At 41.4% G+C, this 71,578-nt stretch overlaps 4 protein-coding genes across 4 annotated transcripts; 3 read left to right on the top strand and 1 right to left on the bottom strand.

The window, feature by feature from the left end:
• Positions 1 to 13,791: 13,791 nt before the first annotated feature.
• LOC111218215 (FTS and Hook-interacting protein homolog) lies at positions 13,792 to 29,137 on the bottom strand. The gene is made up of 11 exons (XM_022740397.1): positions 29,009 to 29,137; positions 25,692 to 26,096; positions 25,137 to 25,367; positions 21,828 to 22,073; positions 21,294 to 21,461; positions 20,305 to 20,384; positions 19,523 to 19,692; positions 17,307 to 18,704; positions 16,175 to 16,353; positions 15,349 to 15,511; positions 13,792 to 14,102 (listed from the first exon to the last, which is right to left on the bottom strand). Exons 1-11 carry the CDS (start codon positions 29,135 to 29,137, stop codon positions 13,792 to 13,794), a joined length of 3,480 nt encoding a protein of 1,159 aa, XP_022596118.1.
• A 6,955-nt stretch (positions 29,138 to 36,092) lies between these two features.
• Positions 36,093 to 40,841, top strand: LOC111218214 (cyclic nucleotide-gated cation channel alpha-4-like; the record flags this gene model as incomplete). The annotated part of the gene is made up of 7 exons (XM_022740395.1): positions 36,093 to 36,130; positions 36,791 to 36,892; positions 37,011 to 37,117; positions 38,132 to 38,715; positions 38,800 to 39,045; positions 39,310 to 39,475; positions 40,033 to 40,841. Coding segments are annotated over exons 2-7 (1,956 nt in total), but the record flags the coding sequence as incomplete, so codon positions are not given.
• A 1,096-nt stretch (positions 40,842 to 41,937) lies between these two features.
• Positions 41,938 to 63,768, top strand: trappc10 (trafficking protein particle complex 10). Its single transcript, XM_022740394.1, has 23 exons — positions 41,938 to 42,082; positions 45,975 to 46,056; positions 47,302 to 47,437; positions 50,096 to 50,295; positions 50,544 to 50,739; positions 51,004 to 51,115; positions 51,224 to 51,471; positions 52,086 to 52,232; positions 52,646 to 52,760; positions 53,543 to 53,619; positions 53,855 to 53,946; positions 54,758 to 54,898; positions 55,460 to 55,569; positions 55,837 to 56,369; positions 56,493 to 56,634; positions 57,258 to 57,416; positions 57,867 to 58,096; positions 58,457 to 58,557; positions 58,677 to 58,800; positions 59,602 to 59,766; positions 59,930 to 60,110; positions 60,378 to 60,572; positions 61,176 to 63,768. Exons 1-23 carry the CDS (start codon positions 42,022 to 42,024, stop codon positions 61,421 to 61,423), a joined length of 3,795 nt encoding a protein of 1,264 aa, XP_022596115.1. The 5' UTR covers positions 41,938 to 42,021; the 3' UTR covers positions 61,424 to 63,768.
• A 2,191-nt stretch (positions 63,769 to 65,959) lies between these two features.
• Positions 65,960 to 68,079, top strand: gdf3 (growth differentiation factor 3). The gene is made up of 2 exons (XM_022741162.1): positions 65,960 to 66,248; positions 67,226 to 68,079. The coding sequence occupies exons 1-2, from the start codon at positions 65,960 to 65,962 to the stop codon at positions 68,077 to 68,079; spliced, it is 1,143 nt and encodes a 380-aa protein (XP_022596883.1).
• The last annotated feature ends 3,499 nt before the right edge of the window (positions 68,080 to 71,578 follow it).

Here is a 71,578-nt window from a genome sequence, read left to right as displayed (position 1 = left end):
TGACTTACTCTATTCTTTACCTGACAGCAGGATTGTCACTTTACCTCATACTGAATGTAAAATCTTAAACTGAAAAGTAATGAGGAACCACAGGTGTCAGATAAATGTAGTGGAGTAAAAGGTACAAAATCTCCTGAGTAAATGTATTTAAAATGCTCACACCCTCGCCTGATCCCAAATAAGCAATGGTCTCCTGAATAAAACATCTGCTATTAACAGACACATTTGACAGAGGAGAATTTGGATGACAGTCTGCTTCCGCCGCCTATGATTCAAACACCCCGTTTTCTGGCATCAGTGTATCCTTGTGTTAAATGCAGAATCCATCAAAGAGTGGTGGATATACATGACAGACGCTGCTGGTGAAAGAAAGGAGTGGGAGGACTGAAAAAAAAGCCACCGAGCTCCACTCATCAGTAACGAGCAGTGACAGCATGAAAAACTGTAGAATTTGGAGGAATTACTGAAGCTAATCATGACAAGATGCCACTGAAATGGTCAAACCACTCGCATTTCAACACATGAAAATAAAATGCCACTCTGGAGAAGAAAGTAATCTCTGCTGTTCCACTTTAAATCGTCTTTTCAACACAAATTGTGATAGTGGATGTGTGCTCATTCGTATATGTCTCAGATTTTATGAACTTTAAACATCAACTCACTCTCTCTGGCCCTGCGTTGCTTTGTACCTGTATATCTTAATGCAATGGTGCATGCTGTCTGACACAGCTAGCTGTCCCTCAGGTAGCAGACTCAAGCCGCGTGGGCTACTCAAGCCCTGGGTTACTATGGGCCATCCCACTCCCTGTGCTGGGTATAACAAAACTCTGTGCTCCTCCCCCCAGTCCGCTACCAGCACATTACCATCTTTATCTATACAGATACCCCAGGGGCAAACCAGGACTGGTCCCATACCAGCACATACACCCAGAACTCTCACTGTGTTCCAGCCTGGCTCCAGGACTTTGATGCAAGGTACACGACCCGTTTCATTGCCTCTTTCGGACACAGCTATCATGCCAGAGCTCAAACAGGCTGCCACTAAGTAGGGCCGGTGGAATCCAGTCACCACAGTCCGCTCGCGACGGTAACCTGTCTTGGGGTCAAGCTTCAGGGCAATGAGGGTGCCTTTCCGGATATCAGCCACCAAGAACTCATCCAGCCTGGTTACTGTCACACCCCTGGGAGCTTCCAGATCATCTTTTGCAGAGCCCCACCCTGAGCCTCCAAAGGTCTGAAGCAGGCGACCATGCCGGCTGAACACGAGCAGGGCTCGCTCTGCTGCACAGCTTAGTGCAATCAAACCCTTAGCATTGACTGCAATGTCAAAGTAGTTCCGACACCGTCTGGCAGATCCATCTGAAGTTGGGGAGGTCACTTGCTGGAGGACATTGCCCCGAGGGTCAGTCACCTGTTTCAAAGTTTACATTTAGTTTCAACATAATTGTCAACTTGATTTGTTATAGTAGCCATACTATATGTTGTATGAAAGATCAGTATCACAACACATACCTGGACACGTGCGTTTCCGCAGTCAACTATAAAGAGCTGGCCCTGTGGTGTGGCATGGATACCACTTGGCAGGGTAAGGTCAGCCCGACCCGAACCCTGCTTCCCAAACTGCCTGATCGGATGAACTCCTCTGGGGTTGAATACTGTAAAGGATGAGTCTCCCTCCTCCTCCAACTCCTCCAGGGCTGGTTCCCCTCTCTCTCCTCTGCCTCTCTTTGGCTCTTGAGAGGAACCATCTATGATAGACATGGATAAAGACCTCGCCACAAGGGGTTGTTTTGAGCTGGACACTGAGATTTTTTTCTGCGGCTGGTGCAGACTATTATGAGCTTTATATGAAGGGTATGAAAAGGTGTGCCCCATGTCAGAGATCCTAGTCCCCCTACTTAGAGCTGGCGAGGCTGACGTTGAGCTTGACATGGATTTGAAGTTGCTGCACTTCACCTTCCACAATCCTACCTGTTCATTCGACCCACCTCCGATCAGCGGGCGTGTTTTGTGAGTCAAGTCCACTGCGGACTTTGATAGACGGCAATTATAGCTCAAAGAGCCTCTGTTCATGCTGTACTCATGAGATGGGCTAACGATGAACGTATAACTGGAGTCGAGGCTGTCTGTTGGTGATGGTGCACGGCCAGAGTCACCAAGTGTCCCTAGAGAGTGTTCATCAGAGGACTGGCTGAGGCGAGAGTGAGGCCGGCCCCTGGAGGTGAGGTCTGAGCAGCTTTGGCTGGTCAGCGGGTCTCTTGGAGTCATCCTGGGAGATGTTAGTGCACTGTTGCCATACCTCAAAAGTCTACTATTGGAATCTGGACTGACTTTTCCTTTATCACCTTCCTGACTGTCTAAACTCAAGCAGTGACTCAGCTTGACATGCTCCCGTCTTCGTTCTGGTGAAGGCGACGGCCTCCTAGCAGAGACAGCAGAAAGCGACCTCCTCTGGTTCCTAGGGGAGTAGTGTTTTCTGTTACTGTTCATCTTGTGCACCTGCTCCTTGCCTTTAGTATCCATGTTTGTAAGAACGGTAGGGACAGCCAGAAAGACGTCCTCTCCTTGTGGCTGAAAGGACACTGATTCCATCTCATCATCATGGGATGACTCCCAGTCAGACTGTTCGCACTTGGGAAGCCAGCGACCTATCCTAGTCGAGGAGAGCTTTTGTTCCTCCTCTGATTCAACATCACTCCGGGTAGAGAGGCTGATCTTTCTGACAACCCTGCCTGTTGGTGAGGTCCACGCCTGTCCTTGAGTGCTTTTCTCTCCCACAGCACCTTGATGGTTTGTGTCTCCACATTTCATCTCCTGTGAATGTAGAGCACAAATCTGCCCCTGTGGCCCACAGCCTCCGACATGCAAGCACAGGCCTTGTTCCTGCACACGGATATCTCCAAAGGTAATAGCACTCGGCTGGGAGCTGAGCTTAAAGTTCACCTTCTTTAGGGTAACAGAGATTTCCCAGGGTTGTAAGAACTCTGTCACCTCCTTCAGCAGCAGGTTCTGACTTGGCCCACTTTGATCTAGACCTGACTGCTGACCCACTTCCTGGATCTGCTGCTGAAGTTGGGCTAGTTTGCGGAGCCTTTGGTCCAACAGCGACTGACTGACCCGGGCTGCTGCCGTGTTCTCCCTCTGGACCTGCTCCAGACGCTGCTGAGTGTCTCGATGGTCTTGCTCCACCCTCTCCAGCAGACGCCGCTCTTCTCTGCTCGCTCCCAGGATGGCCCGCTCTACACCCCGCTTAACAGATTCAGTCTCTGTTGCATGACGCTCTTGTAGTCGACGCAGCTCTGCCTCTGCCTGGGAAAGGTCGCACCGGGCCTGTGTTACCCAGCATGGAGGGGATTGAGGCAGGAAAGAACCATCTGAATGACGATCGGGGCTGGGGCTATGGGCTGGGTTAGGGGAGGTGTGACTGCTACCCAAAGGAATTCCCACAAACATGATTACGGATGGATGGATCTTTACTTCTTTTCTAGCGTTCACTTTGAGTTCCTGCAGAAAGACACAATAAATGGAAATAAATAGACAAAATCATGAACATAATAAATGCCTGTTATGTAATTAAGATTTTATCACGAAGAGTGATACTAGAATGATGTATACATAAAATGATATATACTGATTAATTATACTTCATTATCTATATATATATTGAAGTTGGTTGAATGGGGAGCCTTTTAAAAGCCAGTATATTTGTGTTCTTCACAGTTGCGTAGGTAGTCAGGGTAACATAAGCAGCATCAGATGTGTTGAGTGAACCCATCTAGTCTAAAATTGGATGATATTCATGTGTAATTTTCACAAGGTTTTATGCTATTTTTTTTTTTTTAAATAAAGGACACATGCTTTAAAATAGCTTACCATGTAAGCTATTCCTATTTCTGTCATTTTAAAACTGTGTGATCCACAAATTATGGTCGCCAACTGTAGAGAGATATGGCAAGTGTTACTATTACAGCCCATTTGAATAGAGTTGAATATATTTATTCTCTTTGAGGCTGTAACTTGTGGTGGTGTTGTGTTGCAGTAGTGTGGTATGCAGTATATTGTGGTAACCACTGTGGCTGTGACAAAACATTTCACTACAATGAAAATGACCAACATCAGACAGGATTTTCTCTATGGGGAAATGTTTGACAGACACTTAATCTAAGAATGTAGTTTAATCGAATTCAGCACATGCTACCTCAGCCTGATGGAGACCACTGAGTTACAACTTCTTTAACCAGATAGGTCTTTTATTAGAGCTATTGCTATGCTGCCAAGTGAACAGCTGCTCATGGAAAGGTGATACATCTATGACGGAAAGGCCATAGGAGAAACAAGAATGTGGGCAGAAAGAACCAGCATAGAGGAAGAAGAAAGTTTAGAGTTTCGCACTGAGAAAAATCCATTAGCATTTCAAATGGCGGCGGACAGCCAGAAGCATCCAGAGTGAGGGCAAGAGTGGGAGGTAAAGAGACAGCTGGAGTGTCAGCGCAACAATAGTTCTCAACTCCCCAGTTCTGCAAACAGACTCCGCTTTGATATTTTATTCATGAGCAGTACAAAGTGATGTAGAGAAACGCCAGTGAAAGATGACTGTCCTCTGTGTGATGTATTTTGATAACACTGGAACCCCAGGGAGCCTTCATATAATAAACAGAAAGGAGCACTCTTACTGGGAATACATTAGGAAATTTATGGCCCCAAACCATTTTGTTATATATAGGAATGGGTATGTTATCAGCCCTATGCATGAATTCTATATAATGCCTGTTTGCTACTTTACATTTGGACAAGTATTTCTAAAAATGAAATAAAAACAAGCTACTAAAGCTAAAATAATCATTTGACACAGACCATAAAAGGACCTTGCCTGTAATGAATCCAACATAAAAGTAACATTTTCACTCAATTATTACTCAAAGTGCAAAAACATTTAAATTAAGAATGATCGAGTTTTCAGTGTCAGCTTTTGGTACTGGTTCCTTCCACACTACTGAGGACTGATGTGTTTTAATCCGTATGTTGAAGCTCAACGAGTAGCTTCAACATTAATATAACTTCAATAACAGGTGGAGTTTGAGGAGGTTGTTTTGTTTGAGTTTCATCAAACTAAAGAAATAATACAGCCACAGATGACGATTGTAGGTTCAGAGCGCAGTAAATGCTGTCGCCGTGAGTATAAAGATGAAGCTAAACAGTGTGCAATAGTGGTCAGTTTGGACAGGTAAAATGATCAACAGTAAGTACAAAATATTATAGTAGTATAATTAAGTGAAAGTGGTGGGAAATATTTGGTATTAATGTATCATTTAAACCTCTAAATATCAACTCTTACATCATGACAGACGGCACAGCTGCACAGTACGAGTAGTCGTAGAAATACTCTGTGGTTGGTCCAGAAAATTCAGTAATACTTCTCCTGTTTTCAGTCCCTGGTTGTAAACACACTGAGAGTCTTTTTGATCATTTCTCACAGCAATGTTGCAAGGAGAATAACCATGAAGGAAACATGAAGGTTAACATGTTTATCAGACTGTGTAAGCTTTGGCACATTTTGCATCCTGTTGGCCGACAACAAAGTGCTTTCCCACACAAAGCCTTTGTGAACCGAACAGAACCAAACCACAGCTCAATGTAGTGACACTCAACAGTTTAGTAAAAGGGTGAAGATTTTAGAGGAAGAAGCCTTTATTTTCTCTACATTTAAAAATGCCATAAGTTGTAATTAACCTGAACCTCCAAAGTCTGAGTTGTGCACCTTTTAGTGCCTGTGCCCTGTTGAGCTTGTTGTTTCAGCCTCCTGTTGTTGTTTTAGTTGAGGTGACTGGGTGTTTGTATGGGAACCTTGTTCATTCGGGATGAGCTGTGGTCTGAGCTATTACTGTTACTGACATTTTACCTAAGCATTAGCCTTTGGTGGCCAAACTTCATGTTCTATAATGAACATGGACACTGTCATATATTTTGATTCAATCTCATCTGCACCGTTGCAAATTTAGCAACGGCTGTTACTGACATTTTATCATTTTACTTACTAGCCTTGTTCTGGCCAAAGTTGGGTTCATGCTTTTAGGGTTAATACTTGATAGTTGGAGCTGCAGCATTTGTGATATGGGTACACACAGTTTGGGGCTATAGCAGATTTATGTAATACCTGAAATACTAAGACTCTGTCAAAGTAGCAGTTAATGTAGCAGCTGAATGTATTTAATATATTTGAATTATTGTGGCATTTGTATCAGGGGTATGAACAGTTTAAGTCTACTTCCTGCAGTATAAATTACCTAACACATGAATAATTAAGCGTTGTGAAATAATCTATTCTTACTTGTACTTTTGATACTTGAGAAGATTTTTGTTGACTTGCACTTGGGTAAAATAATGAATGCAGAACTTTTGGTCGCAGCGGACTGTTTTCTTTTCTTCACTGTTGTGCAGCTACTTGTGTTGGATGAACGAAACTTCACTGCCGAGTTATTTATGCTGAAGATAAATGACAGGCGCATCTGAGGCCCCGTGCCAGTCTCATCTCTTTGCATCAACAGACCAGGTTTCAACTCAAATTACCAAACTACATTATAGATGAGGAAGGTCCAGTTGCTCATCCTGCGAGTGCTCAGGATAACTGGGTCAGATGAGGAAGACAGCCAATGAGCAACCCAGTGCTACTATACGTTGTCTCAAATGATTAAAATTAACTAATATATATGACAGACAAAACTTTGAACAAATTTCAGTTGGTTATAAATGATAATACTTCTTATGTTTTGCATTTTCATACTAAACACACAAGAAATTATGGACAAATCTAAATCAAATTATAATAAAACTCTGAAAATCTGATTTTGTACAATGATAAAAAAAAAACACAAATCCATCACTGTGTCTTACCTGTAGTCAGGTACCAGCGCTGCTATGACCCCATGCTCCACTCCTCTTTACTACATCTCACCACTCCTTTGCTTTTACTCCCTCTGTGCTGTTTCCCCTCTTGTTGGCTGTTGCTAGGAGACCGCCAAGCTGACTCCAGTTTCCTGTGGAAGCAAACTCACAAGTGTGTGTGCATCCACGCTGGACATTTTCCTTGGTTTCCGAGCTGTGTATGTTATACGTGGTTTACTTCCTGCTGTGTGTTTTAGATATTAGAGTCAAGAAGAGAGAGTGACGGAGAGAATAAGAGTCAGGGAGCAAATTCACTGTAATTTACTGGAACTGCCACATCTTTATGCTGAAATACACCTGTGACCTTTTGTGTGGACATGCTGTGTGAAGACGTTTCATGGAAATGTTCCTGTCATGTTTAGTTTTAATGGTTTACTTGACTACCTGCATTAAACAGTGATGTCTAGTGTTGGTTAGCATGCTGTCCTAGTGTTTGGCTCACACTCATGTCTGGGTTTGAGCCAGTTCATTCTGCATGGACGCTATATGCTCGCAGCCATGTGTCTGTAATGGGCTGGTGACCGGGGTTGCGACTAACAATTATTAACATTATCAGTTAATCTGCAGGTTGTTTTTTCAATTGATCAATTAATTATTTCATCCATAAAATGTCTGAAAATAGTGAAAAATGTGCAACATAATTCCCAGAGTCTGTTTCCAAATGTCTTCTGTGACCCTGAGAGGCGGAGCTATACAACCATGAGGTGGTAATTCTAGTTTAACCTGGTTATGAGGCTTACTGGAAATTATTTCTGTATACATGAGTTTATTCAGTAAAATGTCAGAAAATAGTGAGAAATAATTATCGTCATCATTTTACGGACCCTAACGTGACGTGTTCAAATGTCTTGTTCTGATGGTTCGTTCAAATCCCAAAGATTCAATTTACAGTTATATAAAACAGAAAAGCAGCTAATTAGTGTAATAAAGCTGGAATATGGAACGTTTGGTATTTTTTCTTTAAAAACTAGTTGCTGACTATTTTTCTGTCGTTCAACTGATTGATTATTAAACAAATAATATAAGCGGGAAACATTATCCCAGTTTCTAATAGTACGTGATTCAGTGCTCGTGTCTATGACTCCATCTTTGTGCCGACTTTAATTCCTTCAGCAGCTGAAGACGAAGCTATTTTTGGTTCATGGCTGCTTAAACACTGCTGCAATTTATCGCTCTGGAGATTTTCTTCTCCATCTCTTCACCACTAATGGAATACGAGAGCCAGAGTGACAAGAATTATTAATAAATTTCCTCCTTACTGGTGTCAAGATGTCATCATTACATGGTTCATTCTACATGGCTTCATTTAACTGGAGTCAATGAAAGACCTGCACAGAATGTGAAACCAGAATGAAACCAGGATGTGCAGACATATAAACAGGAAACTCCAAAAACCTGAAACTGAGACTAGTGTGTAGGTAAACATACATGTTGCAAAGGGCTTGTCAAATACTTGGTAGTTACTTTAAAAAAAAAAAAAAAAACTAAAACACTATACTCCAAAACTATGCAATACCAAACCAAGAGCTGTAAGAGATGTGGGCTGTTTGGACATTTTTAAACAACAGATGAAATTTGGCTTTTAATTAATCCTCTAATATTTTATTACTTACTGGTTTGTTTTTTTATTTTCATTTACATATTTTATCATCCACTATCTATTCAGTCTTATTGTGATGTACTTTCTTAATTTTAATGTAAAGAACTTGTAAAGATCTTAGAAAGCAAGTGTTCTATAAATAAATGATCTATAATAATGAGTAGTAGTAGTAGTAGTAGTAGTAATAGTAGTAGTAGTAGTAGTATATTTTCAGGCATTTAAAATCCTTCAAATGAGACAGTTCCAGAAGGAGCTTCTGTCCACACTAACCTGTGATGAGAGGTCACATGTAGACACGATCCAAACCTTACTGGAGATATGTTTACATGGCATGGGACTCTTCACCCCTGCAGGGTTAACTTCATACAGTCACAAAAAGAAAGGAGACCGGGACAAAAGCGATATTGCTAGGCAAAGAATTTATAAATTAATAAAAACATTCCCTTTGTAGTGTTCTTCTGACAGCTTTTTCCCACTTTGTATTTTTGTCCTTTTTTCTAATGATTTCAAAATATAGAAAAATATTTCTGACAACATTCATCATTACATTATTTTAGCATGATTTCCATTCTGTCCTGTTGATTATTTCACATACCTCTGCATTTCTGACCCTTTGCTTTTTACAGTATTTACACATTAAATCAATCCACATCACCTTTTCAGCTTCAAACAGGGGACGATTAGAGCATGTGTTGCATAGATCACAGGGGAGAAATGTTAAGCGACAAGTCAAAAGCTTTTCCAAAGAAAGAAGCAAAGTGAAAAGATACTGCACATACTGTACATCCCATGATAAGCAACACAAATCAACATATGAAAAAAAAACAAAAAACATGGCACAAAGTGTAAATGAAGTGGTAAATCGGCCGTGCAAACAAATTCGAGCTTCAAACTGAGGCTGTCAGAGGAAGTGTGTGAACACATGTGCTTTTTACTGACGTTAAAGTGGAAGCTTCATCTGTCACACAGCTTTGCCACGTGAAGCTCAGCTCAGCAATTTGAAAATATGAATTATTTTTACCCATTTTTGTGTTTAATTGTGTTGAAGAGCCAATCATAACCCACCCTGAAACAAAAGGGCATGCTATATTTCCAATTCAAATGAAAGCCAGTGACATTCGAAGACTTTGGCTTGTTGTTTGCATGTACCCTTGAATAAACAAAACACACAATCTCAAGACTTAACATGCTCTGAATTTAGCCAAAACTAATAAATGTTCATCTGTTTTTTAAGTGACGGAGTAAATGTAGTGTTCAAGTACAACTGTCTGAAATAGACAGGAAAAAAACAAAAAACAAAAAACAAAATCTGTGACATTACACACAAGTTTTTGAAGCTTAGCTTTGGGTTCACCACTCAGCACCATCTTTGTCAGTTTAGAGTAAAAAAACAAACAACATTTTTATGTTATTCAGCAACCACCATGGCTGAGACGCCTGTTTATCAAGCCAACACATTCACAAACATAAGATCTGATACATTTCACGGCCCTAACTCACTGTGGTGCACAGATTATATTTAACTGTTCTTAAGAGAGATCATTGATTTGGTTTTCTCCGTCACTTCATTATAATTAGATTTGTTTGGTGACAGTTTCTGCTGTTAAGACATTTCTGTAACGGCTTCAGCCTCCAGCTGTGGTAGTTGCTGCATTGTCAGAAATCAAAATCCCCTTCTCAAATGCAAATTAAAATGAGTGTCGGTGTGTTCTGAACAGACGACCCACACCGGTGTCTGAACAGTTGGACTCACTTCTCTACCAGCAGAGGAAGCCATTTGCTTCCGTTCAGTCTTAAGGAGTATGAACAACAGCTTCCTAAAGTGAGGTAAACCATAACGAACCACAACCATAACACCACTAAGCCTTAATTACATTTGTCAAACTCCCTCTTTTTATTATATTTAGTTTTGTTTTTGTTGAGCGCTGCACTGTATTAAACTCTGCTTTCAGTCTGTCGTCTGACAACTCCGGGAAGAAGTCAAAGTCCCTAGTAGGAAATAATCCCCCTATAAAAACACCCTATTACAAACTTTGTCACAATTATGTCTTTTGTATTCTTAAGAATGAAAAACAAGTAAATATAAAAAAAAAAATAAAAAAAAATACAAACCGTAAGCAGTGAGAAATGACTGTGGGAAGTCTAGACGTGTACATGAGCTAAAATCCCATTTTCAGTCACAGAGGATCAATGCTAGCAGTTTAAATTCTGCAGCTTAAGGTTATTAAGCAGTTCCCTTCTTTCCAATGCGGCGAGAGCTTCAAAAACAACCTCGTCCTGTCGCCTTTTTAACCTTAATTCAGGGTTGTTACAGCTGGGGTCTTATTTTCATCGGTTGTATCATCTGAAATTGTTGTAGCACCAGTTAACTTGGCGAGCACAACTTTATCATCATAATTAATTTGGCCATTTAACTGCTACTGTATTACATAACAGATTATTTTGGGAAGTTATTTGAATATGGAAAAAGTGCTGCATAAAGACGTGTTCAGACAGTGCACCATTAAACTGCCTATGATTGCATAAACAGAGACACAGGGAGTTTCACGTACTGTCAGAGAGATTGTCTTTGGTGTCCACAAACGTATCACAGAAATGCATAAAACTGACTAACTGCACTGTTACTATGCCACTGACCAAGTAAGTGATACTACTGAGGAGATGAACATTTACCATCGAGCTCAATATACGTCTGATCTTAAACAGAACTGTTTGCAAAAAAAAAACAAAAAAAAACACAATCTTGAGTGGAGTTGAGAGGAGTGCAGAGAGACCCTCTGGCCTTAGGGGAAACATTAATCTCGTTCTGAACACGTGGATGAACAACAGACTCGGTGAACAGATGGACGGACGGAAGGCAGTGGGTAAATTACAGAAGTGATTTCTCTACCAATTTAATTAGCCGAGAGCAAACATTCAGTGTGAAACATGTTCTTGTTGTCGCTGCTGATCTCTGCAGGCACCGGGATGACTCACTAAAACCACTAAAATCCTACAGCATGGAAGCTAATTGAAGCTCAGCACTGTTGCACAGACCAAACTGCACTATTTAATTATCATTTAATTAGAAACCTGACCTTTACTGACATGCAGACACTCGTACTAATGGTATTTGTTAAAAACAAACAGTGGGGGTGTTACAAAATGTGTCTAGAAATCCTGTAGAAAAGTGAGTTACAGCAGTGATGGAGTACATTTACAAACAGGACGACCGTGGATATGGCTTTGACAAGTTGAGGAAGCTTCAACTTGTTGAGAAAGATGAAAGTTGTCAAAAAAAGAAAAAAGAAAAATGTGGTTTTCAATTTCAGAGATTAAGACTTTGCAGGATGGCAGTAGAGAGAATGGCTAGTATGTGCAAAAAGCTGGGTCACTGATGGATTTCACACTGCAGTCATACAGGTAATGCTTCACTTTTACAGGTTCTTCTCCTAATAATTTTCTCGTAATTTCCTGGAGGAGTTTACCGAAAAGAACTAGAAAATTATTTTAAAAAGTTACAGACCTGTGAAATGAAGAACCACCATCTTATAAAAAAAAAAAAAAAAAATCAAAAAAAAAAATCAAAAAAAAAAATCTACCAACATGCAACAATTCCAAGCCTCACAAGGTCACTCAACGTTGAAAGAGAACATTTTTGTCTTGGCAAAAGCTTTTAACACTGCGACTGCAATTTCATTCAACCTCAGTCAAAATAAATTAAACGCCAATCACAACACTGGCACTGACTTCTTCCGCATCCTCACATACACATTTAATACTTGGTACCTAACAATGAAATGAAGAGATAGTAGCTGTTACACTGATAGAAATGGGTGTTAAAAAAAATAGCAGCATGTTAAATTCCAAGATGAACGGTTTGGATGTTCAGTCTGGCCTGTCTCACCCAAAAAGACACTACGTTTTTCAAGCTAACTGAAACCAAAATCTATAAACTGAAATGGAAACTGCTTCTTATAAGCTTTTATTTTATTTTTTTTAGCTCACACTCACACGAAGATCTGTTTATAGAAAAAGTCAGTGAATGCCTCACGAGGACCTTTTTTCAGCTGTCAGTTCAAAGTAAATGGAAATCATGACAACACTCCCTTGAAAAACAATCCCTTCCCTTCTCGCCCTTTTTCTCGCAGACACTCGGGTCTTTAAAAAAAAAAGACTAAAATGAAAAACTGAAGTCATGAATTGTAAAGCAGTGATGTCTTTTCAATGCCGCAGCCTCTTTTATGGCAACAGGTGAATGGCTTTACCGATGGCCTGAAGAGCTGACGTCACCTTTTAGAAAGGAGTCATTCTTTACAACACACTCACACACACACACACACACACACACACAACCACAGACACACCTGCTCCCACGTGTTGCTGATATGTCTAGAAAGTGGCGCAAATGCAAAAAAACAAAAACACATTTAAAACAATATCTTTTTAAAAACGGCATTAATTACCAAAAGTTTTCCAGTACATTTGTGGTGGTCGTGCTGATTCACAGGAGAGATGGTGGCACTCTCACCTCACATCACCTCTTCCAGTTATCTCATTCATTGATGACTAGTCTTTGCAGCAGTGGAGCCTTTTGAAAACTAAATGGACACTTGAGGTGCTTGAATGTTACTGGGAGCTGTTTTTCTGTGAGCTTTCTCTATTGGCCAGAGGACAAAAGACAAAGATGAGGTTGTCGACGAGAGATGGCCAAATCTGATTGGATCACTTTGTCATTAATTGACTCGCCTACACTTTCACTGTTTTCCTGCCAAACAGTTTTTTGGTGTTTATCATTTGTTGAGGATCAAACCTTCTTCTCCTCTGTGCCGCCTGAAAGCACCCTTCCAACGTAAGAGTATCGACTAGCACCAATATGTGCACCTATTTCTAATATCTGTGGCTTTACTGTGTCACATTATACCATGACATGGTATGTGTATGTACAAGCTCCCAAATCTCAAGCATTTACTGAGATTTTCTGTGTATAGAATGTAAATATAATACATGATATGCACAATATCATATAAGTTTACAGATAAGGAAAATTCTTCCAGTCCTATAGGTATCCTATAATGATTTTGGTACAAAAATGCGACTGTTTTCCTCTTGCTTTTGTCTGTGCAGACGACCCACTTCAGTGACAGAAAAGTCTCAGTGCTCCAGTCTGTCCTCTGGTGATGGGAGAATCCTACAGAACTCTTTTTACAGCCTAAAACAAAAACAAATGGAGGCTAAGAGCTAGATTTGAGGAGTCTTGTGTTTACCGTCTATTCCTCTGCTTCCTGGCTGTGAGGGAAGGGCAGAGTGACGGCGTGCTCTTGAGCCAGGGCAGCCAGCTCTTTGAGGAACTCGCAGAAGATGACGGCACAGTAGACGGCGTTCTTCACTCGCAGCGCCTCGGCCTGCTTCTCCAGGCCAGACGCCCCTCCGCCTGCGCCTCCCCGGAACAGAGCGCTGTGCAGTGATTGGCTGCCGTCCCGTACGTGCGCAAGGGCCAGCTGAGCGGCGTGACGGGCCCGGGTGGGGCTGTTGGTGTGACGGAGGATCAGGTCTCCGAGAGATGGCTTACGACTCTTCACTGGAAGAACGAAACATTAAGTTCAGGAGTCGTTTCAAGTCTTTTGCTCTAAGAGATTCAACCTTTCAAAAGTAACAGAGTAAAATTAATTCTACGTCTTCCTGGGACAGTTTTTTGTCACATGAATTTCAGCATCAACAAGACAAAATAAGAAAGTGACAACTTTAGGAAACTCCTTAAACTCGGTCTGTGTTGAAATAAAAATAAAATGTCGTTGCACTAGCAGACTGCTCCTTCTCTGCTTTCTGATTTTTTTATCATTACTTTTACTTTTTTGTTTTATATCAGGCTTACCTCTTAAACTGTATAGAAGAACAGTTCATCCGTATGAACACATTTCTTTGATATTCATTTGAATAATTACAGTAATGTGAAGCACTTTGACACAGTGCCTTTAAAATCTTCTAATCTGTTACCAAACACCCAAAAAAACCCATTTCTGTGCACAAGCCTGAAAACAATGTTCCCAACACCTGTTGATTGAACACACCTGGTCTTTTCAATTTTAGTATAATTAGATACTGAACAAAATTTACAGAGACACAAACATGGTAGATATGAGCTTTTGCCTTATCCATTTTTTTTTAATTGGCATAAAAAAAGGGAATATAAGGCCTGTAGTACATTTTGTGAGAAATCACTTTGGAGCCACAGTCAGAAGTCTGACCCAGTTCTGTGTTAGCAGCTGTTGCAGTGATATGAGGATCCTAAAATTCTTCGCACAGATAGAATCATGAGACCCAGAGCTTTCGACTAATGTATAATTTAAGTGTAAATTCATAATAATAAGACTCGAGTCTAGTACAGACCAAAACACCTGAAGTAGTGCTAAGCCTCCCACAGTGTATTTTAAAAAGGTACATTTTTTATCTCTTCAGTAAATTATCTGTAATTAATTATTCTGCTTTTAATTCTCTTTAAAAGTTAAATTGTACGTAAAGCACCTTGAAACCACTCAAGTGTCTGAGTTGTGCTACATAAATAAACATGCCTTCATTTGTTTGAAGGAAAAAAAATTTAGACTAATTATTGGAGAAATAAATTGTTCGATTTTTTTGGTTTACAAATAAAAACAGTGACTTATGAACTCACATTTTGAGGCCTTGATAATTAACTGAATCACAAATTTTGCTCACTTGAGGAAACTGTTTCTGCTGCAGAACTCAAGCGTAACCAGTCCTGGTCAGCAACATATGAAACGCACTCCTCTACGTGCGACTGCAGTTTCTCCAGTGTCTCGACTCACCTAGTGAATCAGAGCGCCGCAGGGTGGGAACAGCTGCAGGCGAGTCACTCCAGTCCACCTTGCCTCGGGCCACGAGGTACTGCTGGGCTTTCTTCAGCATGGCCGGGAAGTCCTCATGGGAGGCTGCAAACGCCTCGATACGGTTCTTCACAGAACCTAGAACCTGAAGAGAACCAGGGAACAAAGCTTCAGAGTTCTAACTGATGTTCAACAACAGACATCTTGTTTCTGTCGATTACAGTGAATTTCATTTTTGACTTTATAGATTCTGGCATAGAAGGTGAGACAGTCCGAAGTCGTCCCCAGAGGCTGCAACATTCATTACACTCCACAATATTAGAGTCTTGAAGGGAAAGGTCGTTAGAACAAATGTTACCATTAGCATAAGACTGTGTGGAGCCAGGGAAAAGGCCACGGGGTCATTTGACTTGGTTTCTTGTGATTGTGAACGTCTTCCCTCACTCTGTCAAAGCTGAGGTACTAAAGGTTTTACTGTCCACTCCAGCATTAGGTATCCATTCACAGTATCTTAGAATATGGACAGAAATAGAATATGGAAAGAAACTCTATATGCAAATATCACTGTGGGCCTGATGCTTTTGGAACAGGAGCTAGCACAGAAGTGAGGTGGGCTGGAAATGGACGACTACGCCTGAAAGCAGAAACCTAACAACTGTCATCACGCCAATAAGTGAACAGAGAAACCTTTTTCTACAGTTTGTAACCGAGTACCTGGTTGTTAATTGTAATGCACTTAAGTTCAAAAGGGGGGCAAACAGGGCATTCCTAGGCCATTATATCCTCTGTGCTGCAGGCTGCAGTGTACCTGGATCAGTGACTTGACACTGGGCTGGAAGACCATGTTGGTGTTGAGCAGGAAGGAACGTAGGAGGGGCTGAGGATAGCAGGCCAGCTGGGCCACGATGCCCGTGAGCAGGATGTTGACGTACAACGAGTTTTGGAGCATGTTCTCCAGCTTGGCAAACAGAACCACCATGAATGGACCTGCGGAGAGAAAGATTAATGCATCACTGGATGGAAAGACACAGCACGCAACTTGAGCTGAAGTGCATGCGGATGAAATCAGAGGTGTCTTTGACAGCTTTTTTTAAATAACCGAGGCAGCGTGGAGGCTGACAAACTGTGAATAATACGCAAAGTAGCTTGTAGAGGTTACATGAGGACAGTCTGATCCGCTGCCATTCTTTCACAATGCTGCCTCTCTGGGTAGAAAAAAAATATATAATTTATCCCCTATGAATAGTGGAATTAATGGAAAACTGTACCTGCAGAGACAGTTATTACAAAGGAGAAGAACGGTTTCATCTTGGGGTGAATATGGCTGCTAGAAAAATGTACGCATTAAGTCAGTGCTACTCCCCGCTTCAGTGATTTGACATGATGAAACTTTAGAAAATGGAAAAGACCATTTTGAAATTTTTTTATGGCAAATTCTGACGCTTAAAGTAATTTCACAAACTGAAAAAAAACGGAACCAGGTGTGTGTCCTGTCCTCAGGATTAGTCATTAAAAAAATGATGTGTTATGTGAGTGATGGGGAAGGATCGGCCCTTGGTTCAGGTGATCAATGTGGTAGATTATGTTGAAAACAAGTCTACAGTATTTCAGTATAATGAAAAACATGCTTCTTAAAACAGAAGACACAGATTTTCCAGAATTCAAATAAAAATGGAAAAAATTGAAGTTTTTAGTCACTTTGAAAGTAAAAATATCAAATCCTAATAGTGACAGCGTCGAACTGTATTAGTTTTGAATTGCAGTGTATCAGATTGTTACAAAAATAGAGATACACGCACTTAAACAACCTGTCAAATATGACCTCCCTCTGAACAAGTGGGCACTAATAAGAAAAACTACATCCAATAAAATAAACACTTGTGCAAATGAAAAGTCTAGGAAATAATAACACAATATCCACAATGCAATGTGAGTCTCACCTGTGTATGGCTGAGATGCAGGCTGATTTAGTGGTCTGGCAGGACTACAGACGCCCACCACAGGCCCCTCTGCTTTTGTGTCGCCTGTCAGCTTCGCCTCCAGGGCTGAGGACAGCTGCTGTTCCTCCTCCTGCCGCTCAGCGGTCAGGGACTCTCTGGCCGCTTCCTCCTGCTGTAAGGCTGCTCTGCTGCGTTCCTTCACCCGGTCCTCCAGCTCCCGCAGTTCCTGTGTGAAGGCCTCGATGCTGATGCCTTGACCGTTGGAGTCTCCGGAGAGCTGGGAGTCTCCTGGTGCCTGCTCCAGCAGCTCCTCGATGAGACTCTCTACAGATTGTTGCGTCTGGTTGGCTTCTGGAAGCTCTGAGGATGCGCTGTGTGGGTTTGAGGTGTCGCTGGTCAGCAGTTTGGTGTCAGGCGTTGGCTGGGGAATGGAGCTCTGTGAGGGAATCTGGTTAGGGCAAAGAGATTTTGCATCACTGATGTCGCTGTTGCTAAAAATGGACTGTGGGAGACTGGGGCAGCTTTGGGAGGGGCGTGTGACAAGGGATCCATTTTGATTTGCATTTTCATCCAAATACTGCTGCTCCCCCAAATCTCTCTTCACTTTCTTTACTTCCAGCCCTCTGTCCTGACTGTCTGAGCAGCTGTCCCTCTGTCCCATTGTTCCATTGTACATGGCCTGGTAGCTAACAGTGATGGCAGAGGTGGGAATGTGCGGAGCTGTGGACAAGGCGGCGTGGGACGTTGATAGAGGGGTGGCTGAAGATGAGGAGGACGGGACGAGAGGAGGTACAGGTTTCGGCAGGAGCTCTTCTCTCTGCAGGCTGCGTTTCTTGGAGCGTGGTGTGAGGCTGATGCAGCTGTTTTTGCCGATTGTAACGTCCCACTCTCCGCTGTCCCGCTCCGAGCTGCTCCACTCAGACCGCGCAGCAGCCACGATGGCCGCCCTCTGCTGGCCGGGAGGAGTGTTACTGTTTCCTCCCTGCTGCAGAGAGAAGTGCTCCGGGAACATAGCCATGGAGGGGTTGGAGGTAGGGGGAGGCGGGGGAGGAGGGGCTGTGTTTGGGGAGGGGTTTTCGCCATCATAGGGTGCCGACCAATCACGGCAGGCCCAGGAGCAGAGCTCGATGTCCCGCCGAGCATCTTTGAGGTACTCCAGGTAACCCGAGTCCCACTCTAGACACTCAGTGTTTGTCTGCTGCTGGTGCATCGGGCTGTCAGGGGACATGGGGTGAGAGCTGGCAGGACCCGACTGCTGTGGCTCCATGCTGGTGGGGGTAGGGGGACCCCCTCCTCCTGATCCTCCTCCACTGCTCTGTTGGCGGATGAAGAAGGCTAAGCGGGACGGGGTGCTGGGTCTGGGCGGGGCTGGAGACTCTGTGCTCGGACTGTTCATCGCTGCAGGAGAAAAAAAACACAGATGGAAGCAGGTGTTAACTTTCTAACACCATTTAACACACATTTACCTGCTTTACAAGGAAAAACACACACACACACACACACACACACACACACACACACACACACACACACCAGTGACCTTTTACCAAATTTGGTCATTTTTTGCTGTCACAGTTATGTGTAGAAACTTGATCTTTCTACAGAGCCCAGCAGTTGTAATAATAGAAAAACACTTAAAACACTAATTTATGAAATTCTTGAAATATCTCATTTGTGCGCATGAATTCACAGAACAATACACATGTTAAAGAGCTGTAAAAAATAACACACTGTTGTTAGACCGGCAGCTGCCTCATCTAAATGAAGATTAAAGTGGCTCATTTATATCAGATTATTCACTGCCCAGGCTACACAGTTATATATACACTTAACTGAAGGCATCCAAAGCTGGCAGAAACAGCGTCTAATGTAGTATCACAAAACACAAAACACTGTCAATGCGAAGCTGACACACAGCTGCTGGCCGCCTTGCTAACACTTTGAGTGCTACTCCCTCACTGAGCAAAACAGTAACGACAGCCTTCAATTTCATTTCCTGCTAATACAGCACAGATAGCTCTTTTTATGCGTATGAACACAATATTAATCCTGACACCTACAGGGCCCCGTAGGCAAGTTTACATACAGCTGATTAAAAAAATGAAAGCTTTTTTTTTTGAGTTTTGGAATAGCTGTAATTGTTCACTTCACGTTTACAACCACAGCTGTCAAGTGTGACTGTGTGTGCTCCTTTTCTACAGATGTCCGTTGCTCACCTTTACCCCAGAATGCATTGTCCTCATCCCGGTCAGCAGAGGGCGCCGCACTCAGCCGGCAGCACTCTGGGATCAGCGACAGGAACTTGTCTGCTGACTTTCCATAAATGTCCGTCTCCCTGATGGCACGACGCTGACTCAACATTACATGGGTACAGGGCAGTAGATACCTGGGAGCAAACACACACACACACACACACACACACACACACACACACACACACACACACACACACACACACACACACACACACACACACACACACACACACACACACACACACACACACACACACACACACACACACACACACACAAAAAGAAACCACTTAATTTGCATTTACACAGTTAATCTCTATTCAGGCAGTAAAACCTTAACAAACTGCTGTTTGTGCCACATTTCCTTTGGCAGTGATGTGTATTTTATCTGTTACAGGCCACGTACACACACACACTGCAGTTCAAAAGGCAAAGCTTGGATGTTCACAAAATTCTTGTAAAAATGTATTTGCCAACATGTAAATGTATTTCACACAGAAAAAAAATTCTCATTTAAGGAACCCAGATTGTAAAACTAAAAAACAGATGATGGATGGGCAAAAATACTGTGTTGTACCTTCCAGCGATCACTAGTGACCGTGTGACACATAAATACACCTTCAGTTAATCTGAATGAGTGGGTATGGAGAGAAATAGTTACTACTAGATCTGTGTTTCGCGTATTAAATGAGCTCATTGAAAATATAAGACTTGGGAAGAGACGCTGGGACGTGCCGACATACCTGAGAACGAGCTGCAGCATGATGTCTTCACAGTGCAGGGAGAGCAGAGTCCTGAAGAGGCTCAGCGACACCATGCAGAGCTGCAACACACACATTATCATTCACAGACTTTAACCAGCAGGTATGAAGAGAAGCTTTTTTTGTTGTTGGTTTTTTTTTTGTTTTTTTTTTTAATAACATGGGTCTCACTGTTGTAATTCTGGCCAAACGACAGTCAGTTATGGAGATGGAGACGCATGTTATCCAATCACCTCTGTGTACAAAGTCCTCAAGTTCCCCGTTTATACATGAGCTACACCACATGGAAACAACAATGGATGGATAAACTAAACAGTTTTTGTTTCAGTGCAGTTCAACTTGTCATGAAGCAAAACAAAAAAACAAAATAATTCTTCTTAGTTAAATACATTTATTAAAATGTGAAACATTTTTCAGGTGTTCCAGTTGTGAAAAACATGTGGGGTCCCTGTGTATCGTGCAAATGATGGCCAATACTACAAAAAAAAGCCCAAAGCTTTGTTTCTATAGTTGTCTTTAGCTCTCTGAAATTGTTGTTTTAACTACAACAAAAGACGTCAGCCGTTGTGAAAGGCTGTGATCTCCGTCACAAACTTTTACACTTCCCTTCCAAAGGGAGAAACTAGACATGATACAACGAATTTCCTGTTTCTTTTAAACACCACGATTGCGTCCGAGTGACCAGAATGTGTTTATTTTGAGGGATCAGTATATATGAAACTGAAGATTATGTAAACACATCTCACTCTGGATTTCTTTGCCAACTACAAACAGTGTAACTGTCAATAGATGCAGCACGCTTGATGATTTACTCTGCATGTTTGTTCTGGGGAAACAAATCATTCTGTTTTCTGTTGCAGTCATTTTCAATCAATTTTTGCTCGCAGCCCACTTGCCACCCACACTACTGGGTTCATGTGAGGGCCTCGAGGCTCTATCACACACGTATACATATATGAATATACACCAACCCTTGAATTGCTGCTGATGCGCGTGAGCAGTGTGTCCAGGATGGTGTCGTTGTCGTGGCGATGCAGCAGGATGAAGCGCAGGAAGGTTTTGAGGAGGGAAGTCTCAGTCACACTACGCAGGAAAAGGTCCAGGTAGGCGGTGCTGGCGATCATCTCATCCACCGACGACTACACACACACACACACACACACACACACACACACACACAGAAATTTGTATCAAAACTGCAAATGAGGTTAATGTGACAACTGTCCTATGAATAATGTGAAGTCTGTGATTAAAACCAGGCAATGAGACAATTTCTTCAAACAGTGTGAAATGGTTTTCTTTGACTGACTCATCTGTTGAGGAAAGTCAAGCAAACAAATCCATTCACACAATTGTTCTACTTCTCCTGCCAAATGTCTTCCAGTAACTCACGGGTGGTCAGTTTCCACTGGCACACAATTTGTTGGTCCACCTCATTCTATTTTACTTCAGGGGTCAGTTAACCCAGATCTGGGAGGTTTGTGCTTTATCTAGTGTAATCCTACCTTGTGCAAGGCAGGGCCCATGACAGGTACAAGGAAACCGTTGTGGAGGTAGTCCAGGAGCTGGTAGCGGACCAGGGGATGTGCGACTTGCACCACAGCGTTGCAGAACTCCAGCGAGTTCATGAACAACACGAGGGACGACACGCTCATCCAGTCCTCCCGCCGCAGGGCGTGCCAGTCGTCTCCTCGAACCTCGATCTTCCTTGGCAGAGAGGAGTAGAGCGCGCTGAGGCCCGTCGCCAGCACCTGAGGAGAAACAGAGGCTTCACATAAGACTCCTGAGTCTAAACAGCCCCAGTGGGTCAGTAGGTGACTGAAGGGCTGGAGAGCTCTCAGGTAAAAATGTAGACGATTTTTTGCAGATTTCACAGATCAATTACTTGATTTTTTTTAAAGTAGAAAAAACAAAAACAAAACCTTAATAAAAAACAACAGTTGAAACAATAAGATGATTATCAGTGATATTGATTGACAGCAAAGTACAAAGTATTTATTTATTTATTCTTTACTTTATTTGTTTATTTGTTTAATCTGGAGCTGTTAGCCCTCACTAAACTAATGCAAACAATTCATTTAAAAAAAAAAAAAACCCAGAGATTTCAGGATGGGAGAGGAGTGTGTTTGTGATGAACACTATTGACATCAAAAAATGTCAAACAAGGCTGAAGAGAATGTGCAGCAAACAGTGAGACTCAGGCAGAGAGGAGTATTTGGTCCTTGACGCCACCTCCACTGTCCCTTCTAGACCGTAACTGGGTCAGACTGAAGCTGCTGGAAGTAGGACGAGCAGAAAATAGCCACGCTGGCTCTTTAGCACTACAATGAACACGCCGGGGAAGAGGATCCTGACCGCAGCATTAAACCACAGTACTCAAGATATAAACATCATGCAACACTGTTCACTCTCATTATCTAGTTTAAAGGCTAAAACATCACTCAGTTGCTGTAATGTGTGAACAGATTTAGGTAGTCAACACCGGTTCTGACATTCACACGTCTTCACTTCGTACTGAGTCACAATCAGAATGAAGTCCAGCAGGTTACAACCCTATTCAATAAATATTCATACAACAAAAGTAATAAGTAAATACAGCTCTTTAATTACATCTAGTGGCAGCTGTAGCAAACTACACCAACACAGGCAGAAACCGTTCACTGGCCTTCCTTTACAAACGCCCCTTACTTCTTGGCTGGACTAACCATGGGCCAACATTACATCTGCATATATCCATGACTGAGTGAGTGACTGGGTGAGTGATGAAGCTACATCATCGAAGAGGCCGGCCGAGTATTGAGACTTTTCCCATTGGCAGTTGATCTGTCAAAATGATTTGGTACAAACAGTTTCTACAACGTCATCGGAGGCGATTACAGCAGATCCAAAATAGTTCCAACTACTGTATTTCCTCAAAGAGGGGCCTATAGGGCATCGTGTGGCGTAGTGGTCTAAGCAGGCGCCCCATGTGTAGAGGCTACAGTCCTCGCTGCAGTTGGCCCCGGTTCGAGTCCCGCATCGGACGGCCTTTGCTGCATGTCATTCCCCCTCTCTCTGCCTCCCCATTTCCTGTCTCTCTCTACTGCACTATCAAATAAAGGCATAATAAGCCCAAAAAAATATACTTTAAAAAAAAAAAAAAAGAGGGGCCTTTATCTCAACTGCAGAAGGTAACAAGCCTTTATTTGAGGCAGGCTTGTATTTAAATTCCCTGTGTTTCACATGTATGATTGGTCATACAGGTATTTTAGTGTGATGCGCACACGCATACAGGGTGTAGCCTCTAGGTTTATACCCAGTCTTTTTTCTTATTTACAGACTTACTGAAAATATATAAGATTTTACCTAAAAGAAAAAATCCACCCCAAGAAAACTCAAGTTCAGTATTCAATTATGTTTTAAGCGATCGCAGGTCTTTTAAAACGTGACTATGACAGAACATTTTTGTTTTCATCTAGAATGTTTTTTTGAGGTGCCTGACTCTGTGAACTGCTGTGTTTCATAATGTCGTTAAGCTTCAGTTAAATTAGTTCACTAGCCGTCCTAGAAGTTTAGACATGATGGGATTTGTGTAAAGCAGCAGCAGCAGCAGCAGCAGCAGTAAGGAGTCTGTATGAAACAGGATTTTCAATGTGTTTATCTTGAAAATTATAAATGTGTGATGTTGGCCGAGGTGGTTATTTCTTGGTGGTTAAATTTACAGGAAGTGCTCCAAGTTGAGAGAGCTGATAGGGTGCAGATAAGGATGAACGGTCTGTCAGAATGCATGGTCATCTCCTTCCCCTTCCATTATCACACACCATCACTGATGCATCAGAATGAGACAGCACACACACACACGCACACGCACACGCACGCACGCGCACACACACGCACACACACGCACACACACTTTCTTAAAAGCAGTGTTGAAAAGTAGCCAGGGTCCCACATTATAAGCTGTCCTCAACTATCACATTTAAGAGTATGTAGTATTCATGTGTATATCAAACTGATGGCCCTTTTCTGTGAGAGCCAAAATCGACTATAAATAATAGATTTAAATTGGATAATATTTGCACAGTATTGCATAGGAAAGTGAATTAGAGTTAAGTCAGCTAACCTAAGAGGGGAATAAAACCATCGCAGCATCAAAGAAAATAACAAGGTTGGATTTTTCCAACTTTTGGAAGAAGCTCAGGAGGATTTACCATGTGGGTGGAAATTGAAAACTTGACAGTATAGTGAGCATGTAAAGAATCCGTCGAACCCCAGTGGTTGGATCTCTGTTTTTCTTTGGAGTTGTGCGTTATTAACAATTCAACAAGATAATTAATGATGACTTCAATACGAGTCAAGAAGTTCTTCTTCACTGGCTTTCTAAGGGGTTTTGATTTTAGTTAGACTTTTGCCCACATCAACCACATGCTGTGGCTTTACCTGTGTGTACTGGACAAAAATGTTTTTTTTTTTTGTTTGTTTTTTTTTATCAATACAATAAACAAAAATTTTTTTTTTAAATAAATAAACAAAACATATCAAATATCAAAAGTAATGAACCAGAACCACAACAGCAACAATTTCCAGGTGAAGTGACAACAGCACTCAGGCTGGGCAGTAAAACAATATCCGATAACAATATCACTAAAGAAATTTCCCACAATAATGATAAAAGTAATACTTCTGCTTTTGGGTCAACCCTCTGCACATTGACCCTATTAGGATACAGCAATAAGGTTAAAAAGGGCCATTACAGGGGAAACAAAACTATGTCGAAACCAACTATATGGCTGATTTTAACTGAAGACCTATCTTTAATGAGCAGCATCACTCACCGGGCAGAAGTAGGAGTTCTCAGCGATGTAGCGTGCCACGGCCTCGTGGCTGGCTGAGGCCGCCATGACCAGCAGCAGCGCGTCTCGGGCCTGCTGTCCGATGGCTCCGTCCCGGTGGATGAACGGCACAAGGAGGGAGAAGATCAGTAGATTGGTGGAGCCCTGCTGGGCTGGCGCTGCCCGGAACAACATCTCTAGAACCACTGGCTGCCGGGCCATGGTCACGCAGACCTGGTGAAGAGTCACAGTGAAAAACAGTACTTTAGTATGGTGTAAAATATTGATCAAACAGGACTGACAGGTATGCCAGGTATCATTCCTAGGTAAGTTGTTATAAGTAACGTGAAAATTGTGTTACACAATATTATCAACTAAAGAAAATCATACCTCAGTCATTTAACATGTGCTGGTCTTTTTAGGTCTCAATACTCTTAGTGTCTGTTCTCAGCCTTGTGTTATGATTTGCAAATTTGGCTTGAAGGCCAACAACAAACACGATCTTATTCAGAGTGTATACACACATTAGAGAAGTATATGAACTGGAGGTGAGTATACCTGGTTGAGCAGCAGTACCAGGCTGTTCTCCAGGGCTGAAGGACAGCCAAGTTCTGGGTCAGCGCAAGCTCCCAGCAGCCTCAGCAGGGGGTGGAGAATGGCTGTGTGCTGCAGCAGAGGCTGCTGGGACTGGCCGATGAGCATCTCAAACAGCTTGAGCAGGGCCCCCTGGCTGTCCGGGTCCAGGCCGCGGCGGAGGTGCCACTGAACCAGGCACTCTAGAATATTCTCAGTGACCACCAGCTCCAGTATGGGGCCCATGGGTGGCACGCTGGCGCCGCCCTCTGAGCTGTCAGCGGGCCTCTCCTCCGCCAACAGACATAACATCTGGTCCGTGTGATTCCTCACGGCTGTCAGGTCATCGCTGGAGGATGAAGGCTCGTGCTGCTCCAACACCCAAGAGACCTGAGTAACGGAACAGTGTTTTAGTGTAATATTTAACACTTAACATTGCTGTCCTTTGATGGGGAGTTAGAAAAATAACCAAAGTGACAGGCGTTTCATTCCATTTCAGCTGAGTATGAAGACGTTTTGAATGAAGTGGGGTTTTGAGGCTTCATAATGTCATTAATCTGGTCTTCAAGGGCTTCATTTCATTTGTTTCATAAGCCTTTTTCACGGCAGACATTCTGACTTCGCACAGAAGGAAAATCACAGGTGTGAATAATAAAATTAATAATGGCTGAATGCCATTCAGCTTCTTCGGTCAAGGTCTCGGTATTGTCTCTGGCTCACTGCCACAGCAGCTGTGTCCAAAATCAATATAGGGAGTGGTGAATGAGTGAACAAGGAAATGACTTGGGACACATCCCACATGGAGCTCACAGACATTTATAGAACATGGCTTCCAGTGATGTCATTAGGAGCACCTGCGCTTCTCCTGCTATGACAAGTGAAAAAGTTTGATGTGAAACAGGCAGTTGTTGTCAGACACACTGTCAGGTCTGAAAATGTTTACCCTTTTTGTTGTGTGGAAAAATGCGTTGGCTGCATTTACTATCCTAAATAATATATTATATATATAACATATAAAAAAAATAGATCTACAAGCAGTTAATTTAAACTAAAAAATTTTACAAAATATTTCAATGTAATTTTCTTTTTTTCTTTTTTTTCTTTTTTTTTTAGATAGAATGTAACAAAACTGTGTAATAGGGATGTAAAAATAATGAAATCAATTGAAGAGCCACAGTGTCATAACATATACCAAGAGGTTTACCAGTCAGCATGACTACGGCCATGATGAATCTGTGGATATGCAAGCAGCTTGTGCAGATAACAGATGTATATCTTGTGTTTCAGCAGCTTGTGTGTGAGTTATGAGCATTTGGTCAATGTTGCATGACGCATACATGTTTGTACACACATGCGTTCCCACAAGACCAATATTTATTTATTTTTCATATTTCTCATATCATGTCTTATATTCTCATTTACATGTAACTAAATAATCAAGACATAAACCTCTACCCTCTTCTTAACAACCATAAAAACATGGAGGATTGATTTTTCAAAAAGCTGACTGTGTGCTCTGGGCTTCCTCCACTTAACACAGGCATGTTACGTACAGTACTAGGAATACTGCACTTACATGTCAGAGTAGGTTATCGTCTTGTGGATATGTTACAACCGATTTCCAACCTATGAAGAATATTGTCTGCTTATTCTATCACAAAAGCTCTCCTTCAACAGTCAGCAAGTATCCAGGCAAAGAAAGAGAAGAGACGTCTAGAGAGAGAAGAGAGCCTCCCACCACAGACCAGTAAGAATCACTCAGATGTCTTTTGTTGTCTCAGACAGTGACAAGGCTCTGTAACCTATAAACATTCAGTCAGTGACTGGGCATGAGCCAGTCACTGACTGTTAGGGTAGACCAACTGACTACTCTCATCAGCACTGGCACAGCCAACTGTATGTGTGCACTTTCACACTTGGTGTCTGGACAGATAATCATTCACTAAGCTCTGTTCAGACCTGGCACTGATATGCATCTCAGGTGATCCGATCACAAGTGGACAGCTCCAAGTACGTCAGTTCACACCTGGCATTAGAATCCTTCTGCACCTGTCTCTAGTGGCCACTTGTGATTGGATCTCACTTCCCTGCTCTATTGGCACAAAAACATCATTTCTGTTTGCAAAGATCAAATGCATTGTTGTTTTTAGCCAGTTTGAGAGAGAGAGAGAGAGAGAGAGAGAGAGAGAGAGAGAGAAGGGCCAGGTTGGGCTAACTGAATCAATGAACTGTGCAAAGCTCTGCAATAAAATATGGTTTTACCCATTTGAAATAGTAAAAAAAAACAAAAATTGAAAATCACATGTGGCACAGACCACCTCTGAGCGTGGTGTGAGTGATCAGATTTCAAAAGCGTCCTCACCTGTGCTTAGAGCTGTCCACATGTGATCGGATAAGCCGAGACGCATGTTAATGCCGGGTCTGAGCAGGACCTAAAAGAGCCTTAAAATTTCTCTTTCCAACTCATGGTTAACTAAAAGTTTTTATTTGTGTGCTGCTCAACATACAACAAAGAGAAACAAATCGTGCACATTTTTTCTTTATTATCTTCTCTATTATAGCGGAGGCATGTAAACACTTTTACTGCTGAAACAATCTAACAGTTAGTTGATCAACAGGAAATTCATTTTTGATCCATCAAAAAAATTATTTTGATATAAATATCGTTTATTAAGCAAAAAATATTAGATAATTGAAAATTGACTATCTTTGCTTGGTTGGTCTGGAGTTTGATTTTTCTATGATTTATCAACGTTTATTCATGCTAGATATCTACGATAACAATATCCTTAGAAAGTGTGAAAGTAACACTGAATCTTTAACTATGTGCATCATACCTTTGTGTTCAGATTTGACTGAATTCTGAGAAGAAGTAGTACAATTCTGACCCAAACTGCTGCAATCGGGCGCTGAGGGTTTAAAAGTACCTTAATTGGCTCCATGTGGTGTGTGTCACAGCCACTGCTGCTGCTCCAACTGCTGACATTATAATCCAAACCACTTCTTTTGAAGGGTGATCACACCATGTTCTACTGAGTGCACACACAGTTACAGCGAGCACTTTTAAAAAATGTGCTTTGGGTTGTTGTGTTAATATTGTTTAACTGGGGGCTTGTTTAAAAACCTTTCAGGTGGCCTGTAAACTTCATGGTAAAGCAGAATACAGCAGATATACTGTGTCTCCACATCTCAGATATGAAGTTGGTGAGTAAAATGATATAAAATGAAAGCATGAGTCATTATCACAACAAAATATGTAATTTCATTCATAATTCAAGGGGAGATGTATGTCTCCAGCTCACCTGTCTCCAGTGGTTCTCAAACACCATGAGGCAGGTCTCTGGGTCAGCAGTGCAGGGGCTGGAGGGGGCAGCACTCCGGCCGGACCGACTCCCGGGACCCCGTGGGTTCAACCTGCTCAGCCAGCTCATACTGGACCCGGTGGGAGGCCGGTCAAAAGTCACGAGAACTCAAAAGGTGGGGGAGAAAGAGTTCCCGGAAAAGGTCAGAGTAAAAAAAGAAAGCAGAGAGAAGAAGGGAAGAGGGGAAGAAAATTAAAAGATGATGTGGGAAGGAGAATGAGAAGGGGAGGAGAGAAGGGGGATAAAGGGGAGGGAAAGTGTATCTAAACAGAGAGGAGGAGGTGAAGGAGGTCGCCTGAATGGGCTGTCACTGCCAGTCAGTGTACATCTAGGAAAAGCCCACTGCTGCTTTAGAGACTGTATGACCCTGTCCTCCCTGTAGACCCTGTCATCCAGTCTGAAGCCAACTCCACTCCATAGCCAGTCAGGACAGGCGCTCCGTGCTGTGTAAACAAACAAAAAAACAGAACATACACATCAACATGTAAACTTCAAAACACAATCAATAACATTTTCCCAAAAGTCTTTTAAAGTTCCCAAAATATAACTGTGCAACTGTGTTTCTGTCAAGTCTACATTACTGTATTTCCTTTTGTTTGGGCTCTGAAAATGTAATGAACGGCTACTATACCTAGAGTGGTTACTGTGTATGTTAAGACTGCAGTGGTTTCGCATACACTTAATATATAAAGGGTGACTGTGACTCAGCAAGACACCGAAGCCTAATTGCTCCCAGAGGCTAGGCCAGAGAAATTTGAAATTGTCAAGCACTTTGAATCAATGTTCTAACACAGGACATTTACAGTGGCCGTCTTTTAAAGTTTGAACAAATTTAAAGTAAAAATAACCAGATGGGAACATCAAGAATCCAGTGCATTAAATATCTGAAAATCAAGATACTTAATCATATTGATGAAAAAAAATGTAAATCCATTATTTCCAGGAAGAGAGCATGAAATGGTCTCACACAGCCAGGGATATTAAAATGATAGCTACCTTAATGTAAACTGTACAGCTAAGTCTCTGTCAGCGTGCACTGCCCTGCCCTCCAACCCCACAAAACACCCCTTCATTCAGAAATCAATCATTTGTGCTGAAGGGCTTCTATATTTTTTTTTTCTGTTTTCCTAAACAAACATAAGTCAGCCTCTACAGTATGTTGTTTCCAGGGAAACCATTCAGTCCACCTACAGCCAGTCCACCTTCAGCTTAACATGGAAGTCCCTCACTATTAGGGATGCACTTTTGCTGCTTTATTCATCTGCCAAGTTAATAGCAGATTAATCATTAAAAGCTTATTCAAAAACATGAAATGCACAAAGTGTCACTGTCAACTGACATGTCACCCCATGTCACTCTTGTCAATTGTTTGAGCTTTACTTTCACAACTGACATGGGTGAGTTTTTGCCCCTCAATTATAGGAAATTCAGTATTTGAATCAGAACTTGAATACAAGTTAATTATTTAAATCAAAAATATTGCCATCCACCAAAAATGGTCCTGGTCCAAACAACTTTTTTCAACAAACTGGACAAAGGGCATAAATTAGAGACTGTATATGCAGGAAACTTAAAAAAATGTAATTCACTCTTGTCAAGCAAAACAAATGCTGATATTAAATAACAACATAAAATTGCCTGCCCAGATCTCCAGATTTAAGGCTTAGTAGTTTTTATTTGAGAATATGAGCAATCTCTACGTTCAGAGCAAAACTGTATGTAGTCTGTTCTCTGTAAGTGAAACAAAAAAAAAATGGGCTGATCAGTTTTGCATAATATTGCAAGGGAGCTAAGAGGAAAGAGGGAGCAGCCGCAGTGAACTGATGGGGAGGTGCAGGCATCAGGTGCATACTCAAACCTCCAAAGTATCATTTTTATCAGACACACCTTCAGCAATGAAACTTTGTCACATTGAAGAGATGCAAATTCAACATGCAAGTCTACAACTATAACCAATGATCAGGTGATCATTGATCACAAATCCTCTTGCTCCACCTTTGTACAAGTCTGTTTCAGCATTCTCCGTCCACTGATTATCATTAAAGTTCCTATGCCCTTACTTTACTGCTCACATAATTCATTTCATAGAAGAGAAGCTCCCTCTGTGTTTCTTTGTTTTCTTTAAATGGGGTAAGGAACTAAGAAAAAATGCTGATGAAAATCTTTTGAGTATCAAATACGCTCTACCAGTAAGTTTTAAAAACACTAGGTTTTTCAACAACATACAGTAGCTAAATACACTACTTCCACATTGTACTATCACATCTTCACAGCTCCAAAAATATCTGCCACAAGTACTGTATTTAGTGATTTATTGTCGGGATTATTTAGAAATGACTGAACAGATGGATCAACAGCAGAGAGGATTATGCTGCATTGATGCCTTTTTTATGCTGTGACTGTGGGTTTGCTGCTCTCCTCCATGAACGAAGGCTGCAAACTCTTCAGAAACCGCATTTCAAGCCTATTTGATACTCAAAAGATTGATTATCAGTGGTGTATTCCTTTACGAGAAACCACATTATCACAGTTATTTTTCTGCAGGGGAGAACTGATTTCACTATGATGCCTTTACTTTAAGGTTAATGTCAAAAACAGCTTAATTGAGCTTGAAATCCATGTCTGTGAGACTCTTAACTTTCATCTGTGTTTGAATAAAAGATCACTCAAAGGACCCCTCTGGTGAGTCCAGCGAGGTTCAATAGGTTTGGGAGTTCAGTGTCATGGTGTTAAACTGGATGTGTAGATAAGTACATTTTAAAGTCGTTTACAAATATATTTGTCATTATTTGTGGCTACATGAAGTGGACTCAAGTCAAATTGGGTCAGACAGGAGTAACAGATTGAGTGACTTCTGGTTCGACTTCCCTAAATCAATAAGGCAACGTGCTTTTCTTTTTTAAACTTCTCAGACAGCAGCTGTATGAGTATCACAAAGGGCACTGACAAATACAGGTCAAATGTAGCGTCCATACTTTTAGTGATTCACAAGCCGTCAGTGGGTGAGTCGATGATAAAGTTAATGATACTTATTCTGAGACAATTCAGTCTTTTCCTTAGAAGCTTTAAACAAATCTATAGCTAGACATGGAAGTGGAAAGAAACTCAGCCCACAAAGAGTCAAGACTGAGATATCTACTGCAAAATGACTCTGTAAATAAGCTCACTGAAAACACAGTCTGTTATGATTCACCATAAATGCAATTACCTTTAAAGCACGTCAGCCAGTCTGCCTCAGCATTTCCAGCTAATATGAACTACCACATTTCAAAATGTCTTTAATTTCCAGGTCACACAAACACACACACGCACTGCATCATAAAAAAAAAAAACCCATAAAGTGAGTTCAAAGTTCAACTACAGATTCCACAAAAGGGAGGCTGCCTCTTGAGTTTGTCAAAGATTAGTGATCAAACACACCATAACACAGCTCATCTTGACTGTTATAATCTCAGAGCACAAAGTCTACAGGCCAAGATTTTCTCAGACACTTTTCTCAGATGTTCAGACAGACTGGAAGTTGAGAAAAGCTCCTGTCCAAAGATTGTGTGATTTCCTACAACGTACATGCTGACAACCACACCTGCTTTCTGTAGCAAATGTCCAGGTGTGGACACGTGTGACAACAGGCAGAGTCTTCCAGGTCTCTGCTAATTCTGTCCGTCACATTCTTCACATTTCTACATCTGTCTTTATCCGTTTTCAATGCTGAAGCACACCGATCACATTTGTGTCTGCAGTGACAGAGGCAGTGAGCTCTGACAGACATGAGCTGATACAGACACCTGCTTCCGATATTTTAAAATCACTTTAGTAAACACACTGTACTGATCTCCTGTACCAACAAATACTTCCGCTCTGTAACCACCATCCCTCACTATGACAACCAGCCTCTCAACCCACTTTCAAAGGTAGTTGCCACCTTACAAATGTCTGCAGAACTGCCTTTAAGTACACTGCTATGACAAACCAGGATATAACACACACATTAACAGGTGATACATCATAAAAATATTTTCATTCTCTACTTAAGTGGGTTACTTTTCAGTTTCAGGTGTAATCTCAAAACTTTCTTCTACACCTTACATGTTTTTCTATAGAAGTCTTCTTTATATTTAGTGTCATCAAACATCCCAAATGCAAACTTACATTTGTCTTAAAGTAGCTGTACAAGAACTTCCCCTACATTAATTGCAGTATAGGGCTGCAACTAATGATCATTTTCATTTTTAATTTATCAACAGCTTATTTTCCCGATCCCGAAATGCAGAAGAAAATAAAAGGTGACATGTTTAAATTGCTTATTTTTCTGAACAACCCAAAAGCCAAATATTCCATCAGTGAGACTAAGAAAACCAGCAAATAATCACATCTGACATGCTGAAACCAGTACATCTTTTGGCGGTTTTGTTTGTAAAAATAACTGTGATTATTAGTTCATGATTAACTGACTAGTCATTTTATCTAATGCATTCTAAAATGGCAAAATATTGTGAGCACCTTAGTACATTTTTGAGCTAGAAAACAGCGCTGGCTAAGGCTGTAAAATATGATTGAATAGCTAATAATAAGTGGACTTTGAGTTAAGACAGTCTAACTAGAATAGCTATGATTTAAATCAGGACACATGTGATCAAAGACACTTTTGAGTCTGACTGAACACTTAATTAGAGTGCAACTTCAAGTATTCGCCTTTGACCAAGAGTAATGCTCTACTCATTTTTAAGTGTATTTAGATAACAGATTAATGATTAAAGAGTTGACTGCTTTAGAAACACTTCAAGAAGTTAAAGACAACTTCCACAGCACTCCTTGTGTCTGCGCTTTAGGAAAAACACTTATTTAATTCAGGACGCCAACGTTCACAGACAGTATCATGCTCTGCAGTGTTTTGGGTCATGTGTCCCCTTCAGACTGACAGACTGTTAGCGTACCTAGTTAGCTTTGAGTGCAACCATCAAATAGCACGACCTTGTCTTCAAACTGGTCGGTTTGTTGACGTTATCCAATTAGCATTTGGGCTGTACATCTGATCTCGCAGTCATCACCCTGCACCAGATCTCATATTAGCCAGGCGAAGCGGCTTACGTTGGACTCCACCGGAAAACAACAATCAATGCATTTCAATTGCGAGATGATGTAGCAAGCTAGTTGATAGTGCAAAGATAACTAGCTAGCTTAGAAATGTCAACCATGTATGTAAATAATTTATCTAGTTGACGTGCTAAAGATCTTTAATGCTAGGTAATTCTGAAGTTACTTACCTTGGGTGTTTGTATTTGTCTCAACAGTTGTTGCGAGGTGCTGTCCACGGATACCTGCTAGCTGGTTGCTAGTACGTTAGGGCTAGGTTGCTAACGACTAGCTGCTAATGAATTCCACAATGTCAGAGCAGTTAACGGATGATCAGCGCGAAAATAACCTGGAGACAACTGGCGTGCTAGACCAAACTGAGCCGGCGAAGCTGACAAATTAACCACTCCTTCATTCGGGCTGCTGTGCATCCTGTTAGCGACAGATAAACATCCCATTTGATGATTTCTCAAACACTCTTCCCTTTCCCGCAGCCATCTTACTTTAACTCCTCCTACACGGCTTCTCTGACTCACACCTCCACACTGCTGCTCCACACTGCTGTATGAAGGGTTTAAAGTGCCAAAATTAAGCAGCAAACACCGTCACCCGGTTCATACTAACACTGTCAAGCGTACACTGTGTTCTAACGCTGATAGGGTTTCAGTTTGGCCGTTAGTACTGTACAATAAACTGTTGACATTTAAATCGATTGTGATGATGACTGAGCATCATTCTTTACAATGGTAGTAAAACAACCCCAACTCAAAGTCCACTTTTTCTGGTGTTTCAACTGTCTTCATCAGTTTTCTTCACTGTAATGGAGATGGATGTGTTGATTTCATTCATTTGACTTTGCGCATTCTGTGTTGGCAAGTGGCACTTCAGTTATTGAATAGGTTCATTGCACTTCAATAAAGTTGGGGGACTCATATATTGACTTTTAAACACAAGTGGTCAAAATCAAAGCAGCAGAGGCACAGACTTAAATCCCAGCAAGCTTCAAAAAATGAGGGCTTATTTCCCCTAATGCAACTCAACAGTGTCTTTTATAGAGTGGCAAAAACATCAGTCAGCTATGGTTATAACTAAAAATGCAGCCTAGTAATTTAAAAACAACTATTGAGGTTTATATGTTTTGGGGATGTAGGGACAAGTGGTCAAGGAGCCAAGGAAAGGAGCTTGGGATCCTTTCTTATGTGTATTAAGTGTTTCTCTATGTCTATTCAGGCATAATCATAACCCAGGTATGAGGTTATCTACTTCACTGTAAAATAGAATATGGCATCAAATTACAGATATTAAATATATCTATTTTCACTTAAACATCACATTTGCTTGTTTGATTTTTTTGTAAACATTTCATTCTGGCCAGATTTCTTTATTAGAATAAAAGCAATTATATAGCCTTTTTTCATTTTCAATTCTCTTTTCGGTGACATATAGTATTTAAAAGTACATGCAGTAGACTCTGTATGTTTACTGACAGTGACAGACTGTTGTTTGGGCTCTGCACTCCAGTCATGTTGTCTCAAGCAGCACATCTGGGATGTGCAGTAGAAGACCGCTCTGGTTTTCTAGGGGAACGAAGAATTCCCAGAGGACACATGACATCTGTTGTGCTTTCCTTCCATAGAGACCAGGATCACCAGGCAGTGCTCAGGTACAGCTGGTTTGTTGTTGGGTGAAGCACGCAGCACTGCCTGATGCAAGTCATCAAGGTTGTTTGAATTATTGTCAGAGAAAGTGCAATACTCATGCAGAAGGGAACAACATCAAGAGCAAATGTCGCCGTCATTTAGAAACATGTGTTAGTCTAATTGCTAAACTTTGGAGGATGGATAAAACAGGTATTTCTAGTTTTACAGGTAACCAATGGCAGAGACTCCTCAGGTGGCATCGGGGGCAGAAGGATAATGAGGAAGGAGGAGATGGAGTCAAGGATGAAGGGAAACGGAACAGCATTCTGGATCTGAAGTTGAAAGTTAAGTAAGTAATTAATGTTTGGGCTAAAAAATGTTGCAAAAATTTTTTTTTAGATCACTATGAAGAGTCTCAATCTTTCAGTAAATGGGATCAAAACATTGCATCATTTCTATACTGCTGAAGAACTGACAAAGCATCTTGTGTGTGAGAATTAACGTTTGGAGTCCAGCTAATTAAATCTACTCAAAGCTTTCTTTATCCATAATAACATTTTTTTATACTCCAAGCATTATTCTTACATATTAATGCATTAGGGGATTTAAAGGAAGGGTCTGCCAAATCATAGGCTTTTATTAAATACTGCAAAGTGTAAGACTTTTGATTTAAATGACAGGCACGTTAGATAAGTTTTTACAAAGATATAGCTATGCAATCTATACAAATGTGTCTTCTGATTATTACCACAGTACTATCTTGATATAGGCACAAAAGCATTCATAACCATTTATCCCACTGAGGCAAATGTTGTTTTGCCTACAGATTTCAAATATATGATTTCAAGTATCTATTTGTAATTGTTATAAAATTTAACTTATTATTAATTTACACATGAGAACTGAAACATTATATATCTCTAAAGGACAATTTTCTATGTGTATGACCGATCACGTGGTATATTCTTTCCGTTTCCCTCTTCCTTCTCTCTCATCATTTTCTTTTCAGTTGGAAAGAGAGGGTGATTGATCCGGCAGATCAGTTTTATTATGTTTGGATACAGGTCATGATCTTTCCCATTGTCTACAACTGGGTGATCATCATTTTGAGGTACAAGATTAGAATATGATGAATATCAAATAGTATACAGTATATTATATATCAAAACATTTAACCTGTAATCATTTGATTTCGACTAAATTCAGTCTCACTGGTTGTGTTTTTTCAGGACATGCTTCACTACAATTGCACTGAGCTACCTACCTGTGTGGCTTACACTGGACTATCTGTCAGACCTCATGTATATAATTGACATGATTGTCACTGTTCACACAGGTAAATATTTCTCTTTTTGTCAGTTTTAATTGAGTCTTTGAAACTGTAGCTTATATAACTGTCACATATTCAGTCATATAAATGTGAAATACTGTTTAAATGAACACTTTACAGAAACAATCATAAATAATGAAGAAGCAGTAGAACTATCAGACCATAGACATGATTATAAATCTTTCTGGTTAAGATAGTAATAAATTGACAGGTTTTACTCCAAATAGCCCAATCAAAGCCTAAAATCCACCTCAAAGTAATAAAAGTAGCTCATTTTTTCGAACATGAATTAAAAATAACTAATGTATAATTCAGTGATATGATGGGGTATACACACATAGCATAGCATGTACACAACTTGGTTACATAAAGGCCTGCATCTAGACAACAATGGACACTTTCAGTAACAATGACACATGCCTGTTATTATACGGTTTTGTCCAATGGTGCCCCATAGGGTCTGTTATGTTCTGTGGCTGAACACAAAATGAAGTGTGAGGTTGTATATGCGCCTTTGGTGTATAACAGTAAAGAAAATCTTTTACATTTCATTGAACAAGAGAGGTTACCCTCATTTGTATGCACAGACATAAGCTTTTATATGGCTTTGTCAGGAACAAATTTTCGGTCTAGTTTTGATGAGCTGAAATAATATTTGGTTTTGTCATAGCATTAATGGGTTAATGATACTGATAAACTCAGATTTTTCTAAATCCTCCTGTGTATCTGATTTGGTGGTAAATAATTACATGAGTACCTGAAAAAGCAAAGAGGTAGGCTGCTTCATACCAGTGAGGTCAATTGTTTAGTGTAATTTAATAACAGTCCAGAGATATAGCTCTATATGGACCATGCACGGTATTCTAGTCCCTACATGAGTAGATGTGAAAGCAGTATTAACTCTTGCAAGTCAGGTATATTTGATACTGAAGTTAAAGCCAATCTAAGCTTTGACGAGGTAATTGTACCATAGCCGAAGTGCACTCTAGACTTTGTTAAGCCTTGTTCTTCCCTCTCCAGGTTACTTGGATCAGGGCATCCTGATAAAAGACCTAGCTCAGCTGAAGAACCACTACCTGCACTCAAAACATTTCTTAAGGGACCTGGCTTCCTTGATGCCCACTGACTTCCTCTACTTTGCCTTTGGCATCCAAACTCCGATGGTGAGGATCAACCGGCTTCTCCGTTTGCCACGACTCAGCGAGGCCCTGGATCGAATGGAGACGAGAACATCCTACCCCAACACCTTCCGCATCTCCAAGCTCATGATCTACATCTTTGTGTTGATCCACTGGAATGCCTGTCTCTACTTTGCACTGTCCAGCTACATTGGCTTTGGAAGTGATAACTGGGTCTACCCCAACATCACCCACGTAGAGTTTGCCTCCATGCGCCGTCAGTACTTTTACTGCTTCTGGTTCTCTGCCCAGATTTTCACCACAGTAGGAGACACCCCTTTGCCAAAAAGGGAAGAGGAGTACTTGTTTATGATTGCAGACCTGCTCATTGCCGTGCTGGTGTTTGCATCAATTGTTGGCAATGTTGGTAACGTCATCTCAAGCCTGAGGGACCGTGATAATGTCTTCTTCCCTAACCATGAGCTGGTGAGTTGGAAGACTGTCAGAAATAAGACTCTTTGTTTCTGAAATTAGTCTTTTTCCAACAACAAGGTTCTTTTCATTTTTCAGGTGAAGGCATACCTACGTAGCCATTACATAAGCAAGGAGCTTCGACAGCGTATCGACAACTGGTACCAGCATCTTCACATCAATAAGAAGATCATGCGAGAGAATGAAATCCTGCAGCAGTTGCCCTTGCACCTGAGGACAGAGATCGCTGTCAGCGTTCACCTTCCCACACTCTCCAAAGTCACCATCTTCCAGAGCTGTGAGAAAAGTTTGCTGGAGGAGCTGGTGCTAAAGTTAACACCTCAGGTCAGGGAGAAGGAAGCCCTTCAGATTGATTGTGATAGCTGTCATTTAATTTCCCAACACAATTAAGAGCCTGCTGTGACTTCTACTTTGTTTATAAAGCATGCTAGAAACTTGTGTTGAACCTGCTACCCCCAGGTTCAATACTCACTCAATGGTGTATCCTTATCTTGAATTCAATCCTGTTGCTTCTCCTGGTTAATTTTCATGCTTTCAGAAAAGACTTGTTAAAAGATGAAGATGTGTCCTCATGCCTTTCTCATGCAGGTGTTCAGTCCAGGAGAGTACGTCTGCAGGAAAGGAGATGTGGGCCATGAAATGTACATCATCAAAGAGGGAAAACTTGCTGTGGTAGCAGATGATGGGGTCACAGAGTTTGCTGTGCTGAGTGAAGGGAATTTCTTTGGGGAAATCAGTATCCTCAACATCAAGGGTAAGTCAAGTGTCAAGCACAGAACTTTGCACATGGTCATATGGCATTTAACAATTCATGTAGGTGGTGAATAGACTCAGAAGAGACTGTTTAGTTGCCTCAATAAGGCAGAATGATGCCTGATACTGATGCAGTAATATAACATCCTCACATTCACTGAAAAGCAAAGCAGTAAAACACAAATGAGAAATACTGTTAGTAATAACATTTTGCACACATTACTCATGCTGAGCAGCATTAAGCAATAAGACATAGATAGAAATACAACATTAACATCTGTGATTGTAATGTCAATAAAATGTTAATAGAGATATGTTAAATGATTGTAAATGATATCAGACTCTAACTACATAAATTATGCAGCACATAGTCGAGATACACAACTGTAGAATGTTTATATTTAAATATTAATACTATTGATCTTTGTGATTTAAGAATGTTCCTTTAATCTCTGAAATTGGCTTGTCCTTGATAATGGAACAAGGGTTGGCAACATCATATCTTTTGTAACGTTTTTGGTGCAAAAATTTTAAAGGAATCACATGTTTTCTTTCTAGGCAACAAGTCCGGCAATCGTCGCACTGCCAACATCCGAAGCATTGGCTACTCTGACCTGTTTAGTTTGTCCAAAGAAGACCTGACAGACGTGTTGTCAGAGTTCCCTGCAGCCAAACATCACCTGGAGGAGAAAGGCAGACAGATCCTCACCAAGATGGGCATGCTGGAGGAGAGTGGAGACGGAGAGGAGAGGGAGGCAGAGAAAGTGGAAACCAAGATAAAAAGGCTGGAGAGCAACTTAGAAGTCCTGCAAACAAAACTAGCACGACTAATGGTTGAACTAGAGTCGAGCAACCGCAAGATGCAGGCCAGGGTGGAGCAGCTCGAGTGGGAGGCGGCAGCACTGGACACTCAGCTGCCAGAAAATGGAAAAGAAGGAGAAACAGCACAGGGGAGAGGTGAAGGGGTGGGTGGGGAGGTTGTATGGGAGCGAGAAGAGGCAGAAGGAGAGGAGGAAGAGGAGGGTTCAGATGCAAAGGTGAAAAAACAGGGGCAGGGAGAAGATAGTAATGATGTGACCAAAGAGGGAGATGGACAGAGCACTAAAAGCACAAAGGATGATGTGGAGAGGGCAGCTAAGGGAGATAAAACTGGGTTAAAGGACCCAGATGACCAGGAAAAGAAAAAAGAAGATGATGGAGAGAAAAACCAAGAGAAAGGAGATGACAGACCTGGGAAAGGAGATGGAGCTGAGATTGAACCTGAAGACAAGAAAGAGGAGAAAAGTGAAAGGAGAGAACCTAAAGAGGGGAAAGAAAAGGTTGAAGAAGACTCAAAGAAAAGAGGAACAGAGCAGAAAGATGAAGGACAGAAAAAATGAAATAAAAAGCAAAATAACAGGGTATGAGAATGAAGTTTAAAAAAGTGTTAGTTTGTATTTGTTGTTTGTTGTGACGTCTGTCGGTTTTATAATAATAAAAATATTCAAAACCTAAACATCTCAGTCACTGCAATATGACGTTGCCCCCCTAGATGGCAGCATTGTATTGCCCACTGTTGATTAAGGTCAAAACAGAACTAGTGTTAAAACTATATGATAAATTGCATTTGAATTTTACATTTATTTTATTTTCACACCATAGTAACCAGTGATGTCACAAGAATGTGAAATAAGACCATGCAAACAAATTTTGTCTAATCTTCTCGGTGGCAGCTAATTATTTTTGACTTTTTGATTATTTTTTGATTTTTAAGTTTGGCCACTACATTCATCTGACAGACAGTTGCTTTACAGATTAAGATTTTACAAACAAAACATATGAAGAATGTTAAATATATGACACACTGTAAAAATAAAAAATACTCAAAAAAGTACACATGTGTAAGAGCTTAAACAATTTTATTATTAGTCACTTATACAATCAGCAACTGTTTTGTTATTTTTTTTGTTGCTGGGGATTTTTTTTTTTTACTATTTTCTTATGTTTAACAAAACAATCAGTAAATGCATTGATGAAAATAATCAGTAGTTGCTGCCCTATTGTATATAAAATAGTTAAAAAATCTCAACCAACTACAAGAGTTACGTGGTGCTTAAACGTTAATGCATGAGAAATAATAATCTAACTGCATATTACATGAAATATATAGTAAATCGTTTGATATACTAACGCGGCTTTAGACTCACTTGTGACTTTTTCTGCATTGACTGGCTACTTTAAATATGTTTCCCGGCTAATACTGACATACATAGCATTTTGAATACATAACTTTCACTTGTAATGGAGTATTCTTTTACAGTGTGATACTGGTATTTTTCACTTAACAAAGAATCTGAATATTTGCACTGCACCTGGACTTTTCTTTTTCGTACCAGTAATTTAAAAAAAGCACAGCTCGGCCCTTTAATGACGCACTGTTTACGCACTTCCCGGAAGTGCAGTGGGGACACAGGCCCCATCGATTCAACACAACTGCACACATAAGCACTTACTAATAATAAAGCTCTGTTTGTATGTCATTTTCATGGAGTCCTAACGCTAACACATATGGAGTGTCAAGAGGAAAAGCCAATCATCTATACTATGGAAAACAAGCCGATTGTGACATGTGAGTGTTTATGAAAAGGAGACGTTCAGTCTTATTTTTTCTGGTCTTGACAGTTAGCCTGCTAGCCATAGTCATTAGCTTGTTTTAGCTAAGCTAGCAGGTACACTAAATTAACCAGCTTGGACACGCTACTGTGTGTGTGTTTGTGTGTGTGTGTTTGTGTGTGTAGCGATGGGTAGCTTAATTTCTACTTGTCAAGGCTGTAATATTTTCATGCTTATAAACTGTACCACTGTGTGTGCTAATTGTTTAATTGGAAAGCGGTGTCGCTGTCAGCTAGCTAGTGGCTACAGTGATTAACAGGCCGAGCTAACGATATAACGTCACGGCTAGTTGCTGCAGTTTTGGGAAGGATTTCACCTTGTTCCCCACTGGACAGCCACCGTTTCCCCTGTTAGCAGCACAGACGGTAGTCGATGCATGATGTTTGGCCGGTGGGGTCGGGTTGCCATTCATAAATCCCTTGGAGTCTTGTGGAAGCTTCTTGGTGGGGTTATTTTAAGAGCCGACGGTGGTAGTGGGTGCCAGCTTCACCTCACACCGCAGGCTGCTCCATTTTTAGGACAGAGTGGTCTTAAGGTGTTCCAGCACAGGAGTAGACCTTGGCACTGGGAAGTCGCAATATGAAAGGAAAGTATAGGTATGACAATTCACCAGTGTTGGTAGATTGGAAATCTTAAGTCACAGGTTGCCCAGAGTGGGATCTAGCGAACACCTGTGTTTCCTGAGGGGTTAGCAGGTGTCCTAGCTCAGGTGTGTGCCACTGAAATCATCATTGTTACATTTATGACCTTTGCATTGATGATTAGATACAAAAATAAACAAGTCAGTCATAAATTATTTCAAGAAAGACCTGCAGGTTGTGTGACAAAAATTACGACTGTTAGGTAAAACTCAGAGTCTGTATCCATTAGAACTGCAAAGATTGCTCCATGAATTGATTAGTTGATCGGCAGTAAAACAGTCAGCTTCTATATTGGTAATTGATTAATGCATTTAGTCATTTTTCAAGCAAAATATAATGCTGCACATTCTCTGGTTCCAGTTTTTCAAATGGCAGGATTTGCTGCTTTCCTCTGCTTTACACAGTAAACTGAAAAACCTTTAGACTTTTGGAGAGACAAAACTAGATATTTGAAAACATCACATTGGGCTTTACAATTTTTTTTAATGACAGTTTTTACTATGATTTTAATTTTTTTGAGAAAAAAGGATTAGACAAATTATTGGCATATTATTTAATGTTGATAATAATCCTTAGCTGCAGCCTTAGTAACCATGATACAATGATGTAGAATTTCAGTCCATTTCTCCAAAATCTCTATTCTTTGATCTGAGCAAAGATAGCAAGTGGACAAGTAACTTGCTAACTTAATTTGGTCAAGGATGGTAAAAATATTTATATTATTAGTACTATACTGTGGAGGGAATCTTTTTTGGAATTTGAATGATAATCCATTATCAAATCCTATAATTACAGTAGAGACACAAACTGAGATAGAAAAGGGCACTTGCAAGGCTCAAGAATTTATCATGAAATTGGCGGTTTACCTTCGACACAGTTTATTATTAGGTTCACTGTGTAAGCCACCAGTTGCCTAAAGTTAGACGCAGAAAACAGCAGAGTTATTTGAGGAGGGGTTACAGATGTTAGGCGCCTCGCTTGGCTACGAATGACCTCACTTTCTACTTTCTGTCTATGCTTGTGATGATTGTGCTGTGAGATCATTGATTTAAATTACCTACAAGGCTGTATGTGTCACTCAGATGAAGTGTTGTTTTATCCAAAAAGAAAAAAAAAGTCACTCATTTATAAATTTTAATGAGTGTGTAACCCTCTGCTGCTCCTGCAGCGATGTACTTTTACTATTTATTATTTGACCCTGTGTGTATGATTGGCTCACACAGTCATAGGGTTTTTACTGGTGTTTGTTTCACAGGGCTGCATTGACAGCAGCTTCAGATAACCTCTGTGAACATTCAAAGTTCAGTTTTGCTTGGAGTTTACTGGAGCTTTAAGACCCAGAAAAGGTTGATGCCATTAACTAAAGCACACAGATGCTTTAACTAAATGAAACAAGGCATATGTTGCAGTAGTTAGGTCATATGCCACGCAGCAAAACTCCACACCGAGTGATCTTTTATATCTGTCCAGGTGTTACACAGTGGGCAGCAAGACTAATTGATTTACAGTGCAGTCAGATTGTCAGCAAAGGGAAGTGTGTCGGCCCAGCTCCAGCACACTGGATTTAAACAGAACTGACTGTGACTTTTAGGTGCTGACTTTCTTCTTGCTGAATGTTTGAAGGTATTAACATCTGTACCGGGTGAACAGTGTAAGACCAGTGTTCGTGTTTATCCTTGGGGGGTAGTTATAAAAAGGGCTTTTTGCATGGTTCATTGAATGGGTGGCCTAGTTCCAGTGCAGCTTGAATAAGTACCTCAGTCATGAAAGGCATTGTTTATCAAAGTGCACACAGCTACCATGAGTGACAGTTTGAATGTTTCTGACATGAGGCACCCGCTGTGGGATTGTAGCAGTCATCACTGGTCCACGGGTTTAGCGATGATTTGGAGGATAGATCAACCCCCAAAAGTGGATATGTACAGCAAAGGAGACTGTGTGCTGACTGTCTCTCATTCTCTAAACATGAACTGTGCAGGAACATGATGTGAGGGTTTTTGAAAGCAGGCTTTTCCTAGTCAGAAATTAGAGTTTTAGAAATGAGAAAATAATCAGTAACGTAGTTAAGATGAAAAATATAATTGTGTTGTTCTGTGTTTCAGTGGAAATGATTCTGCCAAATATGGCCTGGTGCTTTCAGCAGTTAATTAGTCTGGAGCCTGTTGTAAATGACAAAACAAGTAAATCAAAAAAAGTCACATGATGGCGTTACAGAATTGCCTACAATACAGTTCCCAACACAAACTAAAGAGACGTTTCAGTAAAGCTTAAGAGAAAAAGTATCTGGTTTTCTGAAAGAAGTGAGTGTTCATGCTGCAAACCCTGACAAATACCTCCCTCAGTGGTAAAACAAGTTTACTTTTTCAAGGTAACACATCATATACATCTGCCAGGCTGTTAAACATGTGATAGCAGAGAGTGCTACAGGACATTGACCCAGGTCTGATGGACTGTAGAGAAGAGTTTAGTAAATCAGACTGTCCTGGCAAAACCTGTCCATCTTTTACTACAGTGTCAAGAATGAAACTCACATCTCTGCCTCACCTTGTTTGCTGGGTATGTTTATCTGTGTTTTTGTGTCTGTGACAAAGAGTGTCAGGGGTCTTTTGGACTCCTGAGAGAATGATGCTAAATAGAAGCCATTTTCTGATACAGTATATTTGCACAGTAATGCCACACTGTCTCACAATTTCCTCCAGGCTAACTGCTGCTATTTATCTTACCTGTGTTGAGTTTGAAAACATCGGTATAATAGCAAAGTGCTAAAAGGTCATAAATGCTCTTTTTACTAATTTTACAGGAGAGCAAAAATGAAACTTCTGATGTTTGCATGAAATCTGGCCTCTGCCTTTTGATCTTAAATTTTGCTAGATTTTTCCAGTTTGTCATATTTTAGATTTTCAGATTTTCTTAGTAGCTTTTCACTTTGTAATCTTGCTTTTCTCTTTAGTTTTTGGGTGGTTTCTTACTATTTAAATTATTATGATTATAAATGCAAACACTTTCTAATATTCAATGTATAAACTTCCCAAAATATCTCTCATGTTCTTTTTGGTGCTAAAAGTAGTGAAATGTGGAAATGTGTTATTCTTATGAGGACATGAGAATGATAAATATTAGATTTCAATTTTCCCTGGAACTATTTGATTTCTCCATTTTTTTAAATCTAATTTTTAAAGCGTCTTTGTCCTCCCCTTTGCATCCCAGGTGCTGGAGACCAGGGCTTGTTTACGTCTCTCTACACGTCATTGGCCCAACAACTTCCCAGGGAGCCAATGGAATGGAGGAGGTGAGTACTGGCCTGCCGAACGCTTCGTGGGGAAAAAACGTGGTATTAAATATCATTGTGAAGCTCAATTGTTGTTGACACTGTGTCAGAGAAATCTATGGTGATTTTTGAGGATTAAGTTGATGGGCTACTCTTAAACTTTTGTCCACTCTCTCATTAATGTCAACGGGTACAGGTGGTCCAACGTTTAACATCATTACACTATGCATTTTTTATTTTCCTACATAACCACAAGACATTAAATGCATGAAACATTTATAGTAAAAGAGGAGCATCATTTAGGCTGCAGTGAGTGCAGGATGTACATAAATATAAAACTGTTCATTAACTGTGAGGGTTTGGAGTTTTATTAGTAGTGAGGGTGTGGGGTCTGGGTGTACAGGGTTACAAACGATGTGCCTCACTCTCTTTACTATCCTCTAAACTTTCTGATAGAGATATTTAATGATGGGTGGGAGTGCTGGTGATTTCTGATGACACTGCTGTGGATAATGTATGATTGCTTTTCTTGATGGCTGAATGGAAATAGAGCAGGATCTATTGCCTCACCTTGAATTTTATGAGCTGAAATGGGAAGTAAATTCTTGTTGGGCTTTTTAATATGATGTCTGCATTGATATTCCATTTAAGGTTATTTCTGAGTGCCAAGAAATCTGTAGGAGTCAGTGAACATGGGTTTGGATTCGTTCTGAAGGAGATCATTGACCAAGACCAAGCTGAATGTATCTGTACAGTGTTTGTCACCTGTGTTCTGAATTGTGGAGGTTTTTTTAAAGAGTGAGATTAATAATTGCGAAAAGAAAAATTTGGGTATTTTACATCAAGTTAACAGAGCAGCTTGTTTAGTTTTTTAATCAAACAAGGAATACACTTCTAAAACAGGTGGAGTTAGAAATATGGCAGAGGTTTGTCTCTTGCAATGCCTTGTCTCAAATAAAAGCCCTGTTCTCTCTTCAGTTGTTGGATTTGACAAAGAACAGTATTAGTCAAAACTATGATGATAAACTGAATTTTCCTCTAAACACTTGTACCGTAAGCTCCTGGGAAAGCTGCTGATCCAGTGACAGGTACAGGGATCCAGAGGAGTTTCACTCTATTTATGGGGTTGAATGTGGAGCTTAGATCTGTGGAGGATTCAGGCATGGGTATTCCATAGATAGGATATAGCCATATTTTGTCCTGGGGCAATAAATTGCAAACGCCAGATGATTGATCCCGTCAAACTCTGCTGTCTTCTCTGTACAGGACGTATGGCCGTGCACCAAAAATGATCCACCTTGAAGCTAATTTTGTCCAGTTTAAAGAGGAGCTGCTCCCCAAGGAGGGCAACAAGGCTCTCCTCACCTTCCCCTTCCTCCACATCTACTGGACTGACTGCTGTGTGAGTATCTTAACGGCACAGCCACACTCCCTGTGTTATTTTCTGTGTCAGTATAGCCGAACACTGTTATACTGTTACTTTAGTGATCATTTTGTATGAAGTAATGGCTTCATTTCTGGTCATAATTGTTACCTGCTAACTGATGCTAATGGTAATTCATTTGCTTGTGCTTTGAGATTTTGGGTCAAATTACTGTTTTACTGTTCATTTACTGAACACTTGTGTTGTGTTTTAGTGATGTTTACCTACAGTGAGGTATCACAGAGAGAAATTGAGTCAACTTAAAGCCGGGTTCTTAATGTTGCTGTTATTTGGAGGGTTGAAGAAATGTTCTGTGTAGGAAGCTGGAGGAACAGAATGTTTGTTTACTCCACATATTTGCAGGATAAGTAAATACATCTTCTTGTCTACACTCTAAGAATAGATTAGCACCTGTAGTTATCTTATCAAGGCAGAAATAGGTCACAGACATCTCTGCATGCAAGCTATGGAAACTCAATGTGAGATGCATAAGATGTGCAAGTTCACTAAGTTAATAATGTTATGATAATAATGATAACATTAAATGTGAAGGTTGACTCTGAAAATAGCAGTTTAAAATATACCAAAGTTAAAAGATTGGCTTTATGTGGATGGAAGGAGAAAATAATCAGTTTACAAATGTATCTGCATTATTGTGCACATGATCTTACTTGATGCACTTTAAGGAGCCTGAAGTCACCAGGATAAAGTGAACTTGATGTCCGCTTTGTGAGAGCGCTCAGAGAAAGCAGAGGGCAGAAAAACAAGAAGGGAAGCAGGAACCCGCTGCTGCTGACTGAGCAGCTGGTTAGTTCAAGGAAGTGCTTTCATCAGCCTGTGACTCATGACATTTCCTAAGGATTGTGCCTCTAGTGTGGGAGCAGTGAGCCTTTGTGTTTATGCTGTGTGGACACAGTCACATTAACGCCTGCACAGTATTACAAATTACTACAATAGACCCGTAATAAAGTCTAACTCTGTCATACGGAGACTGTTTAGTTGTTGTTGAGACTGTGTGAGAGTGGGAGTCACACCTCCCTGACCAACAACTAGAGGACGTGTTAGCAAAGTGGTGTTTAATAACCAAGTGTTTAGATGTCATTGAATATCCAAAGGTAAATAATAGCAACAGATTCCTTAGTTTTATTTGTCACGTGTTCATTTTACCTTAAACGCCTACATTTTACACAGAACTTCAGTTTTGTTTTGGTGGATAGTTTCTGTGCTCCAGTTTACAAAACTCTTATTCTGCTGGTTTAAAGTGTAAAACACAGAGATAATATGCTTTAGATGATGTGCTTCTTTTGTGCAGAAACACAATCCAAAACCTCAAGACACAGACACACGCTTCCCCTGTATATAAGTAGTGCAGGTTTCCCTGACTGCTCCTTTCACCTGTGGGATATAAAAAGGTACAGCTTGTGCTGCTGGAAGAGCTTCAGCTTTAGCTAACAAAGCTAAATGCAGAGGTATGGCGATGTCTGTCAAGAACAGCCTGTGTGCACCCACACAGTATTAACAGTACAAGCAGACTGACCATGGTAGACAGGCGGGGCTGCTGCCTCCCCTCCCCTATGCACACACAGCATGACAGCATCACAGGTGGGCAGCGCCATAGACAAAAATCTGTGACCTGCACAGGTTATAAAACCAACTAGTCACAGTCAGTTACTTTACTGCTAAAATAATTCACATGCAGCTTCTGCACCGACCTGTTGAACTAACATAAACTGTAGCAACTAAGGAAGTGAGCATTAAATACAATACACCCATCCACAATCAGCTGACTGTGGGCAGCAGTGGCACCCTTATCGAGAACAGCCACACTGAAATTATCAGCCAGTGTAACTGAAAACAGCTGTATGTTTTCCATGGGTGTGTTCAGTCTTAAACAAACAAATGATAAGCTGTACAAAAATCACTATAAACCTTCAGTGGCACAGTTAAATAAATGCTTCAAAGAAAACACACCAAAGGTGTAAAGGGTTTTAATCAATGCAATCCATATGTGATTGCATGTGCTGTGTCATTCAACCGATCATAATCCAAAATCCTACAGACTGAGACTACAAGCTCACTTCATGAGCATTGCGTAAAACCAGGACTTCACTTCCTCTCCCTGCCAGTGGACACTTACATAATAACTGGCCCATCAAGTTGTATCCCATCTCTAATCAGTTCCAGCAGATTTACAACAAACACTTTACTCTAGCAGCAGCAGCTTTACACCAGTTCTCACAGTAAATCCCAGTCACAGCATTCAGTATCCTGTAGGTTTTACTTATCATAAAACATAAACTCGCTGGTCAGCATTCTTTTTGTAGTTTCTCTCCACTGATGTGGAAACATCTCGATTGGGTACAACATGCAGGACACTTAAAGAACAAAAATCTCTTCCTTTTCCTTCATTATTCAATCGTAATTTGATAAATAAAAATCTCAAATGATAATACTTATCTAGTAATACTTCCCTTTAACACTGTGATGGTATTGGCAGTATCAGTTGTATTTAATGTCACATGACTGAACTTATTTCTTAGTACACTGTTATTTTTGTTGAGACACCTGTTCATTTACATTTTTTTAATGGAAAATGAAAGTGTGTCTGAATAATAACTGGATGGTGTTTTGTTCCAGGATACAGAAGTGTATAAGAGCATGGTAAAGGAGGACATGATGCGCTGGCAGAACAGCTTGCGCACCCACGGCTCAGCTGACTGGGTCATCATCGTTGTGGAGACCAACGACACTAAGAAGAAGAACAAGACCAACATCCTGCCTCGGTCGTCCATCGTGGACAAGATCCGTAGTGATTTTTGCAACAAACAGAACGACAGGTGAGGAGACTCCTTCACTTAGACAAATTGATTTAGTTGAAACTGGCAGAAGAGAACAAGAGTGACTTCCCAACTTCCTGCTTTTACCACAGTAACAGCAGAAGGTGGTTGTTTTGTTCCTATACGGAGTGATGTGAAATGTGGTCATATGTAGATGTCACAGCAGACAACATAATAAAAACTTGTTGAGTGTAAGACACTGTGTCGATGAAACTTTTCCTGAGTAAACGAAAGTTATTATCCTGCAGGTGTGTGGTGCTGTCGGATCCTCTGAAGGACTCGTCTCGGTCTCAGGAATCCTGGAATTCCTTATTACTCAAGCTGCGAACTCTCCTCCTCATGTCCTTCACCAAGAACCTGGGCCGCTTTGAAGATGACATGCGTACACTCCGAGAGAAACGCACCCAGCCGGGCTGGAGCTTCTGTGAATACTTCATGGTCCAGGTATGCAGAAAAAAAATGAGCAGGAGGATTTTGATCTTGTAATTGGTTTGTGTGCAGCGAAATAGAAGTAGAGGGAGTGTTATGACTGAAACTGACTCACAGGGCAAGAAAACCTATTTCTGCTCACTGCATCTGATTCTCTAAATGCAGATGATTTTACATTAATTCCTGAATTCTCAGTTGAGAAGAGATTAATCTCTCTGATGTTTAAATTTCAAAGTGCAGTTGTATCTCACATGTGTGTATGTGTGTGTGATTGTGCAGGAGGAACTGGCCTTTGTTTTTGAGATGCTGCAGCAGTTTGAGGATGCCTTGGTCCAGTATGATGAACTAGATGCTCTTTTTACCCAGTATGTCCTTAACTTTGGAGCTGGAGGTACGTAACCACGACCCAGTGCTATGGTTGGTCTCAATACAGCAGTCCTCAAGTAAAAGGTCCGTTCTCGTCTTGGATTCGGTCTGACTACTCTGTTTCTCTCCGCAGATACAGCTAACTGGCTCGGCTCATTCTGCGCCCCGGTGCGCAGCTGGAGCGGTCTGCTGCTTCGTCGGCCCATTGACATGGAGAAGAGAGATGGGATCCAGCGAGGAGAGGCCAGCCTGTTGGATCTGAGGAGCTACCTCTTCTCCCGCCAGTGCACCTTACTCATCTTCCTACAGAGGCCATGGGAGGTTACCCAGAGAGCCCTGGAACTGCTGCACAACTGTGTCCAGGAGCTACGCCTGCTTGAGGTAAACCCACTCTTACAGGGCCATTTTTTTTGTGTGTTTATTTGTAGGGCAACATGTACTTTATTCAGGTTGAATACCAAAATGTAAGCTCTTCAAACTCTGGCTCTAATGATGTAACCTTACGAGTAGAAAAGTAGCCAAATCGTGAAAGTGAAAATGGGTAATTTTTTAATTGAAATATGGACTGCTCCACATCCTAAATCAAATGTGGTTCACAGAAATTACATAAGATCATCTTTTTGGAAACATGAATTAAGTGAAGTGTTGCAATTCTATGTGTGCAAACTAGTCAGAAAGTGAGCAGAGAAGTTGAAACAGTTTTTGCAGAAATTGCTGAAACATGCAGCTTCTGAGTCCAAGTGGTAATTCCTCAAATGCACACTTGACCATATGAAGTGGTATTTGAGTTCATCTGTAAGGGGATGTGGGCATATGTCAGAAACAGAAACAGGTGGGACCCACTGATCCAGGAAATGTCAGGGGTAACCCTAATAATTAGGAATCATCATTATCCATACTTACATGGACGGACATCAAATCGAAAACCTAAATGGACTGAACTGAATGTGTTGCTCATCATTACATTGTATGTTGTTGCTCTTGGTCTCGAGCAGGTGTCGGTGCTGGAGGGGGCGCTGGACTGTTGGGTGTTCCTCAGCTGCTTGGAGGTTTTGCACAGAATCGAGGGCTGCTGCGATCAGGCCCAATTAGCTGCAAACTGCTCCCACACTGTGGGGCTGTGGGCTTACGCCACTGACAAGGTAACAGAAACGTTTGATAATGTAGCTTTGGCTTTGATCACATGTAACTTCTCGTGTGTGTCATGATGCCTTCAGTGGAGCACGGGTTAATGCGAAACATGTTTGTCTCCATAAAGCTGTTAAGACTATTCATAAGGCATCACTTGTGTATTATTTTCTGCTTTGCATGCATCTGTCTTTGTTTAGTCAGTTTATATAAAAGAATTAATGTTACTTGTCAGTATTTTTTTCCACCAAAACCATTTGTTCTGGAGCATGGCAAAGTGGTTGGAGTAGATTTCTGACTCTGACATTTAATAGGATGAAATAATTTGTTTTTTTCTTTTACTCATTCATTTAAATAGTGAGCAGTAAATATCTGGTGCAAATAGTTTTCTCCGAATAATGTGTTTTTTCCTGTCTGCCTTCTCCAGCTGAAGTCCCTGGGGGAACTCTGTGGCCTGGTGTCAGAGAAGGGACCCACATCTGAGGACCTGAACAGGACTGTAGATCTGCTGGCTGGACTGGGAGATGAGAGGCCTGAGACTGGTGAGTTTTCAGACTCTCCTGTTACATGGAAGTGTTTACATGGTGTGATTTTGTGCTGTTGGGTGGTGATAAGTGGGTTGGGTGGTGGCATAATTGCAACTACTCCCAAGTCCCAACCCTTCCCCACTGATGACACGGACACGTGGGTTGTGATTCAGGGCCCTGCCAACATCAGGTGTCTTTGAGCCGTGTGTGGTCGTCTGTTGCCTGTAGCCTGTGGCTTTACTCGGCCCTGATCGGCCCACATGAGCTGATTCAGGGACGACTGGAATTTCAACCTCATTAATCTTTGATTTCACCCATTAAGTGCATATTCTCCTTAGATTTACTTTGACTGACAATCTTATCTCATCTTTATCTGACACGAATTTGTTCTACAATCCCAAAAGGTTTTTTATTAAGATGCAAATTGTTGTATTTTTCCTGTGGTCTTTCTGTTTTGTATGTGTCTCTGCAGTGTTTATTGGATAACAAATACATATGATAACAAATACATATAACTTCCCTCTTATTTTCTTACCTCCGCTCTGTATGTTGTCTAATGCAGGTGCAGAATGTATATTCATGTTGACTGTCAGCTTCAGTTCAGATGCAGCTTTTAACAGCAGACACAAGGCGCAACTTCAGTGTGTTGTGTCAGGGCCTTTAGGATTTGAATCGCTTCTTCACTGAAACAAGTGTGAGCTTGTTCTGCCAAGCATTGTTGATTAAGGTGTAATAAAGAAGCCTGACTCCTATTTGAAAGGAAATAATTAACTGTGTTCCTCTGTCTTCCTCCACAGTCAACAGTTTGCAGAGCCCTTACAAAAAGCTGAAAGAAGCGTTGTCGTCTGTAGAAGCTTTTGAAAGACACTATCTTGTAAGTCAACGCCTTGCCACAGTTTATTTCAGTAGGAGGCAAAGCAGGAAGTTAACACACATTCTCTGAATTCCTGTAACAGTTTTTTTTTTTTTTTTTTTTTTTTTTTTTTTTTTTCATCAATATTTTTCTGTGACATAATCTCCTGGAAACTTCTGATTATGTTTCTCCCTTCTCTCTCACCCTCTGCCTCCTCCACCACCACCACCACCGTGTTGGGCACTTGTTGCATCAGGAACTCTCTCACGCTGCTATGGAGATGTACAGGGCCATCGGCCGGCTGAGGTCTGCCCGACTGGTGGGAAAAAGCCTGGCTGAGTTCTACATGTAAGGAGGATTAAAGGCGCTGGTTCAGTTAGGGTATATGCAGGTGTAAAAAGTTGTCTTGAAAACATTGCGCACCCACATGCATGTTTTCAGTTACTCCTGCTGAATAAACCCCCTTCTCCAGAACTCTTATCAATCACTGCTTGTAAACCCACACACAGTCCTAATGAGAGGTCTAATGAGGCAGAAATAATGAAAGCACTAAGTGGTATTGGGGGTGGGGTGGTGGGGGGTGGTGGTGGTGTAATAAACATGAAGCCATGACAGTGCGTTTCTTCTAAGTCTGATTCTAAAAGCAGTGACAGAACAGTCACCAGCCAGTGTTTAGACATACTGGCAAAAACAAGGAATTGAACTGTTCCTCTGCTTTTTGATGATTTTTGATGAGAGATAATATCATCTTCTTTAAATACAGATCATAGCATCACCTGACGCCAAACACCAGCCAGTAGCAGACAGCTCATTATCCTGCTTTCACAACTAGATGTCAGGTCTCACGTGTATTTTGGTCTGCAAACAACACCTTTACTGAAGTGGGGAAAAAAAAAACTGTTTAAGATTCATTGAGGCTGAGTCACAGCACTTCATAGACATGGTAGGGGTGAGCAATATAGGCAACACTAATTTCACATATCTATCATATGACACTACCTGCAATCTCTGTATGTTGTCTGCGTTTGCTTTGGTCTTTTGAATTGATTTTACTTCTAAATGGCTTTTAAAAAAGATGTGTGATGTTCTTTTCTGCAGATTTAAAAAGATAAGTTGATGACTTTCTGTGCGTGCGTGTGTGTGTTCATTTATTTATTAGGAGGAAGGGGGACCCTGAGCGGGCAGAGACTTTCTTGCAGGAAGCTCTGAAGTCGTACGTGTCAGAGGGATGGAGCCTCCCTGTCACTCACACCAGGAAACAGATTGCCGAGTGTCAGAAACTGCTGGGCAGAACTGAAGAGTATCCTTCACAGCACTGGTGTCACATAGTTCACCTGCAGCTACTTAAGGGCCAGATATGTTCCAGTGGTGCAGAGAATCATTTACAAGAGGAAATAACCATCATTCATTTGGTTTTATACCAGAAAGATATTTGGGTGGTTAAGGTGCACACAGATTCTTGCACAAAGATTCAGATATAAATCCGATTGCACACCCTCAACATTAATAACTTTTTTTTTGTTGCTGAAGTAGAATAGAAATCATCCCCTACATTTGAGTGATTCAAATCATTTAATTTTATAATAGTTTGTGGCACATGAAGTTATGGATTGTATAAACTTTTCAATGCACTTACACTAGAAAAGAAATACGGTAATAAAAAATATTGCCATTGAGCTTTGAGTTAGTCCAGTTGTATCATGGCATATTTTTTAATCAGGGTTATGTTGCTGGCCCGTTAGTGATACTTTATGTTACAGAATACAGAAGATCCGATGTTCACCTGACAATGGTGGAGACTGATGCTTGGTTCTTGCACCAGTGCACCGTAGCGTTTTGTTTCCTTTACAACCCACCACAGCTACCTGCAGACCAGTGCCTTGTTGGCTGGTGACGTGAATCTGACCACAGAGGAGAGGAAGCACTTTTGTCAGGAAATTCTGACCTTCGCCGGAAAGTCTGAAGATAAGTGTAAGTCATCAGGTTCATCACTTGTACATGTTTACCTTTACAAAGAAAGGACCACCATATGTGTTCTGTATCATCAGTCGGTGATGTTCAGTGCTTTGTAGGGGTCATTTAGTTGTTGTCTGTGATCGCTAATTCATTGTGTAAGGTATAGCTTTCATTAACTCTCACTGGTCAACCTAAACAAAACAATCTGCAAACACATTTAAAAGTGGGTGATGATTTAACAACCTATTTTTTTTACTTAAATGTCATTTTCTTCCTCTGCAGCCCACAAAGTGACTCTCAGCATGGGCGTTTTTGCTCAGCTCACACGACTACAGTTCCACCCAGCGACGGCCTCTGTGCACTCTGGAGCCGTCCTGCAGGTGGAGCTCACTCTGAGATGTTTTATGCCGGTGTCCGTGCACATACAGCAAGTAGCTGCTAGCATTCACTTTGACGTGGATCACGGAGGGACTCATGGAAGGTCTAAGGGGGCTCAGAGACAAACAAACCCAGGGACAGTAGAGTTTAACCATGGAAACTCGTCAGCGGGGCCCCCCTCCTCCTCGGCCGCGCGTCCTCCTTTAGAACTGGATGAGATTCAGGACAGGAGTCCTTCAGACAATTCGCTCAACTCTACAGGAGTGGTGTGTAAAAACACTCACCTGCTCATGCGTTGTCATGACAGCAACTCACCGCCAGACACGCCCAACTGTGTCAGTCCTCCTGCTGTTGCCATGAAGGAGGGAGCACGGATGCTGAAAGTGCAGGATGTAAAATTAGAGCCCGGGAATAACAGCATTACCTTCACAGCACCAGTAAGAGACACTGCCTTACATGAAAAGATAAAAATATGACCTTTAAAATTTTGTTTGGTGTGTTTTTTTATTTATTCTTTCTTCATATAACTTCCCTCTTATTTTCTTACCTCCCCTCTGTAGAGTGGGCAGCCAGGTACTTACACGTTGCGTCAGCTGTGTGCCACGGTGGGTCAGGTGCAGTTCGTACTGCCTCATATCTACCCATCGGTCCAGTATGAAGTGTATTCTCAGGAGCCCCAGCTCACTGTGGAGCCTCTCTCAGGTCTGTATTTGTTATATGACGACATTGTGTTATTGCTCACAATTTTTTGTTTTGTTTCTTTAGGCAATTACACTTTTCCAAGTATTGTTTTTATCACTCACAGCTTTTCACAGAATTCCCTTATTGAACAAACTAAAAATGCAGCTGGCAAAACAAAATACGATACACAAGCCCTCAGGCCTCTTTGACTCACCATGTCGAGGGGTGTTAATGATTTTCTATCTGCATTTTTGATTTAGTTTTTTTGAATGAGGAGCAAATTAACATTTAAGTACAGTTCCTACTTCTTCACCATGCATTAAGTTTAGTGTTGGAGGAAGCTCAAGTTCAGTATTTTCCAACTATTTAGCAACAGAATTTAGTTTAAAAATAATGATAAAAGCAATTTTTTTGTTTAAATGACAAACTGTGATTAGTTGTGCTTCTGCCTGTTACTGATCATAATGAATGTTAAGTTTCATCTTAGTCACAGCTTGCATCAAAAAACGTTTCTACTGCTCTGATTCCCACCATGTTTGTGAATGTACTGTATATAGAAACAACTTTGTAGTCGTGCTTGTGTGCGTGTTGTGCGTGTTGTGCGTGTGCGCTTTGCTCACTGTGGTTGTTTTTCTGTTTTTCAGAGCCTCTGTTAGCCGGTCTGCCTCAGATAGTGAAGTTCACTCTGTTGACGGGTCACTACACTGTGAAGAAAGGAGACGCTCTGCAGCTCAGCAACACAGACACCATGCCCATCCTGCCCTCCGCCAGCTGCACCGCCCGCATCAGCAACCCCGCTGCTGGTCGGTTCACATTTCAAAGCCTTTATCTGAATCCGCCACTTACATTAATTTAAAGAGATTATCTTTGTACACTCACTTAATTATTGTAGTTTTGGTTTTAGCTGATCTTTGGATTTAATTATTGTTTTGGAGTAGTGATCTTTCCTGGCAATCCATCTCATTGCTGCTAGTCCTTGTTGTGCACATGATTACAAGATAAAAAACACGTTTGAGGTCTGGTTATGCATCTACATGGTTAAGAAGTCAGGTTTCCTCAGCATAAATCTACCTTTGTTAACTGTTTTTTTCAACATACAGCAATGTTTCTTGTGTACATAATGTTTCTAAAACTAAGTTACTGCAGAAAGATGACCACAACCAGCGATTGTCTGGCCTATAAACACACTAACTGACACATATGCAGCTTTAAAGTTCTCGTCTCTTCCGTCTCCGTCTCCTTCCTGTGTTCAGAGTTGGTGGGTGAAAGCGTCCTCTCCATTCAGTCGTCTGAGAAGGTGACCAGCATCAGCCTGCCCCCGACCCCTCCCTACCACACGCTGGAGTTCCAGCTGGAGGTTTTGTGCATCATCCCGTCCGGGTCCGAGCGGCCCGCCAATGAGAGGCTGACCAATGGCGAGGTCCGCCATCGACCTCGCAGCTACAGTCATCCCGACACGCCCATGACCGCCATCGACCAGAGGGTGAGGCCCACTCACAGAAATGCAGAGTCGTAGAGTGTATGTGGGGGAGAGAGTGATGGAAGTCTTTCACATTTCTAGTTTGAAAATTAATCGTTTCAGTGATTCAGTGAAAAACAAAGAGGTGATAGTTGTAGGTTTTTAAACGTGAAGATTAAAGTAAATAGAATATTTTTGGGTTTGGGACATTTGATTAAGTCAGTTTTAGCTCTAGTGTATTATGACAGGCATTTTTTCAATTTTAAGACCAAGTGATTCATTGATTAATTAAGAAAATGATCAGCAGATTAATCAGTAAGCTTTGTTTTGAACCATGATAAGTTAAGAGATTTGAAAGTAAAGTCTGGCTGTGTCTGTCCACAGATGTCTATCGACTGTCCGTGGTCGATCTACTCCACGTTGCTAGCTCTCACCTTCTACATCCCCTTCAAGACCAAACACTCGCTGCTTTCTGCTGGTAACAGGTGAGCCTCCAGTCTCTCAGAAAGCCCTGTAGGCGTGTGTTTTCTTTTTTTTCACCATGTACATTCACCAGCCTACTCATATACACGTCCGATCTGTGACCTTTGATCTGACCCAACAGGAAGTACATCCAGGTGTGCGTGCAGAATGTGTCAGACGTGAACTTCACGCTGGCTGAAGTGAAGCTGACAGAGAAGCAGCATGCAGCTCTGGAGCTTCAGTCCCTTAACACTAAAGCACAGCAGGTGAGCAGAAAACAACTAAACAGATGTTAGTGACAAGAGGAAAGGTCAGTACAAAGCTTCTAGCATTTGGAAAAAATGCTTTAGTGTTTGTAAAATATATGGATTTTATAATATCTGATGGTAATTATGGGGAAATACTGGAAATAAAGATGGGTTATAATCTCATGTTCACACTAATGAGGATAAATATAAAAAATACATCTTTTACTACATCTCTCTTTCCTAAGTTTCAGCCCCTGAGCTTGAAGATGAAACTCTCAATTTACCCGCTATCTGTGATCCAGACCAGAACCCCACACCCAATTTATGGTCATGAACTCTGGGTAGTGACAGAAATAACGATTATGTTTACAAGCAGCCAAAATGAGTTTCCTCAGCAGGGCTGAGCAGGATGGGGAGGGTGAGGAGCTCAGATATCCGGAGAAAGGGAGGGTTTTAAGTGGCCGAATGAGATGGTTCAGGCATCTGATCTGAGGGCCTGCAGGATGCCTCTTTGAGGAATTGACAGAACAGAGGGTTTAATGTGCAGATGCCAAGCAGAGTATACGGACATGTCAATCAAAACCATCTTTCGACACACTCTTTACCAGGTGATGGCCGTTAATACAGGAGGAACAGCTGTTGGAGCCCTGTTTGTCACACAAATAATATTTTTAAATTCATCCACATTGGTGTGGACACTTCCTGACGGTCAACATACATCTCTCTGGTGTTGATTTCATTTTAAAGAATGTCCAAATTACCTCAAATATTAATTCATGTTCATATCTGGTTTGTGTGTGTGTGTGTTTTTGTGTGTAGCTTTTGTGCAGTAAGCACAGCGTGTTCTGCTTGTGGGAGGTGAGGTGGAAGGATGACCTGCCTTCCTGTCTCCAGTGTATTTTCTCTGCCAACTTCTCTCCACTCAACCAAGACGTCTCTGCCTTCAAACCCTTCCACTACCAGTTCCAGCTCGAGAGAGTCACTGTGAGTCCGCTGAAAGATTTACTTTAGCTCAGACTGTGTCGTCAGCAGCTCAGATCTGTAGATCTTTTTCGCAACATGTGGACAGGGAAACCGAACATGTACAGAATTCCAGCCACAATCAGAGATTTTCCCACCTTAAATAACCTCTGTTTGATACTGTCAGACATTGTACAGCGTGAGAGCTGAGATCCTGCCTCCTGCTGGTGAACAACACTGTCGCTCTGGTTTCCTCTGTGGACTGGAGGTGTGTATAACGCGACTGACTGAGCCTGCAGAGGGAGAGATGGCGGAGGAGAGCAAGACTGACACTGATGGTCTCAAAACCACCAAACTCATGTATGAAGGTATGTCTGGAGAATCACTTACCATCTGGGATTTCTGAAATAATCAGTATTTGCAACTCTAATGATTATAGTAAAATATTAAACTAACTCTTCTTCTAAAAATGAATCGTCCAGAATAAGCCAACAACATACTTGTTTAACATATACCAATGAGTCAAAAATGAATCAGTCAATTAACATCAAATAATCAGCAACTATTTGAATAAATAATGACCTGTTTACCTGTCTACCTGTTACCAAATTGTGCATGTATGTGTGTGTCCACAGTGGCTGACAGCAGCAGTAACTGGGCGGTGTGTGGGAAGAGTTCAGGGATGGTGTCGATGCCCATGACGGCCAACGCCACCCACAAGGTGCAGATCGAGGTGATGCCTCTGTTCGCAGGACACCTGCCCTTCCCCAAAATCAAAGTGCTGAAGTACCTGCCTCACACTGCAGCAGTGGCCATTCAGCCAGACCCTGGTAAGAAGAAGTGAATTCCATAGTGAAAGAAGGGAGACTTGAATCTTTCCAATTTGCTGTCATCCCACATGTTACATAGCAGAAAAAGCAGCGAAAACAACTTAAATGGCAAACAGCAGGTACGACACTGATACTCTGGCAGCTGCCAGTCCAACAGCAGCAGGTGGTGTTGCACCAGCTGTGAGAAGTAGCTGTGCTACTTATTGAGGAGGAGTTGTACTAAGACGCCCCAACAACTTCTAAACAAACTTTAAATGGAGTGGAAAATCACACCGGTGTCTCAGAAAGCAGCACCGGGTCTGTGGTTTTACAAAGCAACTACTACACAAACCCTCTGCAACAACAGACATATTTGATGTTTTGGGTTTTAACAGATTGTAACATTTTAATTAAAATTTTTAGTTTCCTCTTTCAAGTAGATCTGGTTGGATTAGTCTGTTTACAAGCTGTCTGACCGCTTGTTTTCTTTGACCTGTTCATTACTGCTTCGCCAAAATTTAATTATTCCAGAAAGGAATGACCTGAAATGTAAAAACAACAACAATAAAAAACCACCAGGATTTTCAGAGAGTAATTTGTTTGTTTGTTTGTTGCCATCCTCAGACAGCTGCGTGGAGAACGACAGTCTGTCCCTGCTGGACAAGACGCTGGACGACCAGGCCGACACGGCGAGCATCCGCAGCCGGGGCAGCATCCACTCCGTGGGCAGTGGCGACCAGCAACAGAAGGGCGTGGCTATGCCTCGTCTGGAACCCTTCAGCCCGGGACAGGTGTTCAACCACAGCCTCGCACGGCAGGTCCTGGTGCTGCCCGCCACTGACGACCACATCATGGAGGTGAACGCTACATGACCCTGGTGGCGAGACCTCCTGTCCTCTTCTTATTGGACTGAACCCAGGCCCTGGATGGACTCCGCTGAGCTTTTGCTCTGGGGCAGATTGGGTCCATGAGTCCATGTCGAAGACCGCCGCAGGTTGCCGGTATGGACTCCCCCCCCTAACCCCCCCAAGCATGAAACGTTCACATCACTGGAGACATTATGGACTACACACAGTGAAGAGCCAATGACATCTGCTGATAAATTGAAATAATAAATTCTTTGCCATACTTTGTACATAGCTCATTGGATGGATTTATAGTTATAAATATATAAATATATATATGGACTGATCAATCAGATCGGCGCCTGTTGTGCTCCTTTGAACTGAAGAATAACACTCCTGATTGTCCCATGATGCACCAAAGCCCTAGATGTGTGTACGCCTCGATCAGCTACTCAAGTACTGTAACTTTGACTGAGTGTTCCCAGCTGTAAGTGCTGTTCCTGGGCCTCTCGAGCAGTCATCACTTTTATATTTGAGACTTTCTTTTCAAGTTGCTTTAAATAAGCTGCTGTTCTCATCGAGAATATGATAGAAACCAGGCAGGGTCACAGATCATGGACGCGTCTTTGGAGACATATCCATAGTGCTCACAGCCGATACAGAAAACATTCGCACTGCTGTAAAATGAGGTACAATATTCATTCTGGGGTCAGACTACATAATATCAGCCTGTGTTGCTTGACATTGACCCACAGGAGCCCAGAGCGCTCTTCTCCACACATGATGAAAACATGTTGAAGTAAAAGAGGAGGTGGAACAGTGAAGTTGGCGACTCACTGATCAACTGTACGTCACTCAAGTTGTATAAATCCAGTGTGTCTGTGCCAAGTAATAGCATGAATTTATGAGACTGTAATCTCCTAATCTGACACAGTGGGAGGAAAAATATTGTGCAATCAGATCCCAGTAGACTGTGTCCTCTTTCTCCAGACAAGTAAGCAGCTATCATTTCTGGTTGCCATCTTTGTTTGGGTCACATAAACAGAAACGCACAACGAAATATAAAATTAGACTTTTCTTTACACTAGGGGTGAAATTTTCGCAATGAGCAAGATAGAAGAGAAAGGCAGACTGTCACTAGTGACAGTCGAGGGTAATGTTTTGCATTTTTTGGTCCCGAAATGATCACAAGTCCAGCATTTAGACTGTTTGTGAAGTTGTACTTTCTTAACCACAATTTCAAAGCAGTTACAAATGGAAGTTCTGCTATATTTTAAACTAATACGTCTGTTTTAACAGACTTTGGTGCTTGTTAGCCGATAAATCAAATACTAGATCCAAAGTTGACTTATCTTGCTCGTGGATGAATAGAGCCTCAGTCAATGATAAAGGCATTTTAGAATTTTTTTTTTCTTGACAAAAGGACTGAAATAAAATCATTTGTTTTAAGATAAATTCTGGAAAAAAAAAGACATTCACAAACTGCTTCCTGTTGGGAAGTTTTGTTTTGATAAAGGATTGAAACATCTAAAAATTATGCTCCAACTCCGAAATAGAGTTTACGTAAAAATTAATTTGAGATAACTTCATAAAAATGTGCAAGATTATATCGTACACTGTATTCTAAATAGCAGTTTAATTGCCGGTTTACAGCAAAGAGAATCTTTTTTTTTTTCTTTTCTGGCAGGACTGAAGAATCTTTGATTATGGATATATCTTCCAAGAACACAGTGAGATTTATTTAATAACTTTATTTCTATTTATCTTTAATAAAAGCAGCAACTTGTTTTCCGAGTCAAATGCAAACATCAGCACAGAACTCTCAAATGTGAAAGCAGTGATGACAGGAGAGGCTCAGGCTGAATCTAGCGGTGTGTCGTGTGTATCTGTTCAGCTGTAGTTCTGTGTATGTGTGAGGGTCCATGTGAACGTGTCTGTGCGAGTGTGTGTGATCAGGTGAGACTTTTAAATAAGGATCAGCCAGTGCACATTATTGTCTATCTATTGTCTTACCTAGCAGTGGATTGTTCATATACAGTGTGCGTGTATTTATTCTGTGTGTGTGTGTGGGGTGTGTGTGTCGGTCGCCAAATCTGTGTCTGAGCTATGCACACACACCGTTAGGTGTTGAATAGATGAGTGAAATAAGTCGTTATTGGATTTATTCGTTCGTTTATTTGAAAGGATGAATGTCAGCTACTTCTGCCCTCCCCTCCTCCCCCTCCTCCCCCTCCCCCTCGGCGCACACACACAGTGTAACTACAGCCTCCTGCTCTTGTTTGACCACTGTACATACTGATCTGTAAATAATGATTCAAATCAAAATCATCTTTGATTGCCAACTATATTAAAAAAAATCATTGGGACTGACTCGATGAATGGTGTTTATAACAGCATGTTACTGTAACGTCAGTCACGTTAGCTATAACAAGTGTTAAACATCTCACTCCAGTAGAGCATCAGTGTGGTCCAGCAGATGCTGGATGACGAGGCCTGGCTCACAGTCTGTGTTCCAGTTCATCCCAAAGGTGTTGGACTAGGTTCCTCCACGCTACACTGGATTGTCATGATAAAACAGGAAAGGTAAGATAGATAAGTTTTTGTTTATATACAATAGGGCTGAACGATATGCAAAGAAAATCAAATTGGGATTATTTTGGCTGATATTTCAATTTCCATACGAGTCAGGATTTCAGCTGGAATGGTCATTTTTGCGTTTGATTTCCATGAAAAAAAATATAAAAATGATGATGTGATTTTTGCTGCAACTTGTACAAAACAAGGATGTTCCTTTTATGTCTAGAGCATTGGTTTGTAGGCTCAGGCATCTCTAGCACAATGCTTCACTTACAGTATGTTGGTATGGTATTTTATCAAACATATTTCAGCTCCTGCAATTTGGATATTGCAATTATGATAATATTTCGATTAATTGTTCAGCCCTAATATACGACACAGAAAATGAAGTATGATGTCTGTAGACTGAGCAGAACCAGAGCCAAATGTCTCAGGAAGTGAAGTGGAAAGATCAGTTAAAATAAACATAAAAGTGTTCAGAAAAACTTAAAACTTGGGAAGTTCTGGTGCAATGTCTAGTTGTGTGTCGGTGTTTATCATGATTAGTAAACGGACAGAAACAATCATCACACTGAGCTCTACTGACTGGTCTGAGTCACAATCTACAGTTTACCACCCCCCAGGAGGGTCCCACTCCCAAGATAAGTCTGAAAGGTCACAAGATGTTTAAAATGATAAATGATATGTCTTTTTGTAATGTTTTTTTTTTTTTTTTACTTGTTGCCACTTCAGGCCAATAATTGTTCACATTGAAACAGTCTAGGAAGGAAAAGTCTCTCCTTGTTTGAGCTGTTCCTATAAGAACTCATAACCTCTCTAAGCCCATAAACTGTGATAGGGAATCACAAACATTCATTTGTTTTAGGGGGTCACAAGCTCAAGATGTTGAGGACCACTGCTTTATTTAAATGACATGACAAGTAATAACATTCATGTAAAACACAGTAGTCTCTTGAGTGCTGCAAGTTTGAAGGACTAAAACAGGAAGTACCTCCAATGGACACTAGATGGTGCAACAAACTGACTGCAGGAGCACATAAAGACCTCTGGACCTCCTCGGTGTTGACCCATGTTTCCATCACACTGCAAACTAAACAGCTTCAGCTGAAATATTCCTGAATATTTCAGGTTTCTGCAGTTCAGTTTGCATGTGTGGCTGAAAATGCCACAAAAACTGGGGCAGACGTTTGTGGTGCACATGAGGATGAATCCTAATGATACTGGTATCTCCCGGCTTTTCATGTTAATGCCACCGACTGTGTTCCCATCCTGATGTCAACAGTGTTTTCACTGGTGCTGTTGCTCCGTCTGACAGTCGACCCCCACACTGAGGTCTATGGAGTAATCGCAGCCATGTTTCTGGGGCAGATGCTGCTTCACACAACTTCAAATGAAATATTTGCTGTTTTGAGGACCAAAAATGAAAATGAACCTTCAGTGCAAAACATTAAGTGCTGGTTTTTACATAATTAATTAATTCATTTACTATTATTTAAGTGAACCTAACTTTGCATCAGAAAATGTTTTATTCTATGTCAAATTTTTCATCTATAACTCACAATCTTGGGTTTAGTGAACAAACCTCAGATGATGGATGTGGTGAAAAAACACAGATTGTGCCTTGAAGTGGTAAATTTGGGACTATATTATAAATGAAAGGAAGAGAGGGATCCGGATACATCAGAATAACTCTAAAAACATTATTCAGCATTGTTACAACGGGGAAACTTCATCTGACGTTTTGCAGCTGTTTTTTTTTTGTAGTTTTGGTTCAGGAACCTCTCTGTTATTCCTGAGGACCTGACCTGAGATCTGTCTCCACGTGTTCCCGCCCCCCTCACCTTATCTCCGGCCTGTCTGCCCGCTTCGCATTAACATAATTATGCAGCTGCACACCGGGAGGTTTCCCGGGTTAAAACAAACAGCGTCGGTCTCCTGGGAGCCACAGCACAGGTGAGGAACCAGCAGAGCCGGGTGAAGTCAAACATGAGGCCGAGCATGACTCCTCTGGTGCTGCTCGCGGTGTGTTTTCTGGGTGTGTGTGATCTCACACACGTGGAGGAGATGAAGACCCAGGAGCGGCTCTTCCTCGGCTCACTCGGCCTCTCCGGGCGGCCCCGGCCCGCAGGGAGCCACCAGCCCCGACGCCAAGTCCCCTCCGCGCTCTGGAGGATGTTCCGGAGGTCGGAGAACATCCGGACCCAGGAAAGCGACCCCTGCATGGTGTCAGAGTACGGAGTCCGCGGCAACATCATCCGATACGTGCAAGACCAAGGTACCAGAGTCAGTGTGTGATGGTAATTGATTTAAAGGCCCAATATTCTCATAAGCTCCGCAGTTAGACAGGTTCTTATGTGAAGCTGAGTTTGTGGTAAAATATCGTTTTATTTTGAAAAGTTGTGGATGAGGATCTCCAAACCACAAATGCAAAGTTTTTCTCAGCCAATAATAACTGCAGTAACTGGGTGGACCTGAACAACCACTGAAGAAGACTTAAGATTAATAACTGTCATAAACTAACTTGCATTTACTGCAGGATACACTTTTGAAGTAAAGTAGACAGACACACTTAAAGAAAGTAATAAATTATGTTTCTAATAGACTTCCTAATTCTCAGATTGTTGCACTGCACCTCTCCATTGGGCCAATAGCATGCAAGGGTTTTAGGCACAAATGGCACATTTTTCTCAGTTTAGTTTTATCAGTTATAAACATTTAAACTGTGTAGCGTAACTGGCCAAAATGACACATATTACACGTGTGTTGTGGTTCTGTACTATAGGCTACATGTCTGCAAAGCTCAGCACATCAAAAAGCAGGTTTAGCCAAAAAAAAAAGTGACATAATGACACACTGCAAGGCCTCTGGGTCTCAGCACCTCTGATCTGTACACGGGTATGAGAGAGAGAATATCCACTATTATTCAGGAACAGGGAAATGTTTTTTAAAGCAGATAACAAAAGCTTATGACAACAGTAAAAGTCCTGTTAACATAAGATGTTTCCACTAGTCATACTGCAAATTCAGTAGAGAATAATAATAAGTCCGTTAAACTCTTGTGCTGATGAAAACACAGTGAGTTCAACCACAGTGTTTATTTGAGAGACTCCTAATTGGTCATGACAAATCATTCTTCTGCATGATTTAGGTTGTCATGCGCTCAGTTTCCACTTGTTTAAAAAACCTAAATACACTCCTGAAACACTGTAATGTCTTTGTTAACCATCTGATCTCCCTGCTGACGTTTCGCAGGCAGGCTGGTGTCTGGGTGGAGCAGCAGCTGTCAGGTCTGTCTGGAGAAGCAGCTTTTCTTCAACATGTCCGTCCTGCAGCCTGTGGAGCTGCTGTCTCTGGCTCAGCTGGAAGTCAAGTTCCACTGGAAACCCTTCAGATCTGCAGAGCTCCTGCAGGGGCCCCGGGCCCTTAGCGTGTCTCTGTATAAAGTGATCCGAGCCACGCTGAGGGGAGCCAATCCCCAGGCCAACCGCAGACTCCTACTGTCCCAGTCAATCCAGCTGCAGCCTGAACCCACCTCCCTCACCATGGACCTCACCTCGCTGGCAGAGAATTGGCGCAAACCGGGACGCAACTACGGTTTGGTTATAGAGCTGCTTCCTCTCAGCACCGATCCAGAGGAACTTCTTCCCTTTCACCCCGGAAACTCCCTCCCATTGGAACCAGCTTTCACCCTGCCGCTGATCCAGGCCTCACTGGTGGCCGTGTCCCTCAACCCCCACCAGTGTCGCTCCAGAAAGAGGAGAAGTGCCGTCCACCTCCCTGTGACGCCCAGCAACGTCTGCAAGGCCCGACGTCTCTACATTGACTTCAAAGACGTGGGCTGGCAGGACTGGATCATCGCTCCGCAGGGCTACATGGCCAACTACTGCCACGGTGAGTGCCCGTTCCCGCTCAGTGAGAGCCTGAACGGCACCAACCACGCCATCCTGCAGACCCTGGTTCACTCCCTGGACCCGCATGGCACGCCTCAACCCTGCTGTGTCCCCATCCGCCTGTCCCCGATCTCTATGCTCTACTACGACAACAACGACAACGTGGTGCTGCGACATTACCAGGACATGGTGGTGGACGAGTGTGGGTGTCGATGAATTTGACATTTATGATTGGCTTTAGTTCTTTTTTAGCTTTTCCATCCAACTTTAGGAGTCAGATTCTTCCTGTCACGTTTGTTGGATTATGTTTTCAGTGTATAATGTCAGGTCTTTGTCGTCAGTGGTTTTTAAAGTAAGTAACGTAAGATTTATGAGTTTGTTCTCAGGGAAGTTTTGAGAGATTTAAAAAAAACAACAAAAAAAAAAACAAGTATGATATTAATAAAAATTACAAAACACAGTGGAGGGTTGGTTTATTTTTCAGTCAGAATAAGTTTTGGCCCTTTCAGCTTCCCCACTGTTTCCCTGTGATTTAAATGTTTCACTGACGGAGGCCAGCTCCCCTTTTATCTACTCAATAAGAAATGAACTCTCTTATCTCACCTTCCTGCATGATAACGCTCCCACCCCCTCCCTCACTGAGCAAGACAGACCACTGGGGTTGCCATGACGACGGCTGGTCGCCACAGCAACTGAGAGAGGCTGACAGGTTGTAGTAATTAGTGAGAGAGTTTGGGGTGTGAAGACGCAGAGAAGAAGAGACCCAGCTCTGTGAACGTTCCCAGTGGGTAAACGGTAACTCTCATTTGAAAAACGTGTCGTAGCAAGTTCTTCAAAAGGTTCCCACACTCTGTTGAACATTCTTGAAACTTTCTAAAACATCATTAACCTCGTAAACTTAATCTTGTTCCATTAAATGTTCAATTTAGAAAAAAATGTTCACTCTAACAATATCCTCTTCCTCCTCTTGTCCCAATCTTTAGTCCTAAATGACTCAAATATTGACATAACTGTGCAAACTCAAGACAGGAGGATACTTTTATTGCTACAACAACATGTCTTATGGAAATATTGTAGATGGTGTGAACATCATTTCGTAAAAAATTCCCTAAAATCCAACTTATTGCAGGCTTTCTTTTGGGACCTTGACATAGTAATTTAAGTTGTGTCATGTTTGAACAATACCTGGCCCCTGGACCCACCCACAGCTCTTCAGATTTAGGAGGTTGAATTGAGTGTTGTCCATTGCACACCTTGTAAACAGGTGCAGAAGAGGTTATTCAGAAGAGAGTACTGAATTGCATCACAGGATTGGCACCAAGTTTGTTGCAAATGCAATGTTTTGGTATCACCTGATGAAATATTGTATTTTCTTTGCTCAGAATGGGCAGGGATTTAATACGTTCCTTCAAAGAGTTTTAGGAATTAACATTACAGCAGCAAACTGGAGCCCTCACACATCAACATAAATCATTATAGGGCCACTACAGTGTTCTAATATTGCACTCCTAGAAAGTTAACAGTTAACAGCATTTAAACCTGCCACATGAAGTTAGGAATGATCTCACACTCAAATATAATAATCTACATAACTTTTTTTGGTGTTTTTATTCTCGATTTAAGGTACATTTTTTTCAAACTGGGAGATGTCCAGTACAGACCATTTGTCTTAAACTGCCCAAATTAGAATAAATAAAGATCTCTAATTATTAAAAGATGCTTGTGGTGTGAAGTATTTTCCCTACCGTTAGGGTTTTTGTTTATTTTTTATTACACCCCTTTCTTTATCCCTTTCTGTTTATTGCTCTGCCAGTTTAATATCACTTAACTGACACAGAAGAAGAATGAAGGGCAGAGGGAGTGGAAGAGTAGAGAGATAGGCCGGAAAGAGAAGATGCCTCAGGCACTTCAACAGTACTTTGCTGTCAAAGACAAAGTCATTTCCACTTCGCCCTCTAAGGCAAACAATACACACTGTCTCTAACTCACTGAAGTGTTTTTGTCTCAATCTCTCTTCCCTGAGCCACAGAGTGAAATTATCTTCATTAAACTTTACATCGGTGATTCTCTTGCTCAAACCTGAGGACACTGAGCTCCTTCAGCACTCACAGAAAACACAAAGAGAGGCTTTTTGTCACTGGATTTGGGGCAAATGGTACAACTCAGTTTTTAGCCGTGTTAGTGGCATGACTTAAGGACAGCAATGGCAGTGGATCGGTCCACCACTTTTGTCGAGACTGAAATATCTCAACAACTTTTTCTTGACATTTGGGACAGATATGAATCCAGCTGTCTTTGGTGATCCCATCGCTTCTCCTTTGGCACCACCATAAGTTTGAAATTTGTGTTTTTGAGTGTAATATCTCAACAACTTTTGGATGGATTGCTATTCATGTCCCCCTCAAGATGAGATTTGGCGATGCGTTTACCTCATATTTAGCACCATCATCAGGTCCACATTTGGATTTGTCCATTACTTTGGTTTCTGACCAAAAACCTTCAAAACTAATAACATTCCCATCAGCCTCTGCTGTACTTGTGTGTTAGGTGCAAATTAGAAAATGTTATCATGCTATCAAATTAGATTAAGATGGTGAGCATATTAAACATTTCATCAGCTACATCAGCATGTAAGTGTTGTCTTTAGGAGCGTATTAGCATAGCCTCGCAGAGTCGTTACCATGGCTGTGGACTCTTGACATCTTTTTGACAGTAAGAGAACCCTCAACAAAATCAAATAAAAGTTTGATTTTGAAACTTTCTGACTTTGGTGCAGACTGTCAGGGCGTTCTCTGCAAGGCCCTACCATTTTTTTTTTTTTGATTTAATAAAATATTACAAATTAGTAAAATCTAATTATAAATCTATTGTTAAAATAATTTATAATCCAACAAACTTTTTATTTCTTTTTCATCAATTTGGTTCGATTTCAGTTACTATCGTGACCATAAAACCACTATTTGGAGCTGGAAATGGATATACTTACCTCTGCCCATGCTTCTCCATACAGTAGTAACTTTGCACGAACAGCCTGTTGTGTCCTTAGTTGGTCCGTTCATAGAAAGTGTACTTGGTATAAATATAGTGTCAACAAAATGAACCAATCAAAATTTGATTTGTGGTGATTTTAGACAACCCCAGGGTGACGTCGTCACTATCAACCAATTAGAGTAAGTCTAGCTAGCTAGCTTACGACTGTTGGTAACCAAGAAAAATGGCGGCTAATGACGAAGTTGTTATCGTGGCTGATTTGCTTGAAGATAGAAAAAATAGAAATCTGAAAGGGAGACACCAATACCTACTCGAAGGGCTCACACAGGCAAGCAAGGCCTTCTGGAGACAGTTTACCGAAGCTAACTTTGACGCTAATGCTAACTAACGGCAAGTGCCGAATAAAATAAAGGATTTTCCTGGCTATGCTTGCTCTTCAACACAAATAATGGTCCATGACTGTGGTTAAATTTAAGACTTTTGGGGAAACGAGTGGACAGGAGGAGAGAGACAATCGTGAGATGCGGAAGAATTTGATTATTGAAGCTTCACATCGACTGTGTGCTGTTGCCTTTTAGAGGAGACAACGACGACACTGGTGGAGATTGGAGCTACTTTTCCTTGTTGACAGAACATGATGCTAACCTGCGTTGATACAAGTGACCCATGCTGCTGTTTTTACTTGCACCATCTCACCAGTGCGGTTGACGACTCTGAATGGTTT

The sequence above is a fragment of the Seriola dumerili genome, unplaced genomic scaffold (genome assembly GCF_002260705.1).
Source record: "Seriola dumerili isolate Sdu_G_001 unplaced genomic scaffold, Sdu_1.0 BDQW01000052.1, whole genome shotgun sequence".
Taxonomy (NCBI): domain Eukaryota; kingdom Metazoa; phylum Chordata; class Actinopteri; order Carangiformes; family Carangidae; genus Seriola; species Seriola dumerili.
The sequence above is the reverse complement of the archived record's forward strand: the minus strand, read 5'-3'. Positions and strand labels throughout refer to the sequence as shown.

What these genes read in the sequence shown, in the direction of transcription:
- LOC111218215 (XM_022740397.1), bottom strand. Translation starts at nt 29,137, where the DNA reads ATGAGCTGGCTGAGCAGGTTGAACCCACGGGGTCCCGGGAGTCGGTCC. An exon ending in GCATCAGCAGCAATTCAAGG is followed by an intron (nt 20,385 to 21,293) that starts GTTGGTGTATAT and finishes TGTGTGTTGCAG; the next exon opens with CTCTGCATGGTGTCGCTGAG. An exon ending in CAATGCATTCTGGGGTAAAG is followed by an intron (nt 18,705 to 19,522) that starts GTGAGCAACGGA and finishes TTTCTCCTGCAG; the next exon opens with CGATGAACAGTCCGAGCACA.
- gdf3 (XM_022741162.1), top strand. Translation starts at nt 65,960, where the DNA reads ATGAGGCCGAGCATGACTCCTCTGGTGCTGCTCGCGGTGTGTTTTCTG. An exon ending in CCGATACGTGCAAGACCAAG is followed by an intron (nt 66,249 to 67,225) that starts GTACCAGAGTCA and finishes GACGTTTCGCAG; the next exon opens with GCAGGCTGGTGTCTGGGTGG.
- trappc10 (XM_022740394.1), top strand. Translation starts at nt 42,022, where the DNA reads ATGGAGTGTCAAGAGGAAAAGCCAATCATCTATACTATGGAAAACAAG. An exon ending in AAACAAGCCGATTGTGACAT is followed by an intron (nt 42,083 to 45,974) that starts GTGAGTGTTTAT and finishes TTTGCATCCCAG; the next exon opens with GTGCTGGAGACCAGGGCTTG. An exon ending in CGGAAAGTCTGAAGATAAGT is followed by an intron (nt 55,570 to 55,836) that starts GTAAGTCATCAG and finishes CTTCCTCTGCAG; the next exon opens with CCCACAAAGTGACTCTCAGC.